The sequence below is a fragment of the Mugil cephalus genome, chromosome 18, assembly GCF_022458985.1.
Source record: "Mugil cephalus isolate CIBA_MC_2020 chromosome 18, CIBA_Mcephalus_1.1, whole genome shotgun sequence".
Classification (NCBI taxonomy): Eukaryota; Metazoa; Chordata; class Actinopteri; order Mugiliformes; family Mugilidae; genus Mugil; species Mugil cephalus.
In genome coordinates this window covers 5,073,890-5,145,942 of record NC_061787.1, presented here as the reverse complement: position 1 = coordinate 5,145,942, position 72,053 = coordinate 5,073,890, and the positions used below count along the sequence as shown (strand labels likewise).

Here is a 72,053-nt window from a genome sequence, read left to right as displayed (position 1 = left end):
CCAACGCTGACATTTAACATACGCTCAGCCGTGACTTAAACTCCTCCTTACGTGAGCTCACCCTCACGTAAAGCAGACACACACACGCGCTGCTGGACGTTCCAGCGAAGTCTGTTTTCACTGTTCGAGAGGCCACGTAGTGCTGCTGTCAAAAGAAACGCCTCACACGTGTTCGGGCCACATGAGAGACCGAGATGTCAAAAAGACCATGAGCTCGTACTGGGAGTGCGCGTGTGTGTGCCAGCTCTCTAAACTCGTAGTCAAACGGCAAAACAAAATGACACAATTTCACTGTTCCCTTTGAATGTCAAAAGTCGTAAATAATCTGTTCAGCCTATTGTGCTGAAGAAAGGTTGATGCCTCCATGAGCAGCAGGAAACTGGGGCACTGTATAAAAACCAATTTAAGGCTTCATACACTCTAATATATCACTAAAATGTACAACAAGACATTGAACTATAATCAAGAAATGTAAAAGTAAAATTTAAACATCATTTTGCATCTTGATGAGAAAGAAGCAAGTGTGCATATTCGCCACTAGAGGGCAGTGTTTCCCCAGACAAGGCTCAAATCCGTGAGAATTATGATAGAAGAACATTCACACCATCACTCACAGAAAAGTAAACTTCTGAATGAACCTGAACCAAATTAGTCGTATTTTCAGAAGGTTGACACTTTTCTTTACAGCTTTTGGTAAACTTAAGCAGTGCTTTATTGTTATTGTTATTATTATTATTATTATTATTATTATTTTGCGTGCTTAAATTCAGGTCCAATTTTCAGAAATTTCGGTAACATGACTCAATCAACTTCTCGCTGCTTATTGTTCTGTTTATTGCTCCTGACAGGTTGCTATTCGGCTGTTTAAAATCAATCTGGTGGTTTACAAGAACTGAACAAAGACTGGTGAGTGTTTTCTTTGCTGCGGAGTCACTGTGATGTATTGTTAGAAGGAGCAGTCAGTTTGTAACTATATCAGCCCCGAGACACATTCAAATAAATATTTGCTCTAAACAGCTAACTGTGATAAATTCGCAGATGCCCGTTTCCAATATTTATAAGAATTGTTTACTTTCTTGATTTGTACGAATGCACGGGCTCGACCTCTCGTGTCAAACTGTGAGGGGAACAAATCAGTGTTCGTCGATGAGGCCGAGCAATCAACATTCACTTAAACATAACTGCTAAAAGAAAGTTGGAAACGGCGTTTGTCCTCAGATTACACTGCGCAAAATGTAGTTAATGACTTGGAAAACGGCTCCGTGCAGTATTTTTTGGGGCCAGTTTGGAGAAGATCCTAATGGTTATTCTTTACGTATAATACGAGTGAATGTGAATATACGTGGCTGGACAGATGTATTAAAGCAAAAAAATCACATAAAACACATCTGGAGGTAATTCAGCAAAATCAATACATTACACTGGGAAAGGAGCTGAAAGCTGCTGACACAACGTAAGTCAAAAAAAAAGCTTTTTGGGAGAGTAGTTCCTTCTGAGAGATTTGGACATGGAAGAAAAGGGGTTCCTCGTGCTTCCAATGTCTTAAAGGCTGTTATCTGAACACCACAGTGCTCAGAACTGGCCACAGTTGAAGGGTTGAGTGAATCACAGTGAGGGATGGTAATCTCACTGGATATCGATGCACATTTTCTGACGTCCGCAACGGCTTCCATTGTTCTGCTCCGGGTGCGCAACAACAAAAGTAAAGCTGTATGAAAAATGGCAAAAAAGAAGCTCTGTGCACCTTGTTTGAACTGCACTGATGCCTTTAATTGTCTCATGGCCGCGTAATGATTGGAGATGTGGGTGAGGTGAGAGATTTGCTTTGGGCTTGTGAGGTGGAGCAGATTTTGGCAGCTCGTAAGCTTTAAAAGAAGTTTCCTGTCTATACCCAAGAGCTGCCTTCACAGTCGTGAAGTTTCTGTGAGGAACATGAAATGAAATAAAGAAAAAAAAAAAGAGAGAGACACTGACGTCCCAGATGATGTGGCACCTCTGAACCAAACCCTCCGTTGTGCTTAGCTCGAAGATTATTTGTATTCCCATTTAGAGCATCTTTAAACCTCAGAAATGGAGCCTGGCCTCCCCTCAGACCACTAAAACAGAGCTCTACGCAGTCGCTCTGCCGCTGTTCAAATAAATAAAATCACCTGCGTCTCAGAGAATCACCTACTCCCTCTGCCTCTCTTTCTTCTCCCCCCCCCTTTATTCCATGAACTCACTTTTCTCTGAACACAGATCGTCTCTTCTTGCTTTTCCCAGTAGGGAGCTCGCACGTCAGAAGTGGCGGGTGGGGCCGGCGCAGGTGTCTGCTTTGGAAACCGAGAGTCGTACGGAAACCCCCCAGCAGATGGACAGACGAAAAACGATGGAGATGGAGGCCCGCGGATGGAAATAAGATGCCTGGTGATGCAAGAGGGAAGGGAAGAGAAGGGAGGGGGAGATCTCAAAAGTTGAAATGACTGTCTGTAAGAGGAGCAGAGTGACCTGCTGCAGCGCAAGTGGCTGTTATAATGAAATACAATCAGTGGCCTTTGGAAACGGGGAGGAAAACGCTGGACTGAAAGTGATGCATGTGCAGAAAAAAGGGGAGGCTGGTGGGGTGATGAGTTACGCTGGGTGTCCACAGACAGGCAGGCTGGGTAAACAGAAAACCCACGCAGCAGTAGCTGACAGCCTGCTTGATGTGGCTCTTGCCCCGGCAACTGTGTGGGATCATGGAAACTTCCACAGACAATCAGAGGCTGTGAGCCGGAGTGGAGGTGTGTAGGAAATGTCACGAGGGGCAGAAGGGAAAAAGGGTGATAGAAACCAGAAGAGCAATGTCATCGTGATATGTCATCTGATCAGCGGCTTCTCCATCACCATCTGCGAAACCAATGCTGCTAAAGTTCCTCTTGTCCTGATCGGGATAAATGGAGACGACGTCAGAGAGGATGATGAGTTTCGTTTGCTCCCGGTGTCAGGGTGACCTTACATAAAGCAACTGTAGACACAGTGAAAGCAGCAGCAGCTGTTCAGCTCTTTGTACAGCAGCAATTCTGTCACTGCAGCCCAATCAGTGCTATTGCATCAGAGCCCTATGTCTCCTATTTCACTCTTATTTCTCCTTTTATGGTTACTTTGGACACACTATATAAAACCGACGTCCAGGGAAGACGTCCAAACTCTGTTGGCACTATCGGGGTTTGTTCTGAGAAAACCACCGGCCCCTTTCCAGAAAAGCAACCAGCTTTCAGGGCGATGCACTGTTTGCTGAGTCGACAGAGGTGGGATCTCACGGTGTTGACACTACTGTTAAAATGACCCCCCGCTGGCTCGCCCTTCGCAGCTTTATGATGAAACCCTGTGCCACCATTCATCCCCACATGTGCTCCTCAAATATTTAAACATGGCCTGCATAAACACGGCCCGCGCAGGAGAGACGATACCCAACGCCGGGGCTGCGGGGCCCGGCCGCATTATAAATCTCCGTTCAATCGGCTCGATGCGGCCAAGTCAAACATGCCATCGGGGTTTTTATTGTGTTAATGAATTTTTTCGGGTGTGTGATGGGTTTGCCATTACCGGTGAACCGGTGATCTCAGCGGGGAGAGGTTTGACACATACGTTTAAAGCGTTAAACTCCGTTCTCGGAGCATCGGTGAGACGAGTCCTTGCCGCTCTAATGTATTTTCTGTCTTGCTGCAGAGGTCAACGGAGGCCGATCCACCTGCTGTGTGTGTCACAGCGAACGAACCCTGCTAAGGTTTCCTCCGCTGAGCCCCCACAGACGGATATCCTTGTGTAAATAACGAGCCTACCTCTCATTTTGAGACCACTTCCTGCTCCCATGACTTAGCCCCTAAGACATAAAGGTCTGACCTTCCATGCGGGGAATCAAAAATGTTATATAACACCTGTCGTCTGCTAACACACAGGGAGACATGAAATATGTCACTGACAGACTGTAGCAGATGTGAAATGATCTCGAGACAAGAAGCTCTGGAGGCTCATGCCTACAGACAGAGGGATACTGTGTCTTTGACCTGGCCACTTTTAACGTTTATTATTATAGTTATGGTTCATGATTGGCGATATTTACATCTGATCTCAATACAACTTTGTCTGTTGTCTCCATATCCATTGAGCTGAGCTTTTTTTTTTTGGTATGCATTTTTAATTTCATCAAGAAGAAGCATACATCTTTGAACAGGAAGTAGTTTTCAAAAAAAATATATGTCCTCATATGTGGATACGGGAAATATTTCACTGTACAATTAATTGCAATGAAGTCATCAAAATATAAAATTGTTTGTTTTAATACCTGAACTTTGCTGTGCAAAACCAGAATTTCAAACAATGAAATCCCAACGTCCTCAAACGAGGACTTGCTAATTAGCGACGTTGTAGCTCGTTACTGATGACAGAATTTGTTAACTCTGTGTCATTTCAAACTAGAAAAGCTAATAAGGTTAAATAAACTCATTTCAACTGTAAAATCTGACGAGGTTTTGTGTCTTTGTCCACTTTTGTCCCGTGATTGGCCATAGAATGAATCCGCTGAAATGCCGGTCGTCATGTTTTTACACAAACTAGTATCTAGTTATAGAGTATAAACTGCCACAAACCTAAAACCTAATGTCCCTATACGAGGACGCAGGGTTTCAGGAGGATATGCAGATTACACCTTAGTGTTCAAAGCAATGAAATGAGTTTCTTCTCCAATAGATGGCATCTTCACCCTGGCCGCGGGAGAGAGGCTGCCCTCATCTCCATGTGTAGCTTCGTGCAACAACTAAGCTCAAATAAAGAAGAAACAGAGCTGGCAAGCTGCTTCGCTTCAAATGTTTTTGTTTCTCAAATTCTACAGTGCACTCAAGGCTAATTCTGATGAGAATACGTTATGGGTACCGAGAATAGTACCACAATAACAAAATTGAATTTGACTGTAAAATACAAAAAAAAAAAAAGTTCTGCAGCAACAAAGACACAGTTCTCTCTGGCTGTTGTCAAGATAGCATCTGAGGTGCTAAAATACCCCCAGAAATGACTAGGGATGGGTACTGATACGTGCTACTATCATGGCGCTAACGGAAGTAACCAGACCGAAAAGTAGTCACATTAGTTTCTCACCTGCATGGATGGAAGTGAACCTTCAAAAGGCCAAACTTCACCTCAAAAGATGCAGACTGGGCAACCTGTAACACAGGAGGTAACACCTGGAACTAAATTCAACATCTGACGACGCATTTTATTAAAAGACGAGAAATGTAGCATCTTTGATAGCCTGACAGACCCCACGCCACTTTTTATTATGATAGAATTTTATATTCGTCAATTTATTTCTAAGTTGTATTTATATTATTTAAATTAATATTCTGTTTAACTTGCACGTCACAAAATTCCTCAATCTCCTGAGACCCCACGTCCTCATATGAGGACATTAAGTTTTAGGTTTTATTGCTGCTTATTCTGCTTCATTTAAACCTGTTGTCCTCATTAGTGGACGCTATCTAGTCTACCATCTAGATAGATAGATGCTTTATTGATCCCAAACTGGGAAATTTCACAGTCTAGTGGTAGAAAAGGTTAATACGTATTTATTTGTGCTAATTAACGTTTCTAGTTTGATATGACTCACAAATTTAACAAAATAGCAATTTTTTGCTAATTAGCAAGTACTCTTTTGAGGACGTTGGGACTTCATTGTTTGCAATTCTGCTATTAAAATAAACAGTTTTATATTTTGTCACACATTGGCGACTTTATTATAATATAAATATTAAAATAATCCTAGTGTCCACATGTGAGGACATTGTTTCTTTTACTTGCTGTTCGCTTCCTGTTAGTTTTTATACGTTTTAGATCCTTCTAATCCCAAATACCTTGGAGAAATTAAAAATTCATAGCAAACAAAAGCTTGGGTCGCACCGTTTTTGGACAACATTTCTATGTTTTTCATTCTTTAAGCACCGGCACCGTTTTAATGGTACCCGTCGGATAAAACCTTAACTATACCCATACCTGCAAATGACCTGTCACAAATCTAGTTCCACCTTAGCTTTGCTCACATTTACCTTCCAGTCTTTATAATTCTTCTAATTCTTTTCCTTTTGGCTGCTCCATTTCAGGGGTTTGCCTCAGCGAATCACATGCTTCCATCTCATCCTATCCTCCGTGTCCTCTGCTCTCACACCAGATACCGTCATGTCCTCCTTCACTACATCCATAAAACTCCTCTTTGGTCTTCCTCCAACCTCAGCACCCTTCAGCCTCCTTTGAACGTGTCCAAACCATCTCAACCTGACCTCTCCAACTTCATCTCCCAACCATCTCACATGAGCCCTCCCTGATTATCACATGCGTTAATATCCAGACCCTCGAGGTTAAAGGAACCTTTGTACGGGTCTGGAATGCACCACACACAAACACACATGCATACATAGAGCTATGTTGAAACAATCCATTAGGGAAAGAGACTCAATCAATCTCCAGCTGCACTTCATGGGAAGCCGGTGGGTCGTCATGTTCTTGTTTCTTGTCATGTCCCTACCAGTTGATTGAGGGCCAAGTTTGGAGGGATGCCATTCTCGCTCTCAAGGGTCTACAAGTGCAAGATAAGTTAGCATCGAAATGTCTGCACAGCCTCCTCGCATATCTATGTCAAATTTATAGGCCTTCATCGTCCTCTTCAGTTAGTGCAGCTATTAGACACTTGGCTCGCAACTTGGAACATTCTGAAATATTTATTCGAAGCATCTCAAACAGGGAGCGCAGGACGGAGAGAGACTTAATGGTATAAGTAGTATAACTGTCTAGCTTGCCCCTGTGTTTGGCACAGTCCTAATGGCAATGCAGCAACATAAATCAAAGCAGAAATGGTTATCCCAGGTTTTATTTTAGTGTCTGCAGACATAGGAAACATCAGCAAAATGATCCAACTTCCCATGAGATTATCTCCAACTCTCGGTTCTCAGGTTGATTGTCGCACTGAAGCCAGATGCAAGAAAAAGATAAGACATGCTCTAAATAAGCTGTTATCATGCTTTTCATGCTAACGTGGTGCTAAGTACGACTGGAGAACCTTCAGCATTTTGTGACGCGTGAAGCAATTATGAGTGTCGGTGAAGTTACTGCTGAGGTAACCACCTGGCTCATAAGAAAAAAGGGCAGTGTAACCATTTACTGATGGAAAAACACGGGCCAGTGTAAGGGTGAGCTGTGCACTTGCTTGAATCCATTTAGGCCAATCTGATATGCCACTGCTGAACATGCAAAATGGACAAAAATAAGAAAGTCTGGTTGATTTGTTGGAGCAGTTTTGCCGTGCACATGCACATACTGTTCTGTCGTCCGTTGAGCTCTGCTTAAGTTCTCTGATGTGGTTCTTCCTGAAAGAACTATATGATTAGAGGCTTTTCTCCATTAAAATGTGATTGTAATTGTCTCCGTCTGTTATGTTTATGTGATTGTGATGAAGTTTTATTTTCTACATTTGCCCTATTAATGCGATTTCCATTACCTAGTGCACATATTACTATGCACCCAAGACAATTCACGGATTTCGTGATTTCGTAATTTAATTCTTAATCAAAATGTTCTGAGTTGCTTTGCTCCACAAACAGCTTGTCCTCCCTGAACTTGTAAAAGCAACACAGTAATACAATCCGGCCATTGTTTGTTGCAAAAAGATTTTTCCTGAGGGTAATCTTCTGTGACAATGTCAAAATCTGAAAGCGTGTGCTCTTGGAGGAGCCGTCGTGCATCTGTTGTGTCTGTTGACATCCGACTCGTACTGTCCTGTGCGTGGCCTGTACATGCGGATACCTTTGAGATTTGGGGTCACTTTTGAGCTCGCAACCTTTGCACTTGCGGTGTAGTTCTTTAAATGTCCACTTATCTTCAGAGAGACATTCCATTTACAGAGATGGGTCAAAACAGAAATACTCTCGTCAGTGTGTCACAAATTCCACATCTCCGTTACAAACCAACATGCTATTTTCAAGATGGCTGCCAGAAAGGGCGCTTCACTGGGAGCACATTGAGGTTGAATGTATTTCAAACCCAAACTCAAGGTGGAATTTCAAATGTAAATGGTGCAAAAAAAAGATACGTTTTGAGCTTTTAGTAAATAACTCATAATTATTATCATTGCTATACACACATGTTCTTTTAATCGGTTGTTTCTCTACCTCCAAACTGCAAAGCAGGTGGCCCTTTTCAGACCAGGTATTAGCATGTGTCCTTGAGTGGCTCTAAGTATGTGTTTAAATTGTCAATTGACCACTTGTAGCTACACCAGTAAACCTCAAAAAGAAGTCTTCCCATGCTGACACATTTTGTAATGATGCAATGACATATAACCTATTTATTAATTTACTCTTCTTTGAATTTATATATTAGTTTAGTTCGTTATTGCACATTCTATATAACGTGGATTGTTGCATGTGAGAGTTCAGGGTGGTGATGGCTCTCGGAAAGACTGTTTCTCAGTCTGTTTGTCCATGCTCTGATACATCTGTAGCGACTCCTAGATGGCAACAGCTCAAACAACAGCAGAGAACCGGGGTGTGAATCATTCTTGATGATCTTGCGAGCTCTGCTGAGGCATCGTGTGGTGTAGATGTCCATCAGGGAGGGGAGAGGGCAGGACAGTCAAGGTGATAAATGAGGCCAAATGCAAAGGATGTCAACTGAGTAGGTAGGTGGTCGATCAATGTGCATTGTGCATTCACACTGAAGACACATCAAGATCAGAACACATCAAAGATGCAGACCTCCAAAGTTGGTCTGCATCTTTGATGTGTTCTCACATAGACTGTATATAAATATGGACGCCGTGTCCCCACCTCACGGGTGATACAAGTGGTGCCATCTTGCAACTTTGGAGAAAGAATCTGCGCGGTGCAGTTTGAGACTGGAGCCATTATGTCACATTCTGTTTCAATTAATTAACTAAAAGAAAACTTATCTAGGAAAAAATGCCACTTGAACATGCATCAACATTATATTAAATGCAGCCTCCAGACACCAGGGGGAGCTCTACTGGCTGTGGCTTCACTTTTGAGGATTATACAGTCTGTGATTCACCCCTGTACTCTAAACTGGCCACTAATAATTGGGTCACTCACCACACACAACAAACATAGTACATATTTCTAAGAGTCACCTACTTGGTATCATTGAACACAGCGTTAATAATATGGCAAGTCACATTGCACGCTATCAATGCTCATTTTGTAATTTTAGTGTGTTATTTCTGGTTATGTAATCCCTGTCTATCTTATCCTTAGCTCATTTAATGCCATAAAAGGACATAAAAACCTTAAATTGCGTTGCCATGACATGCAACGTGCTAAAAGTGGCGTCCCTAAACGCCCTACATAGGAGGTCACTGGGGGAAAATCCAAAGACGCTCCAACGACTACACGCTGGCCTTTCAAAACAATAAAAAGAACACTTTGTGATCGGCAAATCAAATTAGCTATATGTGCATGATCTCAGCCATAACATGAAAACATGCCGACCGGGCGGATTATCTCTGAGAAGTGAAGCAGGATAACAGGTGAAACTATATATGGTATTCTAAGCAGGCATTGGAAAGCAGATTATGCACTGGCAGGATTTTTTGCGGCCTCCTTGCCAAGGACAATACTCGACATAATGAGAAACACTTGTTTCAAAATGAACAATCCACCAAGCCACACAGCATTCAAAAGCAACCAAGGGAGCTTATATTTTACTGTATATCATTAACACTGATTATGTTTGGTGGGCTTGGCTCACAGCCATAGAAATATTCCCATAAAGCATCTCCTATAAACATGTAAGGTCTGTCAGCGTTATGAATGCTTGAGTGGCGTAGATCAGACATTGCTCTGAGGAGAAAACAAAACACTTGAAAGGAAATGAAAAGAGGGAGTCTGCAACACAAGCCCCTAATCATAACGGCTCCTCGAGAAACTGGACTTTCTCTTCACTTCTGTCCTTTGGTGCGCTCCTTCTCTTCTGGATTGCTTTTCCACTCTGATGAATAAACAACATGTCTCCGTTTAACTGAGTGACGTCCAAGAAGAAATGAAACTCAAATCGAAATAGATCAACAGAACTGCACATTTCTAAGCAGAATATGTGAATATCTGAATGTAACCAGTCAACGCTGGTCTATTTCAGTGCATCTGTTGGGTGGAGGTGAGGAAAAATGAACGGCAGTGCCCGTTCAAGCAGAAACAAAGGGATCCACACACAACTTCAATTAAAGTCAATAAATAAAAACGCTGCCTCAACCGAGGACAAAATGGGCTTTAAAGTTTCTCGTTTGGCTGCGCACCTCAGCAGTATTTCACTGTTTCAAAGAGGGTATTCAATGGAAGACTGTTTTACTGACACGGCTGTATCCATGGAGGATTAGAGAGAACTGCTTTCTCTGAGAAGCCTGAACCCATTAACACCAGCCAAGTGGAGAAGAGAGGCTTTTTTTTTTTTTTTTAAACCTCTGCTTGGAGGTCTCGATCTCGAAACTGCAGCTTGGAAAATGAATTTCCAACTGTGACCGCGCAAGAGCAAGTGATGGTACCGATATTCTCCTCAGGTTTATGGCCTGGGTTTCCTTGTCGGTTTAATCAGGGAGAAAACACAAACAAGAAGCCGCGTAACACTGCCAGGATGTAGTTAGCAACCATGGTAATTATCGGCCAAACTCCAGGGGAGAGCTGGAGGAGCCAAACTGCGCGGTGGTTTGGTCTGGACTCCGACCAAATGACTTCCACTCCAACCACAGTAACTGTCATTTGTTTATTTATGGCTGCTAACAGATCACTTGGGACTGTAACCGCTGCAGTGGCCTCAAGAGAGCATGCATCTTTGAGCTGTCAAGTCAAACGTCTTCATGTTTCATAATTGAAAGGTGGCGACAAAATTGCTGAGGCAAAAACTGTATGAGGCAAGGAGCGGCAGAGGAGTTGGGAATGTAAATCTCCTTCAACAAGGAGATGGTGATGTAACGTTGGATACCACTGAATCTCCACCCAGCATCCTGTTGTCGCTATCCTCTTCTTTGTCGTCTTCTTTCCATATTTAGTTTTAGTTTATTTCACACCAGCATTTACATGATATACAAGCTATTTAAAGCTTTTAACAGACAAGATATCGACCAGATATCGTTAACGTACAGCAACATATAAACAAACCATAACATTAGATTAGTTGGTACAGCCAATATACAATAACAGATGTAATATAATCAGTAAGTTAAATATACATTGGTAGGAGTTGCATTTTTCTTGAAGATGGAGGTGGTTGATTAATTTCTCATCAAGCATGTGCTACAGAGGCTGTGGGCTTGTGTAAATGATAACCTTGATTCTGTAATTTTTGTATTTCATTTCGTCTTCTTTCAGTTTGTGACTGAACCTAAAGGTAAAAAGTCAATAAAAGGGACAAAACACGTAATAATGACTGAAGACTGTGGAAAAAGCCATGCTATTGTTATCGTGGATTATAAGAGGCACGATAATTGTGTTGTAAAAATGACAGCCGTAGTTGTTTCCTCCTGTTTTATTGGAATCAGATGTGGACGGCCTCTTGGATTCTTCCCGCAGTCTTCTGCCGAGTCCTCGCCTGGCTTGAACTCAGTCCAAATCCAATGGGTGGGTTAAGGTTGTGTTCACATGTGATAATGATATCTGCTTTCAGTTGGCGTTGAGCACTCAAAGCAAATACTTAGTGACAGACAAAACAGAGAGAGGCAATAGATCCCTTCACGGCCCACGTCACTGTGACGTCACAACGTTAGCTGTAGGAAAACAGAGGGAAGATTGAGGCGAACACTGTCATTGTCAAACATGAAAACGTCGTCTTGCTGTATTTTGGGGGGGGACAAAACCAAAAAAGAAAAAACACTAACTTGAAGTTTTATCACGAACCAGCCACAAATTTGGTTGGATGCAATTAAAAGAAAAGATTTGATTAACATCTAATAAATCATAATTTTCAGCCTGGATTTGAAGGATTCTTGATACATGCTAATGCTAATGCTACATTAGTTATATATTTCTGGGGTGTCCAAGCAGGAGTTGCGTTAATTGCGTTACCCTCCACTGTGGTTCCACTTAGTTCTTGTAATATCTTTGTTGCAGAGGCTTCACATGGTAAACACAGACCAGACTTCGTCCCCCATGTGTCCTCCTTCGGTCAAATCGTCCATTCAGTGAATATAGTCAGAGTCAACTTTTTAAAATAACGCTCACAGTCTCGGAGAGAGAGTGTTTTCGTATATTCTCTAAAATATGTATTTTCCTCGTCCATTCTTGCCAAAACAAAACTGTTGAAATATGCTAACAGTGTTTACAAGCTACAGTGTTTGAGATGTTTTTGCCTCCAGCTAAGCCCCGCCCCTCAAAAAACATCACGTTGTTTCTATAGGTTTCTAAAGCCGAAAGCAACGCATGCATAAGCATTAGCACAATTTAGAGTTCAACTGGTTGCATGAGAGATAGTTTATCCAGCAGAGCCGGCCAGACAGTAGTCCCACAAAGAAGGTTTAAGCGTTCCCAATATGTATATAATTGACATTGTAAAACGTTTATTGATCTTCAGTTTTTTTAATAGTTTTCTTTTGTAGTCCTCAAGAGGAAAGGAGCTGAGCCGAGCCTCCTTTCCCACCTTATCTGCCAGAAGGAGGCATGGGATACTTCAAGCTGATGGGGGAAGGAGACTTGGAAGGCTATGTAATGCGCGCAAATAGAAACCTGTGTCACGAGACTTTAAAACTGATAGGACACAGTATTTACGAGATATGGATCACTAGCACCTTGACAAGAGAAGCTGCTCTAGTCATTCCTGTCTTATGTTTAATATGTAAAAGCTTGAAGCAACCTGTAATGCTTCATGGAAAGTCGGCAAAATGAATTATCTATATTTTCCTCTGTTGTATTACCATGGCAATCAAAGTGAGAAGTGGAAGGCCGCATCGTGGGCTTTATGCTTTTGGAGGTTTGGTGTGAGGGCTCCGTTCCTGGATGGCAGTACTGTACTAACAAACATTTGCACTAATATGGAACCAGCAAACTGTAAATGCAGTGTTTCGAGGCCCTCTGAGTCAGACCTCTCTGAAAATGATGCCATGTAAGCGATTCCTCCACACTGCTGTGCTGGTGTGTAAACAGTAACTTATTGTGCACGCTGGATGACCTGAGGTGATACTCAGAAAATGTAATGCTCTGGGATTTCTGCTTTTAATTACAAGAACACAGCTGTTAAATGGGAGAGCGGTGATTCGCGCTGTCCTTCTGCAACACATGTCGGAGCATACGTAATGCTGCAATATGTGTGTGTGTGTGTGTTCAGGTAGGAATGTGCGTGCCAATGCTCGCTTGTCTTTTAAAGTAATAGGAGTACGGTCAGATGGGACCAAACGCAAACATTCTTCCCATCCATCATTTCTCTCGCTGCTTGGGACGCTCATGCACAGGGAAAGGGGAAAGGGAAGGAAACGCATTAAGAGGAGGAGAGGTGAAGAGAGGACACGAAGGGGAATGACAGAAATCTGGATTCTGGGTGTTATCATGAGCGAGACAAGCGAGAAAATATACAGTAACGTGAACCACAGTGTTTGCCCTCATCAATCAGGAACTTAATTTATCTTACAGTCGTGCATGATAACAAGAGATTGGTGTAGTCTTAGGACATGAGCAAACATTGATGTATTTAGTCAGAACTGTTTATGGTGGAGGCTGATGCCTCACCACACTCTCTGTGTAGGAATTTCAAGTCCAGAACAGTTGCTTTTTTTTTTTTTTCCTTGTCCTTCTCCAACTCTTCAGTTAAACACTGTATTTCTTTTGTTTCTTTCTGTGAATTCTTCACAGTATCTTACCTCCTAGATGCTGACTTGAAGTTTTCACAGGGAGCACGCGGTTGCATTTCTTTTTTTTTTCTTCTTCTGCTTGAAATAATACTAAGGAGTGATATCCGTAACTGAATACTGAAGAACTGAGCACAACTGAGGGGAACCTGAATAAGCCCTGATAGTAATTTTGAAGAAACCTGATTATGCTAGCTGGACTACCCTGAATGAAACTGCTACCCACACAGACAATGCTTCATCCAAGCGGTGTCACGGCAACACCAGCATCGACAGCAATTACATAGTGGTTAACTTCTGGAGTACTAAAAGGAATTCTGTGTTTTGGTACTGAAAAATTAAGTGTACTTGGCAGCTGAGGTGGAAACTAGCACTGAACATCTATTTAATTCTGTGGGCTAGCGAACAGCAACAACGGATTTCTAACAAGTATAATAAAGAGAGGCAGGTTAAAAATGGAAAAAACTAAAGAAACATTAGTACAACTTTCTAATTTTCCAAAATGCTTGGTCACCACAAAAGACAAGGGTTATGATATCTGCGTCCTTTGTTGCCAGACATCACAGGAGACCCTCAGGAGGCCCATGTCCATTCTGTTTAGTTCAACCTATTAAGGAGGTGGCTATAATGTTATAATGGTGAATGTGCTAATGTTAGCTAAGGAACTGACATGGATTAGATTTGTCACCAAGTGGAAGCTCACTGCAAAACGGCACAAGCTCAATACGTTGTCCTGGCTCGTATATATCTCATCTCATCTTCTACTACCGCTTAACCTCACTGGGGTCACAGGGGTCACTGGAGTCTATCCCAGCCGTCATCGAGCGAGAGGTGGACCAGGTCGCCAGTTAGCCAGTCTAACACGTAGATTATTAAGCACCAATTAGACCAATTAAGCTTAACGAGCAGGTCTTTGGAAATGGGAGGAAACCGAAGTACCTGTAGAAAACCATGCATCCAAACTTCCCCGCCCTTTGCTCTGGCAGCATATAATATTTATACTATCACATCAATTTCAAGGTGAGAACTCAAAGTTAGTGTCACAAATTCAGTGTCCAGTTAAATCTGAAATATGGTCCCAATCTCCCCTTCTATTCTGAAGTTATAGCCATATGAGAATAATCCTGCATGCATATTTACTTTAATTTTAAAGGTTGTTCTGGCATATTTTAAGCTTTTTATGTCCTTCTATGGGACACTGACCACCTGTCCAGGGTGTACCCCACCTCTTGCCCAATGACAAGGCCGCATATTACATACTGACCCTGTCAGGTTCCCGGCTATTGGCCAAGAGAGCCAACTACTGAGGCCAAAATGTTTTGGTGATTCACTGTCCCTACTACATTTAGTTTAAAGGTAAAGGTATGTATGTTTTTTGGCAGTTGCACAGCAAAACTACTGTTGCACATGTTTGAAATTTGAACCTATGTCGTACTTTAATAGCTTAATGTTGAATGCAAAATGATAATAAATAGCATCATCTCGAGTTTGATACAGAACAAATATAGTTGGTAGGGGGTCCCTACTTAAGCTCGTCATCAGTTTGGGGGTCCCTGGCCTGAAAAATGTTGAAGACCCCTGTTCTATGTTGTTATACATTGATGTTACAAAAAAACACCCAACATGCTAAGATCATGGTACCACTGAAACAACAAAACACTTGCTGACAACCTGCAGCGTGACTTGATGTTTCCAATACACTGTCTGATGATGCTGAAACTTAAACAGTTCATACCGGACGAATTTGCCAAATTTGAAGAAAGTTCCTAAACCAATATCGGTATATAGAGGAATGGGCCATATTGTAAACCTATAATCCATCTGGCTGTTTCATGTAGCCAGGCATAAAAATACAGTATTTCAGTGAAAGGACATGAGCCCACAGGCAGGGAAATACTGAGGGACTGGAACACTTAGGAACAGGGATTGTCCACGATGACAGCCATCTCACCCACACCTCACACTTTTAAGTTGAGTCATGTTTGACCACTGCTTGTCCCTGACCTGCCCTACTCCAACCATACCAAAGCCAATCCCGACTGGACTCAGCCCAACATTCTGTGCGACCGCTGTCCCCCGGCCAAGAGACAGCAGGTCCTAGGTTCTGCAGCTTAACCAAACAGAGCAGAGGTACAGGCTGTGACCGTACTAATAGTCCAGGGAAAAAGACAAAATATAAAGCCCCTGATCTTTTGAATGACGTTGAACTCCAATGCTTCACATAAACAAAAGTAAACTCCAACATGTTTGGACAACATTTTAGTCATACAGAAGAAATCTGAATTTTATTGGGGAAAATAAAACTGGACACCCAAACGCTGACGTGAGGTAAGGGAGGGATTGTATGCCACACAATTAAATATGCGCTTGGCTTTATTTGGCCTAAGATGTGGTTAACCAATATTTAGATTCTGGGTTGGATGAAAGTTGTATTTCCACTCCAGTCAAACATACTGGCTCAGCGAGTGGATTATTACTGAACAAGTTTAACCATATCATCAGCAACACCCTGCAGTCATATTACCATCGAAAAGGTCACGCTGTGAAAAGGAGGCTGCCAAATTTCTATTAAAAGTTTGTCCAACATGTCATGCAGTAAGAAATCTTGTATAATCAAAGAAATCCAAACATTTCTCCGAACAGCAAAGGAAGTAATGTGAATGCTTTCACTTTTGGATTCCTCCACAACCATAACTATTAAATAAATTGGTTTGGAGTGGAAACAGAATCATGCTATCTCTTAAAATGACCCTCGTTTTTTCTTTTTCTTTTTTGGAAAAGACTAAAGAAAAGATATTCTGCTGAACTTCTCCAGATGATGACTAATGTGGTAAAGTGTATAAAAAAAAAAAATCCGAATAGTTCTTTTCTTGTTCCATTTCTACTTTTGTCTTCCAGTTGTAGAGCTTGGGATCTCCCAGGAGATCCAGCAGCATGTCCGTGAGTTCAGAAGGCCGGCTGTTTCTGAGACTTGGCCGAGAGACGAGTGTTGGTGAATTCAAAAGTTTTCAACAGGTGAGCCTTAAGTGTGGATAATTATCCTGCTGTGGAGGAGCTGAAGCACGAATAGTATCTCGTATCGTCAGCGCTAATGTCTTCAGTCTGGGCGAGCCAAGCTAAGTCGGAAGACTCCCAGAAATAACTGGTTTAGTTGTTATTGTTTGTGCAGAGGTGATTCAAGGGTCTAATGGCTGCAAACGCTACTCTACTAGCTAAGCTAACGGACCATACGAAACGATGTGATGCTAGTGGAAGTGATTTCATTCAAATGTCTCTCTTAGTTAAATCTTTAAAACCGAACAGGTTGCCGGTGATCCGTAAAATAATTCATTTCTTTAATTTCCGTAACTCACAATGGTTTGACAAAATTCAAAGTGTGGCTGAACACTGGGAAGTTGTGCTTCTGCCTGGAAGACCTTCCTGACATCTCAAGGGTTTAACTAACTTTGTTTTTTACCAACAAACTCCAACAGCTGTCTCTTCCTGGGGCTTCCCAGTCTTGCGTCGCTCCCCAACCTGCAGCCAACAGCGCCGGTGTGTCATAATTACCGTAATGGCAGCCTTTTTTTCCCCAGGAAGTGCAACTTCCCACTCTTCAGTCACACTTTGAATTTTGTCCATCCGTGAATCACATTTCAAATTCCGCAAGCTTGTTTTATGTGTAGGCAGATGTTAAGGTCTCAGCCCTCTGGAGTCCAGAGTATAATTGGCTGTTTTTGACAACTTTTGGTTTTACCTTTATATTTCATCTTAAAAACGGTTTACATTAACTTGTTTGGTTTCATTCTTATCACCACAATTATTTTTTCATTTTGACAAACTGTATTAACACACTGGACCTAAAACCCAAACTAAAACCATAAAATCCAGGTAGGAAAATGTTTGATTTTTCACTGTGAAAACCTCAAACATGTTTAACCAACCATTTTTATAACACAAAATGCAAATCTAAAGTGTGAATTTCAAAAGCTTGTGTACAAATTTAGCAAACAACAAAGCTATTCATAACTATTTCTTGCTGCTACGTCGTCTTAAATTGGTCATGTGATTTGGACGCACCGGCGCGTCCCTCGACTCCAAAGGGCTAAAGGGTTAAGGTAGTTTTAGTTTCATTTAGTGTCATTTTGAATTTGTTCAATTGTCATGCACATGACAGAATTGTGTGAAATGTTGTGATTTGTCAGTTGTGCCTCAATCTGGAGATGCCACAACGCAGGTGAGGTTTTGTCTCATGATTTCCTGTTTTAAATGTAAATGTAACACTCCTCTAATTTGAGGTCACTTGCTCTTCCCTTGTGTGTCTTCCCTGATTTACGATTGTTTCCACCTGTTCCCCATTTCCCGTATGTGTGTATGTATATATAGTCTGCATTGTCCCTTGTCCTGTGACAGTGTTTCGTCTGTAGTCTTGCGATCACTGCAGCCATCCAGATTTTTGTTTTTCCTCCATTGGAGTGGTTTTCTTTTTTTTTGATCAAGTATTTTTAGGTTCGCCTTTGTCCTCCTTGTTTTTTTTTCCTCCCTCGGGAGTGTTTTTTGTTAATTCAATAAAGTTGGCTTCAGCCGTATCCCTACGTTTGAGTTCTATTTTTACTCCCAGCCTTACAAGAGATGGACAACTTGCCTCTTTGACTGAAAAATTTGACTCAAGCATCTGAAATTAGGGTTCTTAGTAGAGTAGCTGGGGCAGCACAGCGGCTCGGTGGTTGATGCCTCATGCCCTTTCTGGGTAGAGTTTGCATGTTCTCCCTGTGTCCACATGGGGTTTTTCTCCGGGTACTCCAGCTTCCTCCCACCTCCAAAGACATGCTCGTTAGGCTGATTGGTGATTCTAAATAGTGTGCAAATGGTTGTTTGTCTATGTGTTGGCCCTGCGATAGGCTGGCGACCTGTCCAGGGTGAACCCCGCCTCTCGCCCGTTGCCAGCTGGGATAGGCTCCAGCAACCCCCGCGACCCTAGTGAGGATTAAGCGCTACGGAAGATGAGATGAGTACAGTAGCTGGAGCTTGGTCAACCAGACTACACCTGTTGTTCCTCTGAGTCAACAAAGACTAGTTGAGGTGCTTTGAGTATCTGATGAGGATTCCTCATATTATCCTGACTGACCTGAAAATACTTAAAGCCCCTCATGAGGAACTAGATTGTGTTGCCAGAGGCTTAGAAAACGATTCCTAGGCTTTTGCCGCAGTTGTTGACCGGGTGAAAATCGACAACTCAAACATGTGCATTGTTTAATCGAGCAAGCGACAACAGCTTTGCTCCATCAACACAACGCAACCCTTTCGCTTAAAGAGGCCGAGCCCACCAACACAGAAAAGCATAACATACAACAATGTGTCGGCCATAGACCAAACCACAGATTCTGGTGAAGTGTGTCCCCGGAGTCCACTAGTGGTCCACTCAGTTACTGTTGTCTTACACAACAGCAGGACGGCGGCCTGAATGTTGTAAGAGTTGCATTGAATTATAGAAGCATTGTGATGTATTGGCCACAGTTTTTCTATGGGAACTAGTTAAGTAAATATCTAGTAAAAATAATGCTTCATTTTCTTCAGAAAACAGAATGTGAAAGAAACTCTGAAGAGATTGCACTGGGTTACAAAAACCAACAGCGCAAAGCCTCACTCGGACTTTGGCTTTCTATAGTTGGCGCCTGGGACAGAAGCGTCTCAGTATAAGCTTTAATGCCAGTGAAACAGTACAAAATACAAGTAGCCAGTTCATGGACACACACCGACATGGAATTCATTTTTACTATCCCTTTGCTGGATCTGCCAACAATCCCTAAAAGCATATTTAACAATCTCCCTCTTTCTGTACATTATATGCCTTGGTGTGTGTTTTTGTGTGCTTGTGTGTGTGTGTGTGTTTCACTGTGTGAACTCCTCTGTGACTCGCATGCATTTTACTCCACCAGTCTTTGTGCCAGGCTACGTCATCTCCCTAAAGACTCTTTGTAATAACACTGCCAGAGTAGCATTACGTGCACCACAGCGATTTGGGCAAAGAACCAGTTAAGGACACAACAAACGAGAAACACTTTCTGTGTGTCAATTTTCAAAATATTTATTTTTTTATTTATTTTTTGGGGGGCATGCTAGACCCTTAATGGTCCAGAGTATGTGATGCAGTGTACTGGAAATGACAGGGAGATCATGTGGGCAGATTTACAGCCCATGACGTCCATTCTGTTCAAGTTACTCTGAGTCATTTTGCAGAAGGAGAGCACTGAGCAAAATGAACAAAAGGGCCTAATATCCTTAGCATGATGTCTAAACTCGAACATGTGCGGGCCTTTTTTTTATTGCTTTTTAGCGGTAAAATATTTTGTGCTTAAAATGCTGACTTATATGTCCGTCCTGCAGGGCAGAGGCGAGAGGGAAAGCAGAGTGGAAGGGAATGTTGTTTTGGGGGTCTTCATAGTATGTTCTTTGAGTGTGTTTTACGTCACTGCCACCCACTGCTTTTCCTCCACATATGGTTGAGTTCCAGGAATGTGTTTCCTTAGCCTGTTCTTGATGACATGGGTCACGTCACTGACACTGCACATGCTGAGGAGAGATGGACCGACAACTCGAGGCTCGGAGCACTGGAACGATGGCTATTGGTTTCAGCGCTGTACGAATTTATACAACCTTTCTGATTGACGACTGTGCACTTTGCTTTGGGTTTACTGGTGGTAACGGCAATAGAGAAAAACTTAAACACCTTATTATTATATGCTGCGTTTGAAAATGTGCGCGGCTAGGCCTAATGCATTTGTATTTGCTGCCTGTCTAAACCAGACACATGTTTTGAAGCAATGTGGCAGAGCCTTTGAAAGAAAACAGGCTAAGTCGCTCTTTGCCAAGAGTTTGGTGAAAAGATCAATACGACTCTCGTGTCTGGGTGGATAAAGGATAATTTAAGCCTAATTTAGCACAAATTGCGGAAAAAGAAAAAAATAACACTTATTCTGTCCAAAGGTAACAAAATCCGTCTGCCTTTCGCTAATTAAGACAATATATTTTGTTGTCATTGTGAGACTGCCAGTCAACCAGCAGAGGCTTAAGGAATTACTCTTAAGCCCTGTCGTAAGAATCGATTTGCTCATAAAGCATCAATTTATAGATGACAGTAGCCTGCTAGTGGATGTTCCAGACAGGTTGCCTTGTATGTATCTTGTGTATTTCCCCTCCCCAAACGTTTTTTGAATATAAATGCAGAGGTAGCTCTAGTTCCACCATGTGCTCCAAGCACACTTCAGTCTTGGTCCAGAAATCTGCTATCATTTAATATAAGTTCATGGGAATTAATATTTGCACATTTTTGGGGGGGAACAAACTGCAGTTCATAACTTTCGGAGAGCCTCCTTCCTAGATAACCCACCACCTTGCTCTCTACTGCATTGCTTGTGTTCTATAATATTTGCCTAATAACAAATGGTTTGCATATGCTAAAAAATATATATCACTCATGTAACTAATTGTATGTTAGTTTAAAATTGGCGATGCAACAGATACGAGGTGGTTGTCTGGTAGCTCCTGGGTTCCTGGAAGACAAAGCCAGGTCCTTCTTCTTTTCTTTTTTTTCTGATTTTACTTTTGTTGGCTGCTCATCTCATTTTTCTCCACTCCATATAATCAAAACATTGCACACTGTAAAAATTACAGAAAGTATCAGGATTAAGAACACTAACAAAATGAAACTCAAACATTTCGGAAGGCTGGAAATCCCCAATTTGGTGTACTTCATACCAAATCCAATCATTATATGAGACACTCTTTCCCATACTGCAGCACTGTCTATGTGTCTGAAGAAATAGTGGATACACACAAAGTAAAAAAAAAAAAAAAAACTTTATTAAATAATCCATTTCGACCCGGTGGTTCTTGGTGTAAAGACTGTCTCTGTGTCCAGCTGGAAAGAGTTTGAGGCAAATCTGGAGCTCACAATCCTCCAGTTAAAACACAGAGAGGTACCATGTGGATTCCCACTTAGATGGAGCTCAATGCTACACTGAGATACTTATGTACAACTGGCCAGTGTGATATTGCAAGACATGGGTGAGATCAAGTAATGTAATAAGTAAGTGTTTTATCAGGCATCAAAAATATATAATCTACTGACGGAGATTGAGTCTTTACATGGACACCAACATTCCTCCACTGATCAGGACAATAGATCAGTCAGAATAAAAATGCTTCATAAACAGCCTCACTTGGAAAAAAACTGTCCCGATCATTGTCAGGAATTTTCATCAGAACTTCAGAGGTGGCGTAAACCTTTTGGTAATCAGTTCAGTAGGAAAATACCAGTGCCTAATAACCATATTAATGCCTGAACCAAGTGTCTGACTGGACTGAACAAACCTTTTCTGTGCATTTTTGCCGCAAATGGAAAAAACTGAAACATGGCAAAGCAACGAGCTGTTGCTGGAATCGGTGTGGGCAGTGCCAGTGAAAACTTGAGTCCGTCGTCTTCTGAGGAATAAATTAAATTGAGTGTTAGCACCACTTCTTTCAAAATATATGTTTCACAGAGGACAGAACCACTTTGCACTCGTTAAAAAACTATATTCTGAAGGCATGTAGCTCATCGATTCGTTTCATTTTGGGATCTCTAATCCAGGATAATTGTCAGAAATATTGTCCACGTAAGCGTAGCCATGCAAGAAATTAAATAATTGCAACTCTGAAACCTGCTGATATCCGAAGTTATGATCAGGATCAAGAATTAGAACTTAAAATTTTTGGTTCATGAGCAAAACATATCTGCAAAACTAAACATATTCCCCTAAGCAACACCGCTGTTTTTCCTTCAGTGCTAATTAGCAAAAGCTAGCACAATAATGCTCAGGGCTCTCAAGTCTCACACACGCATTTAATTTCAAAGTTCACACGCTCTCACGCCGAAAAATGATAAATCTCACCGGACATAGACTTTAAAAGACATTACTCATCTATGAATAGATGAGGCAAAGGCAGGCTGCTCTGCTTCATTCAGCGACCGATCAGAAAATATCAGCGGCCAATCAGCCAATTAGAAAATAGCATTTGTTGTTGCCAGGTGAAATAGGAGCCTCCTAACCACACTTTCCACAAATGCGGGAAAACATGCACTCACTCAAAGAAAAACTGGAAGTGGAAGTCCGTGATCTGGTAATCACTTAATTTTTAAATTTTTATCACATTTACAATATTTGAGTATTGTCCTGGTGGCCATAGTGATGCAAACCATAATTATGGAGCGTTCACTATTCATTTTGCTTCGAATTCTCCCAATAAACATCTCTTTTCCTTTTTCCACTCACAAAACTTTGCTTTATTTAGTTTTGGTTACTATTAAAGCTAAAGCTACTATTAAAGATGACGCGACACAACATTTACCACATTGCCACTGCTGAAGTTTGCAGTTTTCCAGCCCTCTGGGGCCCCCTACTGGCCTGGTGCCCCAAGCAAGCCACCTGTCTTGCCTTCTGACAGACTGAACCTATATTGACTTTCAAAGAATTCAGCTCACGCTTGTGTCTTCAAACTAATTACTCAGAAAAACCTCCCGTGCAATGATCTTTCCGATCAAATATGTACAGTATATGCATCTAGCCTCAATCAAGCTGGCTCACCACACCCAGATGCAAAAAGTTATCCAGCTGGTCTCTGATTCATGGAAACGTTCGTTACTCAAAGTCTTACCATGCAATGAAAAAAGCCATTGAAGAACTAAGAGCATCGTGCCAGCTGAGCTCATTTTAGAATTTTAAGAGCAGGTAATATTACATAATTTGTTGAGCATATGCATCCTCACAGCAGTTGACACCGCCAGGTTCGGCGTCCAAGAAAGACAACCCTTTCCCAGTGATTTCTCAAGCCAAACATGGACACACACAGAATGAGAAAGAAGTGACTGCTCCGGATTGAATGATCACTGGTGAGACTGTTATTTTATGGTGACTAATCTGTTTTTTGGATGCGTCTCTTCCTCCCTAAGGTCACCGGGGTTGGAACCACCTCGTTCTCCTACCGACCGCAACCATGGCAGCTGAAGTGTATTCTGACATGTGAATGAGAGAGAGCACCTGTTTTTCTTATTGATGGCCGTGTTTATACCATTAGCATATCCACAGTTGTTGGACAGATTTTGAGGAAAGTTCACAGACTGTGTTATTGGCGCAGGGGGAATGTAACTGGGTGAGAAGTCATTCGATAGCATGGACTCGTTGGACTTTGTTTCCTTAAATGTACCCTGGATTGCATACTGATTGGAATGACTTTTACAGAAGCAATAAAACTCAGAGAGAAGAAAAGTGCAATTGGCTCTTTTACATATAACATATAACACCTGGTACCAGTTTGGGTAATGGGCTTGATAGTCTGTAAATTTGTATCAATCAAACGGGTCAAGATAAAATGGGGTCTCGCTTAAATGGAAACCATTCAAGGATAGTTGGGGAATGTTACCAAATAATCAGAATCTATATTTCCTCAGCCCCGGGTTTGACTGGAACTGAAACATGACATTGTGATGATGATGATGCTCCAACAGCGACGCCTTCCCCCGCTTCCACAGACTCCCTCCATCTGGAATCACTCTACTACTGTGCGTCTGGGGATTCAGCTTTGCGGGTCAGGGAGCAGAGAAAGGTTTGTCATTAAAGCTGTGCTGAGAAATACCTCGGAAGGACACTCTGCTTAGCCGCGATCCATCCAATAACAACAATAGCCACCACAGAGGGGGGAAGTGTAATTCTAACTGATGGGAATTGTAGTCATTTGTGAACGCCGCGCTCGAATAAAAACACGGTGGCGCTGGTGGAGGCGAGCGAAAGAAGTTTCGCCGACGGTTGTTATTGCTTCCCTTGGATGTGTTTAACCTTCACTGTGTAGAATGATGTATGTTCATGGTCCGACACCAAAAGGCTGGTTTTAAATTCATCTGATGAAGGTGGAAAGTCCGAGTTAAAAAATTATATATTTCCACCAAACTTTGGAGCCAAGTCTGGTCCAGATGGCAACTCACCCAAGACTGATGCAGGCACTTGAAGGCTGCTTTGTACATTAATTGAGAAAGGTTCGTGAATTTGTTGGCCAAATGTTGGGCGCAGCGGTTAAACTTTTTTTGGATTTTAACATTTGCATAATTATATATTCTATGTTTTTTACTCTGTACCAAGTAATAAACCCCGTTCCAAAAAAAAGTCCCATAAAGTTAAAGTGCTTTGCAAGTCCAAGGTGCCAGGTGAATGAAGTGGGGGGTTAGAGGGAAGGGTCAGTGCACTGGGAAGCTTGTAGGATGTCTGCGGTGTCAGATGTCTACAGGGGAAGGAACTGTCATGGAGTCAAAGGCAGGGTAACTTGAAATAGGGAGGAGGTCTAGACACGCAGAGAAGAACAGAATACAACATATGGAGGAGGAGGACGAGCACGTTTGTAGGTGCTTGTGCAATTCTTTATCATGATAAACGTACTCAATGAGAAGAATATCCCGGGAGGACGTACTTAAATATCATGCAAGAGACATCTGGGAGTTTATTGCAAATAAAAAGAGCCTTCGGTTTTAAGGATTTAATCTTACTAGAGGAGATGTAACGTAAAAAGGTTAAAGGGTTCATTATAGAGTGTGTCATATTTTACACTGACATACCTACGTCACAATGCAAAGTTTGATATGGAATAGATAGGAAGCCATATAGCGCAGACACATGCACAAACATGTGCAATCTAAATGTGTTGTAGTGTGCTTAATGGCAGGGTGGGGCAGGGGTGGATATAGCCGACTTCCCGATGAGCTGCAGGGACAGTTCGCGGATAATCTGGCCTGCAGGAAGGAAAAAAATCACTGTTTCACATCTGTCAACTAAATCACCATCAGGTTCGTTCTTTCTTTTTTTGGGGTCATTTTTGGACAGATATCAGCTTATAAAATGACTGACATGGTTTGATTTAGTGCAGTGAAAAATGAGCACGGGCTTTGAGCTCTCTGCTTTTTCACATTTCATTGGATCCGACCGCTGCGTATTTGTTTCCATGGAACTGACAGCTGTAGGTTTTTCAATACGTTCACGCTGCCGTTCCAAGGCCTGCAAATTCCTTAGTTTCTTCTGCCAACTATCCCAGAAAGCCGAGCATCTGCACATTCGGCCTGCCTCATTCTCGCTCATGCAGTCGAAGCGTCAATTGCGGTATTACGCGGCGCTCATCTTCTTCAAAGTAATAAAAACAAAAATTAAGATATTATCTTGCATTAACTGTAACGATGTGCCGTTTGTGTGCTGGCTGGATGCTTGTGCAGCAGTGTCTCTTGACCAGCATCCATAGCGCTTTGATATTCAACAGGAAACAGGGACAGGAAATGTGCATTGGCTTTGGGATGCTTGGCTACATCGGACACTCACTGCTGAACAAACCCGAGCAGAAATCCAGCAGCTGGTTGGATTTGTTTTGGCCCACGGCTGACCAGTCCAGGGCCTACCAAGACCCAGACAAATTTCCTGGTTGATAACAAGCAATTTCTGTCACAGCAAGTTGTACAGCTTTAGGAAGATCCACTGTGGGCTTTATTTAAACCTTTCCAAAACGGTGTTAGGAGGAAAAGTCCGCCCCCGAATTCCCTCAAAAACATGTTGTTGCACGGACTTGGTCGTGACGTGCCGTTTGTGAGGTTTGGAAATGACCTCAAGGCAGTCCAAATCAATATTTAATAAGACCATATGCACAACATGACAATCAGAGTGATAACACAAAAGTCTGAAACTGTTTCCAACCACATCAAAGATAAAACTGGGTTAAATTACGCACAACTGAGCATGCTGCTCAGGTCAGGTAAGGGTCTAAATTACAGTTATACAACAGCGAAATGAAAAATAATCGCAGCCTTTGGATGGTCCTCTTAGTTTTGCTTTTCTTCTAATATAATGAAGAGAAACATGGGAATATCTGCAGCCAGTCTAACAAATACGACAAAAAACTGAGAAGGCATGATAGGAAGTGAAGTGCTGTTTGCCAGAATCTGAGTGATCATTTCCATACTAATTCCGTGCCGTAGACTATATGTCAGCAGGCTGGCCAATAATCTGATAATTATGCACATGCATAGGATTGATTTGGAATTGGCCCCATGTGCTCAGCAAATTAAGCTCAAGTATATGAAAGTATTTGGCAGACGGGGTCGCCGTGAGAACCGGCGCCAGCAGAGTGAAGCAAACGGGAAATCTACCAAAGCTGCACGGAAAAGTCAAAACACGACGTGCTGACGCAATTCAGGTTAAAACCACCACAACAGTCCACTACCGCCAGACGCACACCCGCATATTTACGGCACACGGGTCAAAGGTTTATAGAAACAAAAATGAAGTTTACTATGTGGAAAGATCCAGGAGGATAGAATTACAAAACATTCCTGGTATGATATTGGGATCTGAATGAAAGTTTGACAGAGCTCTTTAATATTAGATTTTTTTAACCCGGGTTCACAAAGATGTTGATTATAGTCTGCTCTAGTTTATATTCATGTAAACAGCAGAGATGGGAAGGGAGAAAGAACCTATCGGCACAAACATGACAAATGAAGGTGATGATTGATTATTTCATTAAGACGGAAAATAAATGACCCACCAAACTTTCATCTCTTCCCTTCACACTAACAAGCTTTCAACATTTTTGCTTTCTAGTGAAAGGAGCAGTTTACTGCTCTGTGCCACAGGCCTCTGCTGTTGTGGAACATTAATTAAGAGCCCTGTTGTTGCACTGGATGACATTTAGTTTTGTTACCATGAAATCATTTTGAGCCAACGCCACTGGTAGTACGGTAAATACACCAAATATTTGTTCATCCACAGCCAAAAATAGCTACTACATACTACTACTTGTGTAACTCTTGCTAAAAAAGAGGATTACACCAGTTGGAATAGTTGGTTTTTGGCCTGCAGGTAGGATTTATTTCCATTTTGTTGTAGTTTGAGGGAGCAGGCACTTCAAGTTTTCACATGTTAAGACACAGTCCTCTGTCTCAACCAAAACAAAAAACTAAAGAAGTAGTTTGATGTCATTTTAGCGTGGGATTATCTGAGTGGTTGCAAATGAAGTCAAGAATATCCATATAAGCGTTAGCTAGCATGATGCTAATGTTAGCACTGTTGTACCATTACCGTGGTTTAAGCAGATACAAAGCCACTCACAAGTTTCTCAATACAATATATTGATTAGATTAGATTCAACTTTAAGATACAGAGCAAGGAAATGCAGTTTAGCATCTAACCAGAGGTGCAATAAGCAGTAAGTGCACGTAGCATAAATAGTTTGGTGTATATAAGAAGCATGGTACAGGTTGTAGGACGACAGGTGTGTGTATTGTAGAGGAAAAGTTATATAAAAAAACAAGTAAGATGCTCAAAATGAGAATGCTAACAGCGTGTCTGTTAATCTTAATCTGGGTCTGTGCGTCTCTTTTTACCTAGAAATTGCTTGTCAACCTCCCAGATCATATTCTTCATATGTTACCTTCAGGTAAATTAGTCATCTGCTGTGTCTGTTGTGTTAATCTGCCACTTCTGTGCACACAACGTCATTGGGTACTTAAAATCGCATGCTTATATTTAATGATTAGCACTAAATAAAAAAGTACAATGGGAAAATAACCAGTTTAGTGGGACTGATAAGTGAAAACCAACTACTAAGACCCATCTCACAATGGCCAGCTGGGCAGAATTGGCAAATGAACAACTGAACAGCATTTTATGATAATGCTTTACGCAAATCTCATTGTTTTTCCATTATGTCATTCACACGCCTGGAAAAAAACAACCTCTGAAACACCTTCACGTGTACCACGGAAATAATGAAGCCATGTTTCTCTGTCATGGTGCAATCAAACTGTGGAGACCATGACCTCTTAGTATTTGCTCCATAAAACTCGGCTTGTTTGCGCTGAACCAGGAACCAAGCAGTAAATTCTTACGAGGGATGCCACCTGCCGCAGCGGGTTCAGAACTCACAAAAGGGGGGTGGGTGCAGTGCAAAACATCTGAGGTCACCTTGTTTGGACTGAAGCAGTCTGAGAAAAATCAAGTGCAAGAGGGTCTATCCTTAAGCCACCCGCTAACAATATGCCTGGGTATTTTTCAGATTCATCGGGAAGGAGTGGGTTTTGGCTACGTTTTTGGGAAATACTCAGTAAAGTATGAGGCAGCTTGACCGGTGTGAACTGCACTTAGGGGAACTTGAGAAAAACCCAGGAACAACACAAAAGCCTACGACAGAGATGACGAAAACGAGGGGGCAAAAGAGGGGACTCCCAGCAATCCGCAGAGACTTTGCTTCATCTTAGCTTAAAATCCATCATTTCCATGGAACACAGAGCAAGAGAAAGCTCGAGCATTACTGATAAGCCAGGTCCAAGACAAACACTGATGTCATCAGAAATACGGCCTTGGCTGGAGAGCGCTAATGATGGATCGATGATTATTCATTCAACGTCACCGACCCAAACACAAATGAGATAAATACGCAAGGAGTCTGTCTGATACCGAACATCTTAGTTACATCTAGTGTTTTAACTCCTTTGGTACACAGCCTTCTGAACTCTGTTCGGGCATTTTGGCTCGATTTGCAGATTTTTTTTAATTTATTTTTTTTACTCCTCAAGGCCAAAACTCAAGAGAGATGGAAAAACAGTAAAACCAGACAAAAGATCAGAATACAACTTCACGCAATAAAGTATAAGCTTTGGGGAAATCTTGTTCAATGCAACCTGATATATATATAGCACAGCAATCCTCTTTTAAACTGTAAAGTGTAAGTTGTAAGTTGTAAGTTTACATAACAATTTGTCTACTTAGATCATGAAGGGAGCAACCAAGAGTGTAACAATGGTATCACTTGCGTTATTGTACTTAGTTGCACGGATTTGCTGGCAGGTAGTTACTTGAACAGGCTCTAATAGGATAAAGGAAGGAAAGCTGACAAAAAAAAAAAAAAAAAAAAATCCAATATAACAATTTGCATATTCTTTAACAATGAATGGTACAGTTCACCAGATGTCACCGCTGCACTCTGGACACAAATTCTGCAAGCTGCGGGGCCTCGCCTGTGCTTCCCAGCCACGCAAAAGCTCTTACCAGGTGCCAAATACACAAGGATCAAGTCTTAAACCACCCACAGAGGTTCTGAGAGTCCTTTTCTCCACCTTTTTTTTTTTTTTTTTTCATAATAACCATTTCTTCCGGACTATTATTGAACATTTTAGTCAAATCATAAATCACAAGAGACATTATGATGATAGGAAAACCAGATTTTGCAGCTAGAACATGGATCAGTAAGTAAAGCTAGGATATGATGTGCTTTATCCCCCCCCCCCTCCGCTACAGAACCTTACAAACGTAACGCTAGTTAACAACGTGTCGGCCCGAGAATTATTAAGAGGATATATTACTTCTGTCGGGTACAGGAGTCCCAGAGGCCCTGCCCTACCCAAGAGAGTCCATGCCAGGGCACAGCTCATAGCTCATCTGCTGTCTAGACGGCCTCTAGGCCTTCCCAGCCACATCCTGATCCAGCGAACCGGCGAGCATCTCCCTTTTGCTCCCAAGAGGTCGCGAGAAATCTATAATCTTTATCAGATGCATCCAGTAATTGACAACTGTTATTAGTTTCAGTGAGCTTTGCCTGAATTGTACTAGATCAAACTAAAGGACAACTTAAAGGAATAACTTTGTGGAGATAATACTTCTGTATGGGTGCTGTAAATCAAAAAGCAACAACCAGAAGACGGCAAGATTTGTTGTTGGAACCCAGCTTAGCCAAATAGGCAACATCACCTGATTCATTCAAAGAAAGCAAACTAAATTTTTGTTCCACACATTTCAGTGCCGTGAATGTTTCCCTTTATGCATAGGTCTTTATCCGTAACCCCTAGGGTGTCAGCGGAGGCTTTGCATGGTGGGTGGGGGCAAAATGTTTGGTTGATTAGACATTTTTTATATCGTTGTAAGGCAACAAGAGGTGATTTAAGGATTCCAGTTTGTCTTGCCCTTGGCCAAGACAAACCATCAACACAGATGTGTCTTTCAAGTAGAAATAAAATACTCCTGTCAAAACCACGCTGTAGTTTTTCTATAACATATTTCGGTTTAATGTTATTTATTTTATGTTATCTTGTTCAAAATCATACATAACTAGCCTTTACATAGGCCAGCGTTACCTAGCTGCCAAACTAAATTTGTGTGCAAGGACGATTAAAGTTCTTTTTCTTCTTCTTCTTTTAGCCAAGCAACATACGTTAGCTAGGGTGCTCACAAGTTAGTTAGCAGTTTAGTTAGCCACGTAAATATTTGTTATCGGTACAACTACTACTACTAATAATAATAATAATAGTAAATGTGCAATGACAATTACGGTTCTTCTTCGTCTTCTTCTTCTTTTAGCCAAACAATATACATTAGCTAGGGTGCTCGCTAGCTAGTTAGCCGTTTTGTTAGCTACATAAATATTTGCTATCGATACAACTACTAATAATAATAATAATTATAATAAATGTGCAATGACAATTAGAATTCTTTGTCTTTTTCTTTTAGCAAAGCAAAATACGTTAGCTACGGTGCTCACTAGCTAATTAGCAGTTTTGTTAGCTACGTAAATATTGCTGTCGATACAACTACTACTACTACTAATAATAATAAATGTGCAATGACAATTTCAGTTCTTTGACTTCTTCGTCTTTTAGCCAAGCGAAATACGTTAGCTACGGTGCTCACTAGCTAGTTTGGAGTTTTGTTAACTACATAAACATTTGTTATCGATACTAAAACTACTACTACTAATAATAATAATAATAATTAATGTGTGTTCACAGTTCCTTCCAAAACTATGCTGTAGTTTTCCCGTAGCATATTCTGGTTTAATGTTATCTATTTCATGTTATCTAACATTAGCCAACGTTACGTATCTGCTCCAACATATTTCAGTAAAGGGATAAGGGATAGTTTAATACTAAATTCCAAATGATGGTAATAATATATATTTATAAATAGCACTAGGCCAAGTTTAATATAGAACACATATAGTAGGAACTTAATCTCTCCATCAGTTTGGGGTCCTTGGCCTTAAAAACGTTGAAGACTCCTTCCTTTATGCATTCAAATTGTTGAAATGTAAACGCTAAAACAACATTTCTATAATAACTGCAGTCATAAAGATGCATAATCACCCAACATAAACCATAGCAGCCGTACTCTATAGCTCTACTCTATATTGGTTGTTTTGGTTTGGCAGCTCACTCCTGAGTCCCAGGTGATAGTTTTTGTTACCTGCTGTCATAAAGATACATCATAAAAGCTCTTAGCTCTAACTTTAGGTCCCGCTGGATTTTTCATGTTTGCCTGCCTCTCTCTCAGCTGACATCTGAACCTCTTGAGAAATGTCTGTGCGTGTGACCACAGCCACGTCTCTGTCCAGTCTAACAGGGCCTAGGCATCAAAGATGGCTGTAAATGTCTTATAGATGGGTGAGAATATCTAGGGGCAAAGGAATGTAACATGTCAAAAATAGATACAGAAGCTGAGTGACTTATTCCTGGAGGAGAAAAAAAAAAAAAAAAAGCACCCCCATACATACACCGTTAAGTAATCCCTCAGGTTTTTCCCACACTTTAAACAGAGTTACGGGAAAAGTTGGTGTTTAATTGTGTATGTTCTGCCGTCGTGTTTGTTAAAGTCGTCTGAAGAGCTTTACAGGTCCTCGCATAAAGCTGATGCTTCGTCTTTATTTACTTATTGTCTCATACGTCTTTTTTGTTATCCAGCAAATTGTTCTTAAAATGCAGAATATGAACCTCACTTGACTCTCGCTTCCACTTGATGTTAAGGTTTTTACTTGCGTTGTGCTTCTTTATTGTCCGTTTCCTTCCTGTGACCGAGGTTGAGGACAAAGTCGGCCACACAACAGCCAGACTTGTATCTAGACAACAACAGGGACAAACATGCAGCCCCGGATCAGATTCTCTGTGGCCATGTTTGTTAAAGTCAGTTAAAGCCTTTCGGGTTGTTAAGCAATAACCAACGTCTGTACTCGTCACTTTTTTTTTTTTTTTTTCCCAATTAGAAACCATGAAAAGCTACTTTATCTGTATTATATTAGCACCTTCGTGTATGTACAGTCTAAACACAGCAGAGGAATTTAATTTTGAATCGAAGCTCAGTAAGGGCGCTCTTTGATCCGAGGACCCTGATATTTATTGACTCAATTAGTTTGCTTGTTACTCTTTGGACAAGGGAGGAGTAAAAATCCACGCCTGAAACTTCTGACGGGGACACGGGGTTGAAGTTTTCTCACCCGCAGGTTTTTCACTGTCAACAAACCCCGCTGTAAAAGGTAGCAGACTGTGTGAAACATACAGTATTTGCTATGTAACCGTATATTGCAGTGATACAATGTTTAACAGCTGCGTGTGGAAGAAAGCAGCTTGGACAGCTTGAAGTTAGAGACTGGGCTCCTTACCAATGTAAACCACTCCTGAAATGTCACTTTTTCTTTTTGCCCCTCCGCCAACAAAAACCGACTCGTGACATCACAGCTCCAATTGCCTTTCAAGAAGTCAATATATCCTTTTGTCTGTCCTTTAAAAAAAAAAAATAATAATAAAATAATATATAAACAGTATAATTCAATCAATTACCATCACGGCTGATTAAAGGAATAATTTCAGACGCAATGTGGTTTTGTTGTTGAGAGTTAAATACTCTTATCAGAGTCTGTTTGGTAAATATTACCGATGAAACCACCATGTTATTTTAGCTTAGCATCAGGGAATGGGAGAAACAGCTAGCCCGCGTCTGCCAAAATTGACGGGGAATATTAATTCCACTTGTGAATTTGTGGTTTTGTCCATGTTATGTGGCAAATGATTTCCTGCTGTTAATTCGTGTCGCATTGAGGTTGCCAGGCAACCAGAGGCGATTCCAGGAAGCGACTGCCCTCGGCCAAGACAAACCATCAACACAGATGTGTCTTCCAAGTCGAAATAAAATACTCCTGCCAAAACCATGCTGTAGTTTTTCCAATGACAATGAAGCTACGCAAAACACGTTAGCTAGAGTGCTCGCTAGCTAGTTAGCACTTTTGTTAGCTACGTTAATATTTGTCATCGATACTACTACTACTACTAGTAATAATAATAAATTTGCAATGACAATTAAAATTCTTCGTCTTCTTCTTTTAGCCAAGGAAAATATGTTAGCTAGGGTGCTCGCTAGCTAGTTAGCTACATAAATATTTGTTGTCGATACTACTACTACTACTACTAATAATAATAATAAATGTGCAATGACAATTAAAATTCTTCTTTGTCTTCTTCTTTTAGCCAAGCAACATACGTTAGCTAGAGTTCTCACTAGCTTGTTAGAGGTTTTGTTAGCACGTAAATGTTTTTTGTCGACACTACTACTACTATTACTACTGCTACTACTGCTAATAATAACGATAATCCTGCTAAAACTATGCTGTAGTTTTTCCTTAACATATTCCAGTTAATGTTATCTATTTCATGTTATAGACATAGCTAGCATTAACATTAGCCAACGTTACCTAGCTGCTAAACAAATAAGCTAACCCTCCCAGTAAATTCTTAATTGACACTTTTGATTGAATTAAATATGTAAGACTTAAATTGCCAACTAGGAAAGTCGTGTCCCTGCTTTAAGTTTGCAAAGTGAAGCCGTGACGAGAGAAAGCGAATAGGTGTATTTATTTTAAGCTATCCTCTAAATAAGATCTATAAAGTCACAGAGTGAAAGCAAACAGTTTTTCGAGCTATATCCACTGCAGATTACCCGATTTTCCAAACTTCTCCTAAAAGCCTTGGTCTTTGAGGTCATTAGTTCTATTTTTTCTCCATCCATTCACATGATGCAGGTCTCTTAGTGACTTTCCCATGCACCGTGGATCCTGCCAGCGCGGTAACAATAGCCTTGGGTGGAGTGCACAGCTGAGCTGGAGTCTGCAGCATGTGCTTTGATTGCTGGAATCATGCACAGAGCGAGGAGCCATCCATAGGAGATTTTGTTACTTATTGAATCGTCCGGCTCGGTACCCCGGCGCTCCAGACGAAAAGCAAGTTCAATTATTAAGCTTATTTGTTTGAAAATTTGAGCATTAATTACACAGTAGATTATGCCTTGTTCGGCTAAAACCATGCAAAGTCTGTTTACCCGGCACCTGCACTTGAGTTTTAAATCCTCCTGCCATCTAAAAACACAATAAAACACTTGTTAAGTCGGTCTGTGGTTTGCAGGCAATTCCTCTTTCTTGCTTTCCCTTTTCCTCACAACTGCACCTCTTTCTCTCTCTGCTGTACTGGCACCAACACTTGGTTTCAGGAGGCCTCTGGAGAGGGGGGAAACCATGGGGGAAACTTGGAACAATATATTGTAGGTAAATAAATGCTCTGTCTGAAAAAGAATGCCTTTTCAAAACATACCCAATCCCCTTCAGAGAAGCATGTGCCCCAAATAATGCCTTAATTACTCCTCTGATAATATGATAATAGTGCCTCGACCTCTTTTGAAGTCACTGGGTTCACTCCATAAACAGGGACCAGCACTCTCTGAGACTGAGGGAATATCATCTGGGGCCTTGAGGAGACAGCACGTGAAGAAGAAGAAGAAGAAGTGTGTGTTTAAGTGCATGTGGGAAAGGGAAGGAAAGAGAGTACAGTATCCTATTCAGTCCTGCTCTGCTCGCAGCTTTTTTTTCCATAGTACAACTGAACTTTTGACTCTGTTGTTTAGTCTCGTATCAGAAGCTGATTAAACCTGGACATAGTGTGAAGCGCCGTGAAACAGGTGTATGTTAAGATAATCTGATAAAATGGGAGTATAACGGGGAATAAACCTGGGGATCTCAGCTCTGTGTCGATACGAATCTTTGGCTGGTGAGGCCGAGCTGGCTGGAGAGTGGCCTGATTATTGATACCAGATGAGAGGACGAGTCAAAATACTGAGCAGATGTGATGGTGCACAGTCACAACAGGGAAAAAGGAAATAAAATTACTTTATACCTCAAAAGGTACCGAAGCAGTTTAATAACATTATTTGTTAGGTACAATTCTGAGAAAATTGATATGAAAATCCGTGCTCATGCAGTAGGAAGCACTACTGAGAATCGTCTTTGACTCTCTGATATGGTTTACTCAGATAATAAGAGTTCTGTATGAGTTTAAATTGAAAGCCAACTTCACATCTTCCATTAAACCCCAACGCTAAAACCTTTATTTATTTTCTGTCACAGCAGGAAAAGGGATATTTCAACCCCAGTTTAATGCAAAGAACGGTCCAGGAAGCGGCCAAGAAATATTCACCTAATCTTGTCATGATTTACTCTCTCGCTCTGACAACTTTTCCATCCAAGTGAAACCTTTCGGTCGTGCCCGAGGAAGCGCTCGCAGTGGAGGCTGGGAGCCGAAATGTATGGACGGTGTGAAACGGAGGAGAAACTCTTTTGCTGCGCACCACGCTTGAGTGATATATCCCCTCCACCAGTTCCAGCACCTGAAAAGCCCATCACTTCCAAGAAGATTTGGGAAAGCACCAGTTGTCTGCAACAGGAAAGGAGGAGAGAGAAGAGAAGGAGAGTGAAGAAAAAGTGCTCCTGCGTCACGTTGCTTTAATTTGTTCACCAGCTGCCAATGAAAATGATGAGCTGCAGAGGGATTTTTTTATTTTTTTATTTTTTTCTCTCCCTCTTTCTTGGCTCAGCATTTGATCTGGCAAACCACACAGCTGGAGCCACGCTCTGAACAAGTGTAATCTTTATAGTGTAATGAATACGACAAAGAAGACTGATAGGACACATGGACTCAGCTCTCGCCTCAGAGGTTTTCAGCCATCAGTTTAGTGTTGATGTCCCGGAGCTTGTGGGAAATGCAAACTCGTCACCTGTCTGTGGAGCTGATGTGCCAGTTTAAACTGAGCGAATCAAAATAATGAAGCACTTTAAAAAACATATAATATTACAAAATATTATTATTATTATTAATCCCTGTGCCATAACTGTGTTTGCCTTCAAGAACCCAGAACCCCACCCTGCTGCTGCTACACACATCCTACTGTATTAGTCAAATGTTTTTTTTTTGTTTTTGTTTTTTTCACTTCTTGCGCAAACGTAAAGCTGATGCCTAGAATTGAGCAAGATCTGCAGCGCACGAGTTACGAGCAACCAAACACACTCCTCGCTTCTAAATGATGTTGTGTTTCAGGTGACAAGGAGGGGCTGCGCGTCTACCTCCGAGGCAGGCGCACTTCCTGCATTGTCCACTACGATATATAAACCCGCAAAGACGGACTTCTCCTGGAGCACTCACAAAGTTTGCAAAGCGCAAAAACGCCTCACTTGCAGCCCTCCTCTCTCCGATCAGTCACAGGGGCTTTAGAGGGGGATACCGCCTTGGCGACGCAGGCACAAGGTACCGAGCGGAGCAAGAAAAGGTAAGGTCAAACTTCGTGTGAGTGGATGTCGCTGCTGTTTCTGGACTGTGGGAAGTTTGATTGGTCTCATTTGTGCGCGCCGCGACAACACTTTAAGCCTCGTCTCTGTGCTCCTTTTTTTTTTTTTCAGAACCATCCGGGACGCGGGATATTCTGTCGGGCAGTTTCCTAAAAAAAAAAGCAATCATGAAACCTCAGTTGTTTGCCATAGACTTAATACTTTTGTGCATATGGTGCGGAGCAAGTGCACTGGAGACGAGTATTCCTGCTGCGTCCGCGTCCTTCCCGGCCGCCAACATCACCAATCTTGCGCACATCTCTGGAACAGACACCACGGCTCTTTCTAAAAGCAGGCGGAAGCGTTACATTAGTCAGAACGACATGCTTGCCATTCTTGATTACCACAACAAAGTGAGAGGGAAGGTTTTTCCTCCAGCCTCCAATATGGAATACATGGTAAGTGGAAGCTTTCATTCAAACTTTCCAAAATCGTTGCATGGTTTTACTGCAGCCACACCTCCTCTTAATTGTTTCATTCCGCAAACGTGTTCTTATACTGACCTGCATCAATAGAATAAAACGTAAATAAATAATCTGGGTAAGGAATGCAATGGGGGAATCTTCCCAAGAAACATTCATTACATGGCATTTTGAGCTGTTCAGCAGACTGAACCGCTGCAGACCACCAAAGTAGATGCTTCCAGAGGAAGAGGGGTCATGTATGATACCAGGAGCCTGCTGACACGGGAGTATGGAGAAAACAGTGGTGGTCAGTTGCTGACCTGTGAAGACATGATGGCTGGAAATGGTCCCAAAGCTGCTTGGATGGGCTTAATTTTAATTATATATTTGGTGACATTTCCAGGAGAAAAACGTCATAAAATCTGTCATTGTACTAACATCCATCATAACATTGCTTCTTCCCTCTCCTGTCAACATGTTTGGATACAATCAGTTCAACCTTCTTTTATCACAGACTCTGTTTATTGGCGTTTATTGTGCAGTCCCACTACGGGACACTACTGGGGAACCATCTTTCCCCTCTTACGTAACTGATTTGATGGATGCTTTTGCCGTGTTGCCGCCGTAACTCCTGTGTCTTGATCTCGTGATCTCGCCTCTTATCTCACATGTGGCCGCTATGACGGAAGACAGTGTTGATGTTTCCCATGAGTTGTGTTTCCTTGTTTCCAGGTGTGGGACGACACACTCGCGAAGACCGCAGAGGACTGGGCTCATGCCTGCCTGTGGGAGCACGGGCCACCTCACCTCCTCAGGTTCCTGGGTCAAAACCTCTCAGTCAGGACAGGACGGTGAGCGACCTCTGACCTCTTTCTCCCCCCTCTCCCCTCTCCCCCCCCAATCCATCGACATGTGCTGCCACTCTCAGGGGTGACTCTCCCTCAGCAGTCATGGTCGTTGCCTCGTAGCCCCCTTCTTCTTTCTCCTGGAAGCTTTTGCACTGTGACCCGGTGACTGTGTGAGGAATGCTACTGTGACCCCTTCAAATAAACAAAAGCCGCGCTTTCAACCGTGACCCATGAGGACAAAGGCTTATCCCTTTAGAGGGTCTTGACTTTCCATTTGGAAACACAGGGCACCTTCATGTGCTCCTGCTGCTTTAGATTTTATTGAGGAGCAGCAAAATTAGACTCTAGTAAACACAGCTTAGCCTGATCGTTCCAAGGGAGTTCTATAGGTTTCAATAGTCCTATTCTGTCCGTTTATGTACATTCATTTATGTTTCTTGATGGTGAATTTACAAGAAGCAGCAGCAGAAAACACTGCACACGTCCTCTGTCCCCATTAATCCGTGGCAGGCTGCAGGCTTTTGGAGCAAAAAATGGTTAAAACTCGAGTCAGGATTTCATAGCACGACGCACGACGAGCTGCAAAAATTAAATAAACCTGGACCCGATGAACACGATCACCTCCAAGGATTAAGATCCTTGTTGTTTGGCAAGAAACCCCCTTCAAAATTACAATGTTGACATCCTGAAAGTTGGCCAGAGGACTTTAGTCATAGAGATTGGCACAGGCGCCAAAAACAAAGCCATTCATGTTTGCGGACGCTGGGACTTAACTTAGACAAATGTGTCCAAGAAATTAGCTCACACTGAGATCTAATGAGAGAAGAATGTCAAAAAACTAAACTTAAGCTCATAACAAATAAAACAAGTAAAATATGGGACCCGGCAAAGGAAAACGAAGCAACAAGAAAATAACAGAGACAGATAAATAGATGCAGGGTTCCATCACACTTACATAAAGAGACAGTCAGGTTGTACGAGTAAAAACTACGACGGTGAATAATGTCTGATGAATGTTTTGTTGACAGCTACCGATCCATTCTTCAGTTGGTGAAACCCTGGTACGATGAGGTTAAAGATTACTCCTTCCCATACCCCCGTGACTGCAACCCTCGATGCCCACTCAGATGCTATGGACCCATGTGCACCCATTACACACAGGTACACCAGCTTTTACGTCTAACATGCGGTTGAACCACTGCAGCAGACACACCAGTACATAAATCTTGATTTATTTTTAATTTTTTTTACAGATGGTGTGGGCAACGTCCAACAAAGTTGGCTGTGCTGTACACACCTGCCACAACATGAACGTATGGGGCTCGGTGTGGAAGAGGGCGACGTATTTAGTTTGCAACTACTCACCCAAGTAAGTGCACTCGGCGGTTAACTGCGTGCTTTGCATTATCCCGATATTAATTTCACACCGTAAGGAATCCTGCTAATTCTAACGAACCCGTTCACCGGGTGACGAATCGCGGTGACGACAGACTTAATCCCGACACAGTCCACTCCGTTCCGTGCCGAGTTGTGAAATGCCACCCATGTTGCAGGGAGATTCAGATAACCCCAATACAAGCCTGTGAACCGGTACTGCATTACCAAAGAACCCTGAAGGAGAAAAAAGGGCTTGAAGCGCTTTGCTGTGCTTTGCTTTGCTTGTGACTGACTTGTGACCTAGGTTCTTTAATCCCACTGGTTCGTAAAAGTAACAAGATCAGGACACTCATGACCTGTTTTTTCTCATTTCAACTGGAAATGTGGCTGTTTGAGGAACATAGCCCTTAAGCTGTCACAACTCTATGCATGTGCCATAGTTTCGTTTTAAGTTGAAGGACCCTGCTCAATTTTCTGAGGGAGGTTGAGAAGAGAAGGGAGAAGAATAAGATGAATTCATAGTTGCATGTATATGCATACAGCATATGATGCAAGCAAGGGTATTAATACCATGTGTAAAATGATGAGCAGTGATTTCAGGTCAATTTAGCGAAGATTCTTTCTTTAAATCGTATCAGATGTGACTGAAAGTTCCAAAAACGTAACTTTCGAATGAATGTTTTGCTGATTGTTCGTGACGTACTCTGCGACGGTTTGATTTCTTCTGCATTTTAACCAAGAAAACGTCCAAGTTTCAAGTGCAACAGGTTCAAAAACAGTGTCGCTGTCTTTTCAGGGGCAACTGGATCGGAGAGGCTCCCTACAAAGTGGGCGTGCCCTGCTCCGCCTGCCCACCCAGCTACGGGGGCTCGTGCAGCAACAACATGTGCTTCCCCGCTCTCAAGACAAACTACCTGCACTGGTTCAAATAAACACAGGTCTCCTCCTCGACACACATAAGCTGACAACCTACAGTACCACAGAGACATTATTCTAATTCAGTGAGGACTTGCACAACAGTCGTGGACCACACTATTTTTTGTATATATATGAGCTTATTTAAAGACAAAAAAACGTAAATTTGAAGGCAGCAGGCGATTTTACCGTTGATGACTTGTAAATAATCTGTAAATTAATGTGTTTCATTGTTACCAGAATTTGCTTTGACTATTTTTAATTTATATGTAGAAATGGGTCCTTAAACCATGCATAGTTCATGTGGTGCTGCAAACAGTTTTTTACTATATTAGTTTACCGTTGACAATGTGGTAATTAAGGACATTACAACCAGAGCAGCCTCCTCGTATCTGCTCACCTCGGTGCTACGGGCATCACACCTTCATGCTGTGTGCTCTGCCTCCACAGGAATGTTGTGATATAAGGATCAAAGCTTTTGACCTCAAAGGGGGGAAACCTACGCTGCCAGTGTCAGCTTTGCAGTCGCCTTAAGGTTCCATACGTGTCCGTCAATAAGTTGGGGGTGGAAAAAAAAGAAAAGATCTCCATTCATTCAAGCGCTTGGTTCCAGCACAGGACTCCTCTCTCGTCAGAAGCTAGTTCAAACAACAACACTGGTCATTTTTCACTCCGTTTTTTTTTTTCCAGTTTCTTAATCTGCACTAATTAGTTTGCGTTTCATTGCAGACACTTCATCGTTTCGGGGGCATTTCACTGGTTTCATTCACATCTCACATAGACCTGACCCACATATCTGTTCTGTTATCATGTATTGGTTAATTATAAACCAATATACTGACGTTGATCATGTTTTTATTATTGATGACTGATGTAGTTTTAGTCGGGCACTCAAGTTCACCTTAATTGTTTGTAAATTTCTAAAATACCAGGAAATGATTATATATATATTTTTTTTGTAGATAATCATTATACCTTGACTATCTTTAAAACACGTATACTGTAAGTTATTCATTTTTATATTGGAAAAAAAAATATTTAAGTGATATTCATTTTTTTTTATTGTTTTGTAAGAGGGTTGCAGTGTAATGAAAAGGTACTCCGCATTATTCAAGAAGGAAGGAAAGTAGAAATAAAAGAACATTTTCAGCACTGACTGTATTTAAATCACAACAAGCTATTTATGCAGTGAACTGTGTTTTTCCTGTTGTGTTTTGTACTTGTAATAAAATGGTCTATTTTGACGACTTGTTTTCAGTTTCGGTGTCTGATGTTGGTTAGCCTCGGGATTATCGAACATCTCTTCTGTATAAACGATGGAAAACTTTGCAGGAAATATACGGGAGGTACTTGTGCGTCCGATGGAAGCTGCGGTGCTTTTGTTAGCTCCAGCATAACATTGGCAATGTCCAGACTGAATTAATGCCATGGGAATGAGATTAATAAGCCAATATGCAACAGATAAACTTGTGCATTAGTAAAAGGAAAAAAAAAAAAGGGGGCTGCTGTAAACATCTTTACAGATGCTGCACTGGAATCAATTTTCGGCAAAATACCTCAAGTTTTCATGCCAAAGTTTGCTTAGCGTGAGGGCTTCAAACCGCTTCCTGCGCATTGTTAAAAGGCTTCGTCTAGTATGCAGCCAGCCAGCCCTGATAGACCAGCACATTCTCTGGAGCTAGCCGGCGCACGGTTCTCGAGCAACGCATTAGCATGCGTAAATAAATTCCTTCTGTTCGTGTAAATGCCAGAGCCAGAGTCATCGTGATGATTGGTGGACGCTTAAAAGGCGCAACATCAGGATGCAGAGCGGGATGCAGTGATGAGGTAGACAGGTCTGCGGTCGACATTTACCTGGCTTATCTATCAACGGGAAAGCCCGAGCAAAGGCTAAGGGAATGGGTTTGGGTTGGGATGAAAGACGCCTCCGACGGCTCCCAGATACAAACAGAAAAACACCTGCAGACGGAGATGAAATCATCAGACCGCAATTCCATTATTAGTGAGCTCAAACGAACCGGAACACTCTTCTACAGGTCCCGTGTGCTTCTTATCACTTTTCCAAATCAGTTTTTCAATTCCTTGCTTTCTAAGAAATGGATGGAAAAACTCCATATTTGGGCCTTCGGCTTCTCTTCAACTTGTTCTTGCTGCATTACACTTTCATTTCGAAAGTTTGTTCCAACTTTAAATCAGACCGTGTTCACTCCAGACCAGGGGTCTTCAACGTTCAGGCCAAGGACCCCGAAAACTGATGGAGAGGTTAAGTAGGGACCTATTACACCTACTAACACGACGTAAGGCTATTTATAAATATACATTAATTATCTCTTTACTAAAACATGTTGGGTTCATGTTATGTATTTAAAGAAATTCAAGTTTGTGGGGGAAAATTAAAAAAAATATATATAAAAATGTCTAATCAACCAAACATTTTGTAACCCCCCCACCTGCAGGACCTCCCCAGACCCCCTAGGGGTCGCGGACCCCCCCGTTGAAGACCTATGCTCTAGCATGTAGCTCCTCAGCTTTGGATTGATTCTTCTACTGCTCTCCAGGGCTAAACAGACATTTTAACTGCATTCACCCTTTAACATTGGATGGAACATTAGACATCTTTTACCTCTTACTCCACAAACGACAAGTTATCTGCTTTTACTCTTCAAACGACAGATCAACGGCACGTAAACTTCCCTCAGGACACCCGCTTTAGCTGAATTTGTCCTTCAACAAACATTTGTTGTGCCTCTGCTTCGGCTGAATCTCCAGGTTCATTTAAACGCTTCACTTTCACTCTTTCACTTCCATTTTAAGCCCTTCCAGTATTTGCATATCAACAAAAACTCCACAATTTCTGCAGCGTGCACATGTCAGCGTTCGTGTTTGTCTTAATTTAATCTTAATTCATGCCTCACCCAACGCATACGAGTTGAGCAAGAAGAAAAACATTTCAGAAGAGACCACTTGAAGATCAAGAGAAGCAATTTAATCACAATCAGAGTGATGGAGACATGAAACAGATTTTCAGACTCCAAATGCTGCAGCAATAAATCCACATCGACTGGTTTATACTGGCAGCCAGTGCCAACGTCTACCGAGGCAACGATAACGCATCTGTAAACTCGTGTGAAGGTGTGGCGCTAGGCGCAGTAGCACATGTGAATTACTGAGCTGCCAGATCAGCTGTTCCTGCTAAGACGGCTCAGGCTCGCTCACATGTGAAGGTGGTGAAACATATATTTACAATGAAGACGGAGTCTTCACAGGAACCATGGCAGGTTGATAGATTATTAACAGGGAGTGGTGAGGTTGATGGAGTCGGTTTCCAAACGTGCATGCAGCCATCCAAGTCCAAGCACTGAGAAAGAGTTAAGTGAGTATAATAAGGAAACTTAAGTATAAATCTTTTGTGTGCATTCGACTCGTTAATGGTCCAGAGGTTTTTTGATGTTATGTTGCACAGCTGCAGAAAGACTCCCTCTGCTTTATCGTCTCTGTACTCCGTAACCTCTCTGCCCTCCTTGACTTCACAGAATGGTTAAAGACTTGGCTCCTCTGAGCCTCGAGGGGGATACTGGGAGAGACTTCTTTCTAAAACACTGTAATTTTTTTTCCTCGTTCTTCAGTTCCCCCTTGGAAGCACAACAACTATGTTTATTTTGCTCCCCTTGCAGCTCAAAGATCGGAAATGCGCCCTGTGCCCCGACCAAGTCTCGCTCTGCCTTCAGTCCTCCCAAAAAATCCTTCACTGGCACAGCAGCACTGCAGCTCGTGAGGACGGTAGAGTTTTTCACCTTGTGGCGGTCTATAGCAACACCTTGACAAAAAAACTTCATCTCAACATCAGCTTTTATTTATTTATTTTTTTTTATTTCTCTGGGCCTTTTGACTGTATGATGTTCACTGCCAGTTGTCATAACACTGTAGATGTTCAAACTTTGCATCGCTCTGAGAACTAGGACTTTTCATCCGTGTTGACTTTAAACTTGAGCTTGACAGTTCGTTCCTGACACCGGGACCAGCGTTCTCCTACTGTACTAGGTGGTACTTCTGGTTTTATCACACATGGACGAGAAGTGCTGAAAGCGCTCGATATTATTGGAAGCGCTACGGCTACGGTTCTATGACAACGGACCACACGCCATTTGCTGATGAAGACCAAGAGGTTGATTTTAAATACAGTGCTGTGAAAACGTTTTGGCTCCCCCTTCGTGATTTCTTAAGTTTTTGCATTATTGTCACACTTAAATTCTTCAGATCATCAAACTAATTTAAATATTAGTCAAAGATAACATAAGTAAACACAAAATACTCCAAGCCTGCATAGCCCTGTGTGAAAAAGTGATTGCATAGTGAGTCTTTAACTCAGCCTATTTATAAATATACATTATTATTATCATTTTGCATTCAATATTAAGCTAAACCTTATCCCTTCACTAAAATATCTTGGAATCATGTGAATGTGTATTTAAAGAAATGTGACCTAAACCAAATGACTGGTTGGGCCACCCTTAGAAGCAAAAACTGCTGTGGAGAAAGTTTGGCCCATTCATTTGGTTGTAATTCAGAATTCATGGTTCCATTTATCACAGCAAGTCTTCCAGATCCTGAAGCAGCAAAACAGCCCCAGACCATCACACTACCACCACCAGATTTTACTCGTTGTTGCACTCTTAACAGCAACAATCAAGTGTTTGTGATAACTTGCAATGAGCCTTTTCCAGCTGTGGAGGAATTTTGTCCAACTCATCTTTGTAGAATTGTTGCAATTCAGCCACATTGGAGGGTTTTGCAGCATGAACCTTCGTTTTAAGCATCTCAATAGGTTTCGGGTCAGGACTTTGACTAGGCCACTCCAAAGTCTTCATTCAGTTGCTGGTAGGCTTTAGATCACTGTCCTGCTGCAGAACACAAGTTCTCTTCAGCTTGAGGTCACCAACAGATGGCTGGACATGGTTTCCATTTATCACAGCATATCTTCCAGGTCTTGAAGCAGCAAAACAGCCCCAGACCATCACACTACCACCACCAGATTTTACTGTTGCTATGATGTTCATTTTCTGAAATGCACTGTTATTTTTACACCAGATGTAATGGGACACACACCTTTCAAAAAGTTCAAGTTTTGTCTCATGAGTCCAGAGTATTTTCCTAAAAGTCTTGTGAATGTTCTCTGTCTTTTACGTCCTTTTTGCTCACCAGTGGTTTTCGTCTTAGAACTATGCCATGAGGCCATTTCTGCCCAGTCTCTTTCTTATGGTGTAGTCATGAACACTGACCTCAACTGAGTCAAGTGAGGCCTTCAGTTCTTTGGATGATGTTGTGGGGTCTTTTGTGACCTCTTGAATGAGTCATCTCTGAGCTCTTGGGGTAATTTTGGTCGGCCGACCACTCCAGGGAAGGTTCACCACTGTTCCATGTTTTCTCACTGTGGTTCACTAGAGTGCTTTAGAAATTTATTTATAACCTTTTTTGTTTCTGGATTTCTTTGGATCTCGACGTGATGTCTAGCTTTAGAGGATCTTTTGGTCTACTTCACTTTGTCAGGCAGCTCCTATTGAAGTGATTTCTTGATTGAGAACAGGTGAAATAGTAATCAGGCTTGGGTGTGGCTAGAAAAATTAAACTCAGGTGTGTTTTTCCCCTTAATAACAAAAACCTCCATTTAAAAACTGTATTTTGTATTTACTTGTGTTATCTTTGTCTTATATTTAAATTTGTTTGAGGATCTGAAACATATTGTACAAATTACAAAGCGCCAAGTGTTTAATGCTGTGCTATTCACTTACAGTTTTAGAAAACTGCATCTGATATATGGTAGTATGTGACATGGACACCAATAGCAACTATCACACTTATTGCCACTTGGACACATTTTTACCCTCTGCAAAATGACTGTATTCATACCTCCGACATACGTGTTTTGTCAGTTGAAATATGTGTTTCCCAGAGACTGATGTCAGCTACTTGAAGCATGTTTTGAGATCCCTTCAAATGTTAGCATGTGCGTGTTAAAACCCATTTGCCATAAATCTTTCAGAGCAATGGAGTTAACTGCAGGGCACGTTTTTTTCTTCTTCTTCTTTTAAGCTGGGTGCCCTTACTTCAAACAAGGAGTAAAAAATAAAGTCTTTCGGGTACACAAATCATTTGCGGTGTCTGCAGGTGTCTATTTCAGTCTGTATTTCTGTTTGTTTAGGATGGTCTTTCAATAACATGCGGAGAAATGTCTTATTTCTCCAAGGTTTTCATGGCTGGATTTGCATGCGCTCTCTATGCTTGAAACACGCAAGCAGGCGCTGGTGTTTCTTGCAATCTGCCACAATGAAATAAGACACCGTCCACTGCATTCATTCGCCATAGTTTGAGCCGGATGGCTTATGTTATGCTCACTTTTCTTGTCTAGTGACTTTTCCTTGGCAAAGTAAGTCTCTAACGCGGTCTAGTAAAATATAAATAAAGCATATCTGGCATACCTCAGCATAGATATTTTCTTTTCTGACTAAGGACACAAGCTGGTGTTATGTCATTAAACTGTATAGTCTATATTCACCTCATATAAAAGTAATCACATGACAGAGGCACGGCGGATTCTGCTGCATGTCTAACTACACGTGACCCTTCTGGTTTCGTCCAAGAACACAAGCAAAGGTGGAACATGTTCGGTGTTTGCCTTCCGTATCCCACTGCAGTCTTTGTCTTGGACGGCGCCACATTAGCCTCCTCGCGGGGCCTAGTAGGGACTTCAGACAAGCGACATCCTGCAGCTCCAAGACACGGGCCAAAATCAATGTCCTCTCAGAAGCACAGCGCTGGGAAAGCTGCTTAATCAGATGGGCATCCCCCTTCACTCTCAACAAGCTCACTGAGACTTTGATGCCGATATTTACTGACCTCTTTGCTCCCATAACGTGCTGCAGTAGTTCTTGCTAATGGCTTGTGCAAAGTCACAAAAGTGCACTCTGTTACTAACTCGATTCATAAAAACAATTCCTTTATATGAACAGTTTGTCAGATTTCTGAAGTCTAGTTTCAACATCCAATGTGGCAAACTAAGCCCCTGTATCACATCCAAGAAAACACACAGCTCTCTCCAGGAGAGGTGACAGAATACATTTGGCATCATTGTGATGTTTCTTTGTTTCAACTGGTTTAAACCACAAGCAGCATTCAGCTTAGGGAAGCAAAAACACTCCATGGAACAGTGTAACAGGAGCTTCTGCTAGGATTATTTAATTGGTAGCTTCATAAAATCAGAAATAAAACAAGGGGGTATTTCAGTACCCACAATTCCCCGAGGTCACAGTGTCTGTACATTACCAAAACCTTTGACTGTTCAAGATCTCTCCACTAATAGACATACACACACAGTGATAAGTGCCTCAGTTTACCCAGAGATACTTTTGTGGTTAAAAAAAAAAAAAAAAAAGTGAAGGACGCAAAGAAACATTTAAATATTTATATTTCGAACCTGATCTGAGAGATGCACAGTGACGTTTTAATCCCTCTGATGGAAAGTTAAAGAACACTGACACCTGGTGGTCATGGCTGACGCTTGTCAACCGTTTTCTGACTCCCGTGTTCAAAGTGCTCTGTGTCTTATGAGGACATCAGTGTTATCTTGCTGATATCCTCCTGTATATACATCCCTTTAGAGCAAGAGTCTTCAACGTTTTTCAGGCCAAGGACCCCAAATTGATGGGAGAGAACCTAATGCTATTTATTAGATAATATGAATATGTTCATTCATATTAATGTGTATTTAAAGAAATTTGTGGAAGGGGATTAAAAAAAATATATATATATATAAAAAATGTCTAATCAGCCAAAGAAGTTTTTGGAGTGATATCTGGTGACTGTGGAGGCCATTGGAGTACAGTGAACTCATTGTCATGTTCCAGAAACCTGTTTGAGATGATATGAGCTTTGTGACATGGTGCATTATCCTGCTGGAAGTAGCCGTCAGAAGATGGTCCACTGTGGTCATAAAGAGATGGACATGGTCAGCAACAATACTCAGGTAGACTGTGGCATTTAAACCATGCTCAGTTTGTACTAAAGGGCCAAAACTGAGCCAAGAAAATATCCCCCACACCATCACACCACCACCACCAGCCTGAACCGTTGATACAAGGCAGGATGGATCCATGCTTTCATGGTGTTTACGCCAAATTCTGACCCTGACATCTGAATGTTGCAGCTGAAATTGAGACTCGTCAGACCAGACAACGTTTTTCCAATCTTCTATTGTCCAGTGTTGGTGAGTCTGTGTGAACTGTAGTCTCAGTTTCCTGTTCTTAGCTGACAGGAGTGGTCCCCGGTGTGGTCTTCTGCTGCTGTAGCCCATCTTCTCCAAGGTTGGACTTGTTGTACGTTCAGAGATGGTATTCTGCATTCCTTGGTTGTAACCAGTGGTTATTTGAGTTACTGTTGTCTTTCTATCATCTCCAACCAGTCTGCACATTCTCCTCTGACCTCTCACATCAACAAGGCATTGTTGTCCACACAACTGCTGCTCACTGGATAGTTTCTCTTTTTCAGACCATTCTCTGTAAACCCTAGAGATGGTTGAGCGTGATAATCCCAGTAGATCATCAGTTTCTGAAATACTCAGACCAGCCTATCTGGTACCAACAACCACACCATGTTCAAAGTCACTTAAATCCTCTTTCTTCTCCATTCTGATGCTCGGTTTGAACTTCAGCAAGTTGTCTTGATCACCTCTACATGAATAAATGCATTGAATTGCAGCCAATTCAGCCAATTGCAGCCAGACTGCAAAGACATGGTAGCATACTCGTTTTTCAGAGTTGCACTGGCACTTCTTGGCCACAAGGAGGAAGACTCATACAAACTAAGTCCAGACTGACTTGAAGCGTCTATCTGAGGCAGCCCTCTGCAGAACACTGCTGATAAAGTCACAAAAGCAATGATGTAGAACATCTGTCAAATGACCTTGATGCTCTTTACTCCCATTCTCACCCCGACGCCGTTCCAACACTCCGACCTCAATTCAGCTCAACCAGAATCATTAGGGAGCGATGTGCCAGATAACGCGGGCCAGCAGAGTGTTTCTTCGAGAGTGTTTGCGCGGTTTGCTGTTGTGTCCAGAGGCTACTGATGTGTGTGGATGTGGGGCCTGGCACGGCCGGCGCATTCTGCCGGGTTCACGGGGTTTCTCGCAAGACCGCACGCTGAATAGAGGAGGAACAGGACGGAGCATCTGGGCCCCTGGCTTAACAGCGAGTGTGCGGGCAAGATAGCAAAGTGGCAGCAAAGTGGAGACACAAAAATGGGGAAAGCGCGCATGCAAATGCCACTCGTAAACAATAGAGGAAGACCGATGGCGACACAGAAAAGAAAAATAAGTTACAATAGACGCAAAGAGAAAAAGATGGGTCTAATGAAAGACTTCTAACACAAGAAATCTGGGCATGAAATCATTTAAATGGCTCCGCTGCTGGCACAAATAGTGTATTTACTGGCAGGCATTGTAATAAACATTAATCAGAGACTGTCTTGTTTGTTACAGATGGCTTGACCTAAATTACCGCACTGTAAATCATAGAAACCCTTGAGCAGTTGGTAAATATTTCCTTTATCCACACAATTTCATTTTCATAGTCGAGGTCAGAGGCATCCTCTCACAGTCAGGCTTTGTGTGTTCCAGCCGTACTATATAACGTAGCTGCCTTCATATCCCGAGCCCATAAAACTCAGCCTGAGTGTTCAAAAAATAATTGCATGTTTTATGTATTGACTCGTGTATTTACGTTATGAAGGCATGTGAGCCAGCACACACACACACACACATATATACGTCCAACCCTGTCACTCCTCTGCTGCCAGACACACAAACACACACACTTTATCGAAGTGCAGCATTAATTCAATAGCAGATGAAGGAGTGTGTTCGGTGTTGCTTCTCCCCTGGGAGTTGTGAGCAGAGGGAGAGTGTTGCTATTTCAGCTGTGGTGAAAGAGAAGTTGGTGGGGAGTTGGTTGAGGGGGGGGGGGATTTGACCGCAGAGGGAGGACTGCTGCTGCTGGGGCTGTGGCCGAGGCCCCTGCTACTGACCCAGGGAGCAGACAGTAAACCCCGAGTTTAATGGAAGTTCAGAATGCGGTGGGTCCTCTTCCATCGCATGTACAGAAGCAGGTTAGAAAGTAGACGGGGCTTCGTATACAGCAGGAGTCTTCAACATTTTTCAGGCCAATGACCCATAAACTGATGGAGAGATTATGCAGGGTCCCCCTACCTACAATATGTGTTCTATATTAAAATAGTGCTATTTATAAATATGCATTATTATTATCATTTTGTAATATATTAAGCTATCCCTTATCGCTCATTCATGTTAATGTGCATTTAAAGAAATACATATATATATATATATATATATATATATATATATATATATATATATATATATATATATATATATATATATATATATATAACAAATGTCTAATCAACCAAAGATTTTGCGACCACCCCTGCAGAAGACCTACAGTGTGTATGGAGTGACTTGTATTGATGACTGGCAAGAATCTACTCTAGGACCAAGGGCGAAAAGCAAATCTTTACTCATATTTGGGTAAAAGCTGAACTACTTAATTGCTTCTTTATATATACTTTGGCCTGAAACGTTTCATTTTTCTTCACTATTTATCTGACAAACACCACCGCACGCAGGTTTTTTGGGCTTTTGACCCTTTGGGACGTCTGGATCATTCCAGTAGCGATTCTATAAAAGTATAATTTTCTTTCTAAATTGCTCAGGTTGTTCAGTGCAATCAACAGATGTTTAACAATTCGCCCAAGTGGCTTTGACTTTAAATAATGAAACTTCAGTAAGAAAACCTGCAACTAGTCCAGCTGCTTTTCAAATATTTCATAAAGATTAGAGAACTATCGTGACTATATACAGAACATGTTGGCAGTGATCTATACCAGGAGTCTTCAACGTTTTTCAGGCCAAGGACCCCCAAACTGATGGAAAGATTAAGTAGGGACCCCCTACATATGATATGTGCTCTGTATTAAACTAGTGCTATTTATAAATATACATTACTATTATCATTTTGCATTCAAAACTAAGCTATCCCTTATCTCTTTACTAAAATATGATAGATTCATGTTAATATGTATTAAAAGAAGTTTAAATTTGTGGGGGGAAATTTATATATATATAAAAAATGTCTAATTAACCAAAGATTTTGTGACCCCCTTGCAGTACCCCCATGTTGAAGACCTATGATCTATATATCTACTAAAGCTAATGGTGGTATTGCTGGAAACTCTTAAAATGTAGACGGTGTTGTTCCGTTTTTAGTGCACTCAATATCCTCAAAGCACAATTTACCAATCCATGCCCTGCCCAGTTTCCAGTAATCATGTTAAATATAAAATCTGACCCAGATTAGAAATCGTACAAAGTTCATTGTGTGTCAAAGCAGTCATTTATAAACCTCATGCAAACAGAGCAAAACATCAAGGAGTCATGGAAACAGGCAGATTTTACTGAAAAATATCAGAGTCAAGCGCTGGCACATGTTCAACGTGGCCAGTGTTTGGTTTATTGTGTTCGTCAGGTGAAAGTTCAGCACGACTGCGTCTCCCCAGGTGGAAAATAATAAGTCTGCGTAGGGGGTGCAAGAACGTCGAGGGCCGGTGATTAGCTACCGTTTCCACATGTACCAGTGACAAAAGACAAAACCTGCCTGTTTCTATTATGGAATTTGCTCTGTGTTGCGGAGGAGAGGGGAAACAGTGACGACAGGTTCAGGTCTTAGAATTAACAGAGAGTTGGTTTGTGTTTTAATCCCCCCACAGAGTCACCTGTGAACAGTTAGACTGAGAGAATGGGGCCACTCTAGCTGGAAGGAAGCAGGTCTGGTTTAAGTATTAAATATATATTGTATTTTTGACCAAAGTCAGACACACAACAAGTTGGTGCATGTCTAGTGTCAAAAGGACGAATTATTTATGACAGAAATGTTGTAGTGAAAACACAAGTCTAGACTTATTCTTGATAAAACTAGATTATATTTGATGCTGGTTGGTCTTACTGACTAGTAAGACCAATCTTGCCGAGTTCTGCTCAAGGTTTCTTCCTGTTAAAAGGGAGTTTTTCCTTGCCACCGTGCTCTGGAGGTTGGAGGCTGGTTTTTGTGAAGCGTCTTGAGACAATTTGCATTGTTATTGGCTCTATATAAATAAAATTGACCCAAATTGAATTGAATATTACCCACTGGTTTAAATCATATATTAAAGTCCTAGGAAAAAGTTTTATGTCCGTCTAGGAGATTGATCAGACGACTGTTGTGGAGTTCCACAAGGAAGCTTTCTTGGTCCTTTATTATTCTCATTATACATGCTGCCATTCATCAGAGAGCATTACGTGACTTTCCATAGCTATGCTGATGACACGCAACTGTACATATCCGCTGAACCAAATGATACTACAGCAATAAACTCCATCACTAATTGTCTCGTGGCTGTGAACAGTGAATGAGCAATAATTTCTTAATGTTAAATGAAGACAAAACTGAAACTCTGCTGGTTGGCCCCAAGACAAAAAAAACAAACAAACAAAGAAAAAATTTACAGCAATCTGGGGAAATTAGCTCCACTGATTAAATCTGAGATCACTTATCTTGGTGTTGTGTTACATTGAGATCTTAACTTCAAGCCCCACACAAATAAGGTGATATAAGACGTCAGAAACATAGCTAAAAGAGATGCTGAAAAACTAACGCATGCTTGGTTGATAACCAAAACATAAAAGAAAGAAAGAGCCCAGTTTTAGCTGCGCTACATCGGCTTCCTGTAACATCTAGAATTGACTTCAAGGTCCTGCTCCTTGTATACAAAGCACTTCATTGGTTAGCATCAAATTACATCTCCAGCTTCCTTATTAACCACCAGCCTCTAAGAACGATTCGATCATCTGGTGCTGGTTTTACTGGAAGTTCTCATGTGGCCGTTGTTACCTACGTCCCTAAGCTCTCGAACGCGCTGCCTTTAGATATCAGGGAAGCAAAGTCAATAAATATTTTCAAAAATAAGCTAAAAATATGTTCACACTAGATTTTTAATTAGATTTTAACACTACCACTACCTCTTGCACTATTGATTTTATGCTGCTGCATTAGATGTTTTAATTAACTTCTATTTATGGGTTTTTATAACCGTTTCATTTATTGTTAAATCGGCTGCAAACCTCAGGCCAAGAGTTATTCTTTTATTGTCGTTTTATCGGTTTCTCTTCTTGTTGTCATGTCTTTTAAATGCTCTTATGTTCCTTTTAGTGTCCTTCTTTTATTGTGAAGCACTGAGCTGCAATGTTTGTATGAAATGTGCAATACAAATGAAGTTTGTTCACAACTATATTGTTATTATTGCATCTGAATAGCTCTAATTACAGGAAACAATAACAGTCCCTGAGGGGATGTTACAGTATTTTTTTTTTTCTTTTGCAGGAGACTTTCATTGCATTTGAGAGCACGTCAGTGAAGGAAAAAACAAGAGATTGCGCTTCTATACTGTAATACTGTACTGAGCCCCATGCATGTGCAGGGGGCTGTTTTCCAAACTTTGCAGGGGCGTGGTCAGGGGCGGCTCTCCCGAAGCGCGGCCAAGTTGAGGATAAAATGTGGATAAGTGATGCTTTCGCGGCTTCGGTGCAAAAATCCCGAAAGAAGAAAGACCGAGCTTCTCTTTCAACCCGATGAAAACCGAGAGCAGCGGCCGCATCGCATTTCTGATTTATGTGACATGGCTGCCAGCGACCGGCATCACCGCTCCACCTGAGCTCTGCTGCTTACTTTGAAGGCGAGTTTTTTCTCCCCTTCTCCCCACCTCCACCTCCACGCACCTTCTCCTCCTCGCTGCAGAAGTTTTCTCCCAGCCAGAACTCTGTCCGGATCTCAAGAAGCGGGCTCCACTCCAATTCATTAAAGGTAAATTATTTCCAAAGTCTGCGTTAAATCACACCACTACATTTCGGCTTCAATATGCATTACTCTTCACATTTTCCATTAGACATTGGCTCGTTGTGTCAGCCTCTATCAGCATTGCAGCTTGCATCCCAAAAAGTTTTTTTTTTTTTTTTTTTTTTAAAGTGTGTATTTACCTACCTCTGCGGCTTTGTGAATGCACGATCTGCATTATGCATCATTTTGTGCCTTTTAACTACTTTTACTGCAGCTGTATGTACTATGCTTGCTCTGATTTGAAATGCATCAGTTCTTTTTAGTTGCTTTACTCTTTTTCACCCCATTTACTCGGATTTAAGGAAGAAGAACTTGTATAGATTTCTTTAATCCTTCTTTAATCCGAACAAGTCATTCCCAGGCTGCAGCGTTTACCCTCAGTGAACTCCATTAGTTTACCTGTGGCAAACAGTGCCTGCGAGCCAATGTCCTCACCAAGTTCAATATTGACTCGTGTTATTCAGCAGATTTGATAAACACCATTTTTTTTTTTTTTTTTATTATTATCTTTCCAGTAATCCTGATTTTCTGCCTCTCAGGTCTTTCACCAGCTGCTGGTTCAACCTTTTTTTTTTTCTCGGACGATCACGATGATGAGGCGCGCATCCCCGCACTGGCTGAGAGGCGTGTCCCTGCTCCTGCTGCTGCAGACGACCACCTCCATGGTGATGCTCCCCAACTCCACGGGCTGGGAGCAGATCCTGGACAAGTACCTGGACGAGGACGGGGACTGGTGGGAGGCCAAGCAGAGGGGGAAGAGGGCCATAACCGACAGCGACGCCCAGCTCATCCTCGACCTCCACAACAAGCTCAGAGGCCAGGTTTACCCCCAATCTTCCAACATGGAGTACATGGTAGGTGGATGGAGGACGCAGACGTGTCGGGGGGTTCGTCCTTGATTGATTCCCGTGCAGATTATGTGCGTTTAAAAGATTCTGACCTCACTCTGAACTCCTTGAGAGTCTTGTAGGCCATATAGCTTAGTGAAGTGACCCAGTCACCAGACCGCCTGGCACTTGTCCCACTTGGCTCAAACATGCCAGCATCTAAGTGCTTTTAAAACACACACACACACACACATGCATACCTTTGTACCCATGTGGCCGTTTTCTCCAGGAGAGAAGAATGCCTCCGACTGGCCAACGAACACATTTCTACATCTTTTCATTTTTTTCTTCTCTTTTCTTGAGATTTGTTTGACTTTATCCTTTTGGCCGTCACGTGTATGTACAGCGCCAGATCGATTTTCACAGCGCAATTAGAATCAGAGCACGGCACCGGGGGGCTTGTTTTACCAGCTGTCCCACCCCCCGCTAGACGAACACGTTCCACTAGATCTGGAACTTTTTTTTTTTTTTTTCCCAAATGCGCTACATGTGTCGGCGGCAGCTTGACCGGCCGCAGTGCGCCGGCCACCGACTGCACCTCGGAGGTTAAGAATCAACAGAACGTGCGCGGGGTAATGAGATTTTATCATTCTTCTGTCCCCGACTTTAAGAGCTGCAGAACAAAAGCCGGTATTATTCTGTGGGAAAAAAAGGCAAATAAACAGTTCCTGCTGGGGGCAATTGCTGGACTGTGTAATTGTATAATTGAGAGGTTGGACTTGAGGACCCCTCGTGTTTGCGCCGTATGTGAGAAGCCGAGCCAGGCAGCCTTCTGGTTGAGGCGCACACTGGTGGAGAAGTGCTGAGCCAGCACTGCACAGCTCTTTGCTACTGTCTCCTGTTACAGTTTTTTTTTTTTTTTTAGCTGCAGGGGCACCCAGGGGTGAAATATGGAGAGAGGCATGCAACAAGAGGACGCGAGGTGAGCGGAGGAGAGCGAAGACTCGCACGATAACTAGAAAATATAGGCGTGAAACGATGAAAGGGGAGAGGAGGCAAAAACAGGTGTCAAAATAATTGAAGTGAAGATGAAGGAGGAAGGAGGCTGCAGGAAATGAGAAGAAAATGTTTTTCCTTTCCACGGGGCAAAGTGTGCAAAACTGTGCGCTGTATCTTTCGGGCATAACTGCAGGTCACATGTAAAGTTTTTTTTTCTTTCTTTCTCTTCTCTGCTTTATTTTGAAAGGGGCTCCATATTTCTCAGATTTTCCCTCTGTCTGTGTTGAACTGCTGTCACCCTTCAGAAACCTCACAGCTTCAGTGTACTGGAAGACTTCATAGACATGCTTCCCTGCCCTCCCTACCCTTCCTCCACACCCACACATTCAGAGTCACACAGAAATCCCTTTCGCACATACATAACCATTTGCCCATCAGCTCAGTTATTGTCTCCCCATTGTATTAAACCATAACCCGAGTGACCCTCTGTGGCAATCATCAGAGACTCAGAGATAACATCGATTCAAAGCCCCTTCTTTCCTCCTCTCCCCCCCTTCTTCACAGTCTTCTCTTTTTGGCCCTCTCCTCTCTCCCTCTGCCTCTTATCCCTGTGGCTCCGTTCCCATTCTGTCATTATCCAACACAGAGGCCCAAAAAATTCCCCTGGATAAGCTTTCGCACTCGGTAGCGAGCCGCAAAAGTTTCAGAGCTAGCCCCCAGTCGGAGGGCAGCAGTTCTGTCTCTCGGTGAAATGTTGACCCGCAGGTATAAACAGAGAGGTGTCAACGTTTGAAGCCTCGTAAGACAAACACATGGCATCTTGGGGGGAAAAAAAAGGGGGGGGCCCCACCTGCCTCGGTGTTTAACTTGGCTTCGCCGGCCCGTTGGTGATTGATGACCGCGCTCTATTGATATGCGCCTGTCCGGGGATGAATCAGAGCTGCGCTGCAAAGCGTCCGCCATTTTAATTTATCGCTGGATAATGTGGCGGATGTGATTCACAGCCTGGGAAGCCCCGTCGGGCAATAATTAAAGCCTAGGCTAATAATTTAGAATTCAATTAACTTCATCCGTAAGTTTTAATTACGGCAACACGGACAAGCATCTGAGACAGTATCTCGACAGCTTCAGTGGGAGGACGCACTAGTTTATGGCTCCTAAAACATTAAACTCATAAAGAACGAGCAGACGAGCAAGCATTTATTTTTATCCAGCCAACTTGCTGCAGCTCCTCCAGCAAGATTGGTCCAAACTCAGTGGATTATTCCCAGTGCCCAGTATAGAATATTATATAGAAACGAGAAAAAAAACAAACAAATCACTTACATTAGCTCCAGTTCTCATCAGCTTAACCTCCTAAAATTAAAAAAAAAGCTGCACACCTGCACCCGCCGTCACGTCTGCAAACCGGTGAGTCAACCCTGAGTAGCCTTGTGGGAGTTTAAAGCCTTCGCTGACCCTGCTTAATATAAAGCCAAGACTGTAAACACGGCTCTTCCTCTAAATGCCTTATAGTAGCACTTTCCATAAATACTGAAGAGAAATCATCATAAAACACATTCTGGTTTCCCCCGTTGGAAAATGAGGACTTTACCGCCGTTGGCGCAGTAGTGCGACGCTCATGCCAATCGCACATCAAAGCTGCATCTTGTACTGTAGCTCTGCCACCTGTCCAAAAAGAAAATTTCCAATTCCTCCCTCCTCAGGACAGTCGGGTCAGTTGCTTTCCTTCTATCTCTGACTCAGCCTTTTCTGAGTGCTCTCAAAAGTAGGGCTGCAGTGATGTGTCGCAGTGTCTCCACTCGTCTCCAATGAAAAGGGAGATGTGGTATGAAAACCGACTGTCGACAGGAGTTCTGATATGTGCAACGCATATGCAAATTACCTTCCTCAAAGGCCTACGGTGCAGCAACTAAACAAAACACTGTAAACATAAAACGTGCAAACGTTGAGATTTAAACAGGAGGATAAATATATATGTGCAAAGTAGAAAAAAAGAAAAACATGACATGAGGTGGCTGGTGCAGCCACTGAGTTGAATAGTGCAAAAAGGGAAGGAATGAAAATATAATGCAGAGCATAAATATAGATGTCACTGATAGAATCTAAGGCACGTAGTGAAAGAAAGATGCATGCATTGTAAAATACATAAAATAATGCAAACGGAACGGAATGCATTGCATCTTAACTTTTGTGATGGACTCAAAACTTTTACCTAAGGATGAGTAAAAGTTAACGTTTTAAGTGAACGTTTCAAAGTGTAATAGAGTTCACGGTTAATAGCCTTCATAGCCTCTCCCCTCCTGGCGTACACAAAGTTTCATTGCTGCAGTTTCAGTGTGTTGTGATCATTTCTTTTGAAACGCGCTGAAAAGTCTCTTCTCCGGATCCTGAATGCGTCCGTTTAGCAACAGTAATTTGTAGCTAATGATACTGACAAGCTAATATTTGATTAATCAAACTAATCTTCTGCAAGTTTGCAAATGTTATTTTCTGTTCCCACACCAACGTGGACATTGGACGTGATCTGGTCCAGGGTGCACAGCGTGCAACGTACTGTATAGTGGTTTGGGAATAAATGCAATTTCCTTTCATTTACTATTGATTATTCTCATCTTCCAGATGCTGTATGTGGTTTTCCTTACTTTCCCCACATCTCGCCCCTGCTTTCCAGCATTTCTCTGCATGCACCATCGATTACGAGCAGGAAACCCGCACTTGCAGAGGAAGTAGCCCTCTGTATCTTTGGAATGCAACCAGATGACCGAAAAAAAAAAAAAAAAAACACGACCGCAAATGAGGTGTTTAGTGAAATAAACAATGCGCCGTGCACAGCGCTGAAAGACTTTAGCAGGAGAGGTGTTTTTCTTTACGCGCCTCGCAGAAGTGCGGTCGGAGTGGGTGTAGTTGGAGGGAGGTGGGTGGCGGAGGGGAGGGGAAGGGGGGGGGGGCGTGTGGTTACAAGGCCTCCCCTGCTGGGCTCGCTGTGCAAAGAACAGCAGCTTGACAAGCTCGGCCGTACTCTGCACAGACTCAACAGCTGAAAAATATGTGTCTCTGTCGACACTTTGTGAGGCTGCTTTCACTGCTGCAGGTTTTCAGGGAAGGTGGAACGAGTTCCTCAGCTGGAGGGTGCTGCTGCTGCTGCGCCGCCGCCGCCGCCGCTGCTCCTGCTTATACTTTCAAGACATGTTTAGAGAACGTCATGGTCACGGTCATGTGCAACTTCAAGAAGCGTTCACAGGGGAACATTCTCTTGGCCCGTTCTTCCATCACCGACGAGGACCGCGATTAGATCTCGTTAGAGTTTCTTTTCCTGCGGCTTTGTTCGCTATCACGGTGGCGCGAAAGCGGATACGAAACAAACACGACAACGGCAAAAATACTGACGTTTATTTGCGGCTCGCTGCCAACAGGAGTCAAGCCTGGGGAGATATAGAGTTTCAGGTTGACAAATTCTCAGACCTGTTTTAGCCACCAGCAGGCATCGGCCGTAACACGAATACGCCCCCTCTTTTTACTTATTCTTCACGCCAGTGATGTAATATTAACCTAAACGGACAATATCGCGTCAGTGTTGCAGATTTAAAAAAAGAGCACGCCCACTCAAGAAACCGCTCAGGATTCGTTTGCAGCGTTGCCAGACATCCTGTCGTTTGGTATGCGCGTGATTTTTTGGGGGGTAATGCAGGGAACAGCAGTTGTTTCCGGTGGGAATTGGAAGTGGGTGACAAACGATAGAGTGGGAGGTGGGAGCGGAGGTCGTTATTTTAGTGTCTGTTATTGGATGAGATTTCACTGAGCTAAATTCCAGGGCTCCGTGTGTGAAATTGCAAAAAAAAAAACTTCCGACACCTTCGCTCGTGTACACGTGCACACGCGAAAGCTGTTAGTCATGCTACACTGAAGGTGAAAGTAAAGGTGTGCAATTAAAAGGTACATACGGTACAGTGTCCTTCAGAGGAACTACAGCTGGTGTTATTCTAACGTTTTTTATTTTTTTTAAGAGCAGAATGTAGGTCAGCAGAGAGGAAGGACACTCTTTGCATTCTCAGAAAACCCCAGAATGGGAATATGATCCTTTAGTATCCAACCAGAGGCAAACTTGACTTGAGAGGGCAATTCAGAGAGAGGTAACGGGAAACAAAAGCGCGCACCCGGTCATCTCACCAGAGACATATGGAAAGCATTACTTAAGGAAAAACAGCTTTTTGCGCTTTTTGAATAACACCCAACCTCACAGGAAAGCCCATCCGGGGAAAGTCAGCTGTTAAAATCTCTACAGCAACACAATGTTTTCATATATGAGGACACAGATTCACCAGCATCAACACTGACAACATAGATGTTCATCGTAGTTTCTTTTCACATGAACTTCACAGAACAACCGTAAATATCTCCAAATCGCTCCCCGGCACTTTTTAAACCTGACATTGTGACCCAAGTGTGCGCATAAATTGAATCGTATTGCTCCATTACCACTTTGTATCAACGCATTTTTCCAATCTTGCCCAATCTGTCCAGGTGTGGGACACGGAGTTGGAGCGTACGGCGGAGGAGTGGGCCGAGACCTGTCTGTGGGAGCACGGCCCGGCCGGTCTGCTGCCGCAGATTGGGCAGAATCTGGGGGCTCACTGGGGAAGGTAAACGATCTGTCAGTCTGTCAGCTATGCACCATGAAAGATTAAAAAAATACATCGGCCATTAGAAGTCAGAATCTTTAAGCTCTTGAACGTAGCTGTATTGTTTGCCAAGTTCTTGTAATCACTATGAATCTCAACATTTTTCTTAGGCATTAGAAAATTACCCAGAAAACTCTATTTAATTACAATTACAATATACTAACCCACCATTCACCCAAACATCCGCCAACACATTCAGGCCTCTTGAAGTCTGAGCTTTGAGAAACTTCACAGTTTTGAGGTGAATGTCACAACATTGACTGTGTGAAGACGGACGGTGGAACAGCTCCTCAAAGTGAAGCCAAACAGAGTCGTATATTAAGAGAGTCTGTCCAACTAGGGAATGAGCTGGTCACGTGTTTCATGGGCGCCATGTTGGATACATCTAACCAATATTCACCCACAGAGAAGTAAATAAACAGAGAATAAAGTTAAAAGTCACAGGATCTGGAAAATACGGAGGAAACTCCACCGTTTCCCCAGTGAACAAAAACCGATAAAGTTACGGAGCAGAAGATTAAAAGGAAGAACTGGATGTCAACTGGTTTCTAACTATTATGTGAGGTAAATGTCAATGTCTCTATTTGATGTTTTTTAAGATTTTATACAGAAAAAATAAAGTCGTACCATCATTAATGAGAACCTTGATCTCAAAAACACCGCTTTACAAATGAATGTTTGTAGTTTGAAGTTTGAAGCTAACCTAGCCTTATGCTAACCTTATGCTAGCTAGTTATCTAGACTAAAGGCTGAGAAAAATAGCAGCTAGCGTCATATATACTGTGAAATCCATGTGTTCATGTAATTTATGTCCATGTAGATAGATAAATTTAACTGACACATAAGTTTTACCTCGGTTACTACTAAGTTATAGTGGCTAGCGTGCTAACGTTATAATGATAATACTAAATAACAGTAAGACTAGTTTATTTTTCACTATTTCTAACAGTGATGGATGAACGTGGAGACTGAGGAGAAAGTAAACACAGCTCTGTGACTGATGGGGTGATTGGGCTACAAAGCATTTTATAGCATTTACAGGCCCGTTAATAGTGAAAATAAGACATTTATTTCAACATAGCACATCCACCCCATAGAGTTACACTGTAGAATCTAACCTCCGATGTAGCAAACATGGCGCCCATGATTTGAGTTGGCCAGACTCTCTCTAATATACGCCTCTGAAGCCACAGCAAGTAGAGCTCCCGCTGGTCAAATAAAAGCTTTTCCAAGGACGGTTTAAGTCATTTTAGGTAGTCGGTTTAATACTGCTGCATTTTTAAGTGTCAATTTTTCAGAGGCCGTTAATTTTAGTTGCTCAGAAACAGGACGTGACATCATGTTCTGGGAAACGGTCCCGTACGATGTCGGCACCGCCCGCATCCCCAGGAAAATAGTGCCAGTTTAGCCGATGTAAGTTTGCTGAATTTGTTAGACAAGCATTCACATACTGTACATTATAGACCCAACAGGCAACAGCAAGTGGATTCACAACCAGTACTTACATATATTTTTGTTTATTCACTTCCTCACTCAGTAGTTCCCCATAGAGCTCCTGAAAACTGCTTCATATCAGAGACTCTTGTTCCACCTCCAACCACATGAGTCCTCAGTCTCTGCTTGACTGTAATCAGATGAACTAGTAACACCTGGTGCCAGATCAGTGTCCTTGGTTACGGAGCACAAACGTTTGATCTCCAGTTGAGGCTGTCTTGACTGATGCCTTTTTTATCCATAGACGCTAATTACAGATGGAGTGTAGCCTAGATCACTCCTACCGTACCGCCTATTAACAGATGTGTGCCACTCCATCCATCTCCCTTTCCCCTCCCACTCATCCTCCATCTTCTTCTCAATGCATCTGGCCTATGTGTTTCTGACCACAGCCTCCAGTTATCCACTCCTCCCACCTGAATGCATCACTCTCCAACCTGCCTGTGACGCCGCTTCCATTACATCAGTCTTTTATGTAACATGCATCAAGCTATATCTTGCACTCTCACTTCTGTTATGATTAGATTCTACATGTATGCTTTAGTCTGATGTATGTTTATCTCATTCCTCCTGCTTCTCTCTCTTTTTTTTTGGTCTCTATCTGCCTCCATATGAGCGTGTTTGCTCTGTTGCAAGAGTTTTCGGCCATGCTATTTATAAATATACATTATTATTATCATTTTGCACTCATTATTAAGCTTTCCCTTATCTCTTTACTAAAATATGTTCGATTCTTGTTAATGTGCATTTCAAGAAATTTAAATTTGTGGCAGGAAATTAAAGAAATATATAAAAAAAATGTCTAATCAACCAAAGATTTTGCGAACCCCCCCATGCAGTTCCTCCACGGACGCCCTATGATATAGAATATTTGCGAGGCTCCCGAAACCTTGCAGTAAGCAGGGAACAGCTTAATGCCAACCCACACACCAGCAGAGATGAGACAACATAAAAATGTTATTTGGAACATTACCATAGGTCTGTTTACTGCTCTCTCCAGGTATCGCCCACCCACGTTCCATGTGCAGGCCTGGTATGATGAAGTGAAAGACTTCTCCTTCCCTTACCCTCAGGAGTGTAATCCCTACTGCCCCTTCAGATGCTCCGGTCCAGTTTGCACACACTACACACAGGTACCCAGACCCTGGATTGGATGGTGCCTTTTGAAGATATTTTAAGTCAGTCATTTGCATATTTTCGTTTCGTCTGTGCTTGTTTTTATCATTTTCTAGCTGGTCTGGGCCACGAGCAGCCGCATTGGCTGCGCCGTCAACATGTGCTACAACATGAACGTGTGGGGACAGATTTGGGCCAAAGCTGTCTATCTTGTCTGCAACTACTCACCAAAGTAAGTAAAAGCAGTGGTAGTAAAAGCAGCATGTGTGCTCTTTAGTAATCCTCATTTCACCACTCAAACAGGGGGAACTGGTGGGGCCACGCACCTTACAAACATGGGACCCCATGCTCTGCCTGCCCCCCCAGCTATGGTGGAGGATGCAAGGACAACCTGTGCTACAAAGGTATGCAGGACATGAGCCACGCTCAGAAAAAAGAGAGGGGGCAGGAAAGCCAGAGGAAGTAACCGCACATCACGCCGTGTTTTTGTTACTTTAGGTGGAGATGACAGTTTCAACCCGCCTCAGGAGGAGACAGAAGAAAACAACTTCATAGAGCAGGAGGCCCCCCGTACCACCAAGCCCCGGTCCCGGGCCTCCAAGCCCGAGCCTGCCAGTCTCCCCGCCCCGGCCCCCACCAAGCCCCCCACAGAGGACCTGCAGAAGAATGAGGTGGTCAACACGCAGCAGATGTGTAAGCTGCCATTTAACTGTTTATTCTGGGTCCAGTTTCCTTTCAGAATGGGGAGGGGGGGGGGGGGGGGGGGGGGGGGTAGCATATGGTTTTTTTAGGGGAGGGAGGGGCCCCAGAGTGGGAGAACGGGACAATATGCACTGGAGAGAAGTTTTCAAAATTGGGTCAAAGGAGGAGGGATTGAGTAGAGGTGCCCCGTTTAGCGTCGAGCAAGAAATAAAAAAAAGTTAGACCTTGACCGGAAATATTTTTCTTTCAACTTATCTTAAATTACCTTGAAGTTCTGTGGCCTTTATCTGTCATCGCCGTGATCAACCCTGACAGATTCTAAAGTGTGCTTAATATTGCAAGTCACTCTTTGCAGGGAGGGGAGGCCTATTTTAGCGTGATCCCCCCGTGTGCGTGTTTGTTTTTGGCTGCCTGAGGAGTGTTGAGGGGTGAGGAGGGCTCGCTGTGGTTTTTAAATGGCTTCCTCTCTGCAGCGCGAGGGGCCTGTGCCTGTAAGACGAGACGCTTCCTCTGGCGGCTGCTGACCACCCTGAACCTTGCGGCAGGAATTCTTGTCTTTGGTTCTCGAAACATCGCAACAATGTCGGGCTTCACTCAGCTCGCGCTTTCAGAAAGCCGCTCATGCGCGTCGGAGCTGCTAGTTCGTACGTGCCGCTTCCTACACTAACGCTCACAGGGGCTGCATGTGTTTCAGCTCAGCTGGTGACCTGTGACACGAAGCTTCGGGATCAGTGCAAAGGAACCACATGCAACAGGTATAGTTAAGATTAACGTCAAAAACACAATCAAGCATCTACAGGCCATCTTACGTTGTTTATTTTCCACTGATCCTGCAGATATGAGTGTCCAGCTGGATGCCTAGACGCCACAGGGAAAGTAGTTGGGACGGTTTACTATGAAATGGTGAGTGCACACGTCGCTGGAATACTCAGGTTAATGGTGCATTTACATCCTTGTTGTAGTCACAAACTGGAAATTGTAGTTTAGTTTGTCGTCTAAAGTTTTAGAACAGGGGTCTGCAATGTTTTTTACACCAAGGACGCCAAACTGATGGAGAGATGAAGTACCTACTATATGTGTTCTATATAAAACTAGTGCCATTTATAAATAAACATTATTATTATCATTCAAGTTATAACCTTAAACATAGCTAAATGTATTAGGGACAGTGAATCACCAAGTCACGTGATGGCACACACAGTCCGACATTAGTGAGACGTCTGACACTGAGGAGAAGCACACAACGTATCTAACCTTGGATGAATGGATGTTGATGGGAGCGTGCTGCACTGTTAGCTTCTCTTCTGCTAATATTACCAGCGTGCCTCTGGGATTTCACCCGGGGACTGAACAGGCTCTCGACCAATGGCAGGGATCGTGACGGTCAGCGTGTAATTGTTCTCTGCAGCGATAGGGGCGGGGCCTAATGTGTACAGGAGGCTTAGATTGACAGGTCTTTACTAAAATATGTTGGGTTCATTTTAATGTGTATTTAAAGAAATTGCGGGGGAAAATAATAATATATATATATGTCGACTCAATTGAAGGTTTTGCGAAAAATGCTGATATTCCCAATGACTAAATCTTAGCTATCATGCCTTTGCATTTCCTACTTTAAGTTACCCGGTTACTAGCCACCTAAACTGGCTCCTAGACGCCAACATTTGCCTAGCAGCCACGTTCTCGTGACTTGCGGTGGATGTTGCGACTTGAACGGCTAGCATTTTGTGTGCGTGACTTTGCTTGTTTGTAACCACAGTTTAATTTGTAGGAAGGAAGCAAGTTTTTTTTTGTCTGAGGAGACCATTGGTCGCCATAGACCTAAATGCAGTAAAGAGACAATAAAAAGAGATAATAGAGAAGTGAGTTTGATCAAACCTACAGAGACGAGAGTAAAAAAAGCTGCTCCTGGGTTCATTCAGGTTGTTAAACCCAACTACACGTCCAATATAAAATAATCAAACAAGAGAAAAACAGATAAAATTGAAGAGGCCGTAGAGGCTGAGTGAGACACAGGTGAGACTAATTAAAACAGACTAAGTAAAACATGAAACCCCAAAGAAGTAACTCTCAAAATTAAACAGGACCAAATGCAAAGATCCACAAACAAACTCCATTACACCATCTACTGGAAAAAAGAATGTAGAAAAGAAACAAAACAAAGGCATCTATAGTGATGTGTAAATGATACTGGCTGCATGAAACAAATATCATTCAGTTTTGAAAATAGACTGACGCCTCGGTTGTTGTCAACGATGACAAACGACGTGGAATAAAGTGCTCAACCCCCTCCTCCCAACTCCACATGTAATTTTGGGTCAGGCTATTTTCACGCTGAACATTACCCAAATAATAACATAGTCTGACTACATTCCTCCAGTAGCCATTAATATACCAAGTTTAATCAAATGTGCCTTAGAAAAGACATTTATCAAGCTAATTTCCTGGCTACTGTGTCAACAGAATAAATGGTCAATAAAACGTCTCCTGTTTTGCAGCAATCGAGTGTGTGCAGGGCCGGTCTACACGCTGGTGTCATAGATAATGACGGAGGATGGATGGATGTAACAAGACAAGGCAGAAAGGATTTTTTCATCAAATCCAACAAGAACGGAATCCAGTCACTGGGGTGAGACAGTATTATCAGAAAAATTGATGTTATTTGATAGGAAATGATGGAAGTAAATGGAAATAATGAGTCTGATGTTGCTGTGTGCGTTTTCTCTTGGCAGAAAATATCAAAGTGCAAATTCCTTTACGGTCAGCAGAGTGGCAGGTCAGTCCGACTATGAGACTTACATTTAATTGCTCATTATAAGTTGCGTTTGATAATTCTCGTCGCGTTTTTCTCGTGCAGTTAAAGCCATCACATGTGATGCCACGGTTGCTCAACTGTGTCCGTATGAAAAGCCTGCGAGACATTGTCCAAGGTGAGAACTTGTGCTCGTGCTAAATGTTTGTCCACAAAGTCTCCTTGATAAGTTCACATCAAATTTCTTCTGTATTTAGGTTATACTGTCCGAGAAACTGTTTAGAAGAGAATCCTCACATATCCAGAGTAATCGGTACCAGGATATACTCTGACGTGAGTCCCTGTTTTTTAAAGCAGTTTTCAACAATTGTCAATGTTTGATTCGAATCTGGAGACAAGTAACGATATATTTCCCGTCCTCCCACGCATGACCCCTGTAGAAGTCCAGTATATGTCGAGCAGCAGTCCACGCTGGCATCATCGAGAACGACGTGGGCGGTTACATCGATGTGATGCCAGTGGACAAGAGGAAACACTACATCGGCTCATACCAGAATGGCATCTCCTCCGAGAGGTATGGGATGTCTAGTGTCACGCTTTGTACAACACTGCAGAGTAATTCAAATTTGGAAGAGAGAAATCATGGAAATCTAAGAGATTGTTAAGTGGTTGCCGACCAGGTCTGTTTCTAAAGGTGAGAGTAAGCTGTAGGGGTTAATTCACTGGGGCCAGACAGGAGGAATAAGAAATCAATGGTTCTCAGATAGAGTGGAATTTATCCACTCTTCCCTCTTTGAGGACCTCATCTTTTCAAAAATACAGGCAGTTCATTATGTCTCTCAGGCAGTGCACATGGGAGTGTGATTAGTATGCTTCTAGTTTAAAATAATTAATTGCTTGGCAGCTAGTGTGGCGATGGAGACGAGCGGATCTTTAGATATTTCTGGGAGTGTACAACAGCTTAATATAGAGACGAAGGAGATGAAGGAAAAACAAAAACAGCCAGGATGCAAGGGAGTGAAAAGCCAAATCACATCCAACAATATGGTGCATGATTATCTCAAGTGTGTGCGATAATTCAAGGTTCAAATAACTTAATTGATGTAAAGTTTGTAATATTTGTTCAGGCGTAGTGGAGAACTTGCTCAGTCTGAACCCATATGATATTATTTACAAGTATGAACAGCATATTAAAGGGGAACAGCTGACCCTTGTTCCTCAAGCACCACACACAAATACATCACCTCAACTAGGAAATGGCCAGTTTGCAAATAAAGCGTTCCATCGTCGACATACGCGAAGATATTTTTTCCTTTTTACGTCTCCTCTGAGGAGGAAGGCTCAGAGTTTACTGCCCTGTGCGCACCCCATGTGCCAACACAGAGTAGGAAACAAGAGACATCATCGGTTTGTACGGTGGCTGTTGGAATGTTAAGGAGCTTACAGCAATAAAGTGCTCACCCAGTTCAGTTCCATGCGGCGTAAAAATGTCTTTTTCTGCAGAGCTCTTATGAAGAAGCAGATTTAATCACCGAGTCATTAGATGCCTGAAACTTTGATGCCTGCCTCCGATATCAAAGAAGGAGCTATTTTTAATATAATCTCTTCTCAGTTGGGACATTGTTGATGCTAATAAAGCGAGAATGTGCTGAATACATGCTGTACCACCTTCCGAGAGCATTAAAGGTCCGAAGTTAAAAGTGACCCACATACTGTGGAGCCTGCTCCAGTTCTTCAGAGATATTCGACTGCAGCTTGTTGTTTTCTTCTGACCTGAGTCACATGCACATAGGGTTGTAAAGGGTAAATTTCTGGTAAATTCCTGGAAGCTTTCCATGGCAACTTTAGTCAGGGAATTTTAACGGAATTTATGGACATTAACGTGAATAAACTGGAAATTAGGGATAATTTAAAGAAAGATATATGAGTCACATATCAACATAAATATAAACATTTTCATGTTCCCCTGGAATGGAACTCTGCTCTGGGGGAAATTTTGTGGCTTTCCTCACATATGTCTTTGCACAATATTTGCAAATAAACAAAGGGTTTCCATCAACTTTAGCTGGTGTGAAATGCTTTAACATGCTGGATGGCGTCTATGGCATTTTTCTGTTAAATAAGGTGACAAAAAAAATGTAAATATGTAGTAAATAGTAAGCTGAACTAATGGCCAAAACATTTAAAACTGATGTATGAAATTGTGTGGTTACATAAAACCATGTAGGCATCAGAAACAGCATCACATTTGGCACTAGCTAGCATCATGATCGCATCAAGCTAGCATCAAGCTAACTTCTTTAACGAAACAGTGCTAGCTAGCTTACATTTAGCATAGATTTTGATTTTACTAGTTAAACTTTAACGTCATAGGTCAAATATCATCTACCTCATATCATCTTCAAAACTGTCTGTGTTGTGGGTTCAGAAAAGTTGTTTTAGTCGTTCAGAATTTTAGAAATCATTGCGGAGGAATGCACAACAATGCATGTAGGGGGTGTGGCCTGAATAGCTCTGCAGGAAGTAGTGTGCCATGTGATAGGAGGAACTATATTATACTCAACTGTACTCACATCAGATCTGAGTGTTTTAGCCAAGATTATGCTCCAATCTATTTTTCTACAAACTATATTTATGCTCCTATCTTTGATAATTCCCTACAACCCTACATGCACAGCCTCATTAATTCAAAGACCGCCGTCTCTCGTTTGTCTGTCTCCACTTCATTTATCTTTGCCTGACGTCTGCCTGTCATTTATCCGTCCTGCTGTGAGTTTACTACATGTCTGTCTTTGTTGGAACACATGAAGCCGCCCCCAACCCCACCTCTTTGTGTAAAAACGTGTGGTTTATCTGTTTTCTCAGGGCGCCTCAGCCACTATCTGTTTGTGTCCTATCTGTCATCGGAGTGTCAGGCATAGCCTACCTGTTTGTGTGCGTCTGTCATCCTCGCCAATGTTTTGTATCTGACACACCCATGACCGACTCTTGTTTCTCTTATTTTTTTTCTTCTTCTTCTTCTTCTTCTCCGCAGCCTTCACAACCCTCCTGGAGGGAAGGCGTTCCGGGTGTTCGCCGTGATTTGAGTGGCCCCCGGAGGGCAGCTTCACCAAAAACAAAACAAAGCAAAACAAAAAAAAAAAAAAAGCGCACTTGGGCTGTTGAATAGGCGTTAACGAAGCCACGTTGTCAAACCCGGTGACCGAAATGTTTCTGGCTTTCTCTGCTACACTTCAGGGGTCAGAGGTCGTCACTATGGCAGCGTAAAAACCGGCAACAAACACTTGACACGTACACAATGAGAAACCTGTCTGTGCTCGCTCTCGTGGGATTCTCACTTTCTCAGCTTCTCCGGGAATTTTTATAAACTGTAAATAGTATTTTGTTGTACATATTTGTTAATAGTGTCTTGCCTTTATCAAACAAACATATGTGTATGAATACTGATTATAGAAATCCTACGATATAACTATTATAATTATAAAGGCACTTAAGAATGAATATCCTTTTTATTGTATTAAGTCTGGCACATGTTTATTGGTGCTTTGGAGAAGTATCTTGCCATATTTTGGACTTTTTAAATGGTTTGGGGAAAAGTGTTATGCATTTATTTTTATATGATTCTGCTTTACATCAATAAGACCTGTTAAGAATGCTGCTATATGTTTTATGTATTATTATTGTTGTCATTATTTTAACTGTAATTGCCAATCCAATGTGCTCTGTCTGTATTTCTCCAGATATGTTACTTTAGTTTAAACTCCCTGCAGGTCGGGAAGTTCACTCATCTCTCTAAACCGCACCGATGTGGCGTCAGCGCGGATTTTGTTTTGCTGGATGTCGTCACGATATATTTTCACGTGATTCTGACTGACCGAAACAATAATACGCAGCTTTTCCTTTCATGCGGTTTCATGCCAGACCTCTTTCAAGCTGCAGCCATCACAGTTTATTGTACCATTATCTGTGTCTGTTTGCATTATACATTTGTTCCCACTTGTTCAGGTTGTTAGGGAAAGTTCGTTCTGCAATAAAACAATAGAATGGCTTTTTTTTTTGGCAAACATTTGCTACCCACATTCAAAAGTGTGAATATGTGCAAAGTATCTGCTTAGCATCCACTGGCACTACATTTTTTTTTTTTTTTAATTCTATTAAAATGAAATAAAATCTCTTTCAGAGCAATGTAAGCATTAAATTTCTTCTTAAAATCTGCAGTCTACATCTCCTCTTAGTCATAAAGTTGTCACTCCTCATTCAACCGAGTAAAACGACCAGTCAATAATGGGCTGCAGCGCATCCTTGTGCGACAGTGTTATGATGTCTGCAGGGCTGTGGCTGGTTGTTATTCCCCTGACAAGTGCCAACGTATTTTACATGGTGGGCTGAATGAATGGCTAGTGGCCTGTGCGACACAACGTAAATGCAATCATTGGCAAACGTTAAGAGGAACGCACAGGATGTGCAGATATTTGTGCGTATGTGTGTGTTTAGGACCTTGATTTATCCTGAATACCCCCCAAAAACACTAATCATGTCACACTAAAACATGCTGTACCTAATTGTGAACCTAAGCGGGCTGT

At 42.2% G+C, this 72,053-nt stretch overlaps 2 protein-coding genes across 2 annotated transcripts; both read left to right on the top strand.

The window, feature by feature from the left end:
- Positions 1-36,694: 36,694 nt before the first annotated feature.
- Positions 36,695-42,145, top strand: pi15a (peptidase inhibitor 15a). Its single transcript, XM_047612128.1, has 6 exons — positions 36,695-37,299; positions 37,430-37,755; positions 38,494-38,612; positions 39,638-39,770; positions 39,863-39,978; positions 40,783-42,145. Exons 2-6 carry the CDS (start codon positions 37,486-37,488, stop codon positions 40,916-40,918), a joined length of 774 nt encoding a protein of 257 aa, XP_047468084.1. The 5' UTR covers positions 36,695-37,299; positions 37,430-37,485; the 3' UTR covers positions 40,919-42,145.
- Positions 42,146-54,533: 12,388 nt separating this feature from the next.
- Positions 54,534-71,649, top strand: crispld1a (cysteine-rich secretory protein LCCL domain containing 1a). The gene is made up of 15 exons (XM_047612133.1): positions 54,534-54,865; positions 55,438-55,752; positions 61,249-61,367; positions 63,901-64,033; positions 64,133-64,248; positions 64,320-64,420; positions 64,515-64,709; positions 65,413-65,473; positions 65,555-65,621; positions 67,217-67,347; positions 67,451-67,494; positions 67,576-67,648; positions 67,728-67,803; positions 67,911-68,044; positions 70,505-71,649. Exons 2-15 carry the CDS (start codon positions 55,489-55,491, stop codon positions 70,554-70,556), a joined length of 1,566 nt encoding a protein of 521 aa, XP_047468089.1. The 5' UTR covers positions 54,534-54,865; positions 55,438-55,488; the 3' UTR covers positions 70,557-71,649.
- Positions 71,650-72,053: the final 404 nt, after the last annotated feature.

What these genes read in the sequence shown, in the direction of transcription:
- pi15a (XM_047612128.1), top strand. Translation starts at nt 37,486, where the DNA reads ATGAAACCTCAGTTGTTTGCCATAGACTTAATACTTTTGTGCATATGG. An exon ending in CTCTCAGTCAGGACAGGACG is followed by an intron (nt 38,613 to 39,637) that starts GTGAGCGACCTC and finishes TTTTGTTGACAG; the next exon opens with CTACCGATCCATTCTTCAGT. An exon ending in TGTGCACCCATTACACACAG is followed by an intron (nt 39,771 to 39,862) that starts GTACACCAGCTT and finishes TTTTTTTTACAG; the next exon opens with ATGGTGTGGGCAACGTCCAA.
- crispld1a (XM_047612133.1), top strand. Translation starts at nt 55,489, where the DNA reads ATGATGAGGCGCGCATCCCCGCACTGGCTGAGAGGCGTGTCCCTGCTC. An exon ending in AAAGGAACCACATGCAACAG is followed by an intron (nt 65,474 to 65,554) that starts GTATAGTTAAGA and finishes CTGATCCTGCAG; the next exon opens with ATATGAGTGTCCAGCTGGAT. An exon ending in TACGGTCAGCAGAGTGGCAG is followed by an intron (nt 67,495 to 67,575) that starts GTCAGTCCGACT and finishes TTTCTCGTGCAG; the next exon opens with TTAAAGCCATCACATGTGAT.